At 41.7% G+C, this 72,089-nt stretch overlaps 2 protein-coding genes across 2 annotated transcripts in view; both read right to left on the reverse strand.

Moving 5' to 3' along the window:
- The window catches only part of SODALDRAFT_290100 (forkhead box protein K2), a 2,686-nt gene extending 198 nt beyond the window's left edge, over positions 1–2,488 (reverse strand). Inside the window, exons 1-4 of the mRNA XM_028608637.1 lie at positions 2,177–2,488; positions 1,078–2,091; positions 193–1,010; positions 1–108 (exon numbers count right to left, since the gene is read on the reverse strand). The exon at positions 1–108 is cut by the window's left edge and continues 198 nt beyond it. Of these exons, the coding sequence (XP_028467953.1) occupies positions 24–108; positions 193–1,010; positions 1,078–2,091; positions 2,177–2,290 (2,031 nt within the window). The 5' untranslated portion in view covers positions 2,291–2,488 and the 3' untranslated portion in view covers positions 1–23. The remainder of the gene's footprint in view (positions 109–192; positions 1,011–1,077; positions 2,092–2,176) is intronic.
- A 44,000-nt stretch (positions 2,489–46,488) lies between these two features.
- SODALDRAFT_264534 (hypothetical protein) lies at positions 46,489–48,069 on the reverse strand (the record flags this gene model as incomplete). Its single annotated transcript, XM_028607471.1, has 2 exons — positions 46,489–46,963; positions 47,318–48,069. Coding segments are annotated over 2 exons (1,227 nt in total), but the record flags the coding sequence as incomplete, so codon positions are not given.
- Positions 48,070–72,089: the final 24,020 nt, after the last annotated feature.

A 72,089-nucleotide genomic window follows, 5' to 3' on the forward strand; every position in this document is an offset into this window, starting at 1 on the left:
CACAGGGCAGTGTTACTTCGCAGTCATGACTTGCTCCCACTACGGCCGTCAGTTACTGACAGGCCTCGATTACCGGGTGCATGGTAGGAACCGATGCTTTGGAAGCCCCTGAAGCCGTTAGAATGAAGACGAATTGAATAAATAAGGCGTGAAGTGGGAAGAAGAATGTAAGATATGCATGCCTGAACTCACTTTGCCAGGTCGAACCCCTGATCCTCATCGATCTCAAGCAATGGGACCGGATGCGTCTCCACCGCCCTCCCTCGAGCCTCGACGCCTCTTGTCGGGGAAAGAAGGGGTGACTTGCCCGCAAGGGGCGGGCTACTGCCATGAGCGGTCAAACCCCTGGCTAATCTCGACGGACTAAGGTCCAGGTGAGCCACGGGTTTCAACGGCGTGATTCCGATGTCAGCATATTTCCAGAACGGGGCTGGGGAACTTGTTGGCATGTGTTGGCTTGGTCTTTGTGCAGTACTTGGTGGTGCCAGCCTGGGGTGCACGCGGTGTGGTGCTGGCGTGACAAAAGAGGCCCCTTCATCTGGCAGATAGGAGGAGGTCAGCGTCGGGGACTGATCCTGTAAGTTTGAGCAACTTGAAGGGGTTGGTCCGGCGGCTGCCTTCCGCGACCGTGGGAGAGGGCTGCCGTCTGCTGTCAAAACCGCGGCCATGGAAGGTAGATGACGCGTGGCTCGATCAGGGGTCATCTGTATCGCTCGGAATCCCGACTTCGGTGACGGAGATATAGCAGCCGGCATCTTTTTCTTCCGCGCAGAACTGGACTCCCTGGACATGACATCGCTAGGACCGTGCGTGATGTAGTTTAAGTGGCTGGGCGAGGTCGGCGCCGAGGAGCCCCTATGACCACCCCGACCGCCTCGATACGCAGTCCGAGTCATCTCTTCACGTGCCTCGGGGACGATCTGCCATTTCATCCCTTTACCAGGCTCATCAGTGGATCTCGCGACCTTGTCAAACGCCTTATTCAGGGATAGGTTGTGTCGGATGGAGTTCTGCATGTAGCGTCAGCAACGCAGCCAAAGCAACGTAAAATGTCTCTCGTCTGGGTGAGCAATCTACCTGCCAGCCAGCCGGTGGCTGGTGCCTATAATAGGCGTAATTGGTAGTAATGAATGTGTAGATGCCATTGAGGTTAAGCTTGCCATCCGGGGCGCTCATGATGGCCTGAGTGATCATTTGAGCATAGCTGAACTGGGGCTTCACATGCTTATTGTCGTCGTGACTCAGATCGATCTCATTGGGGCTGAGGAAAAGGGTGCCTGAGCCAGAATAGCCGGGAGATTTGTGATCGGAAGGAGGCACCCTGTCCGGAGCGGGTGGAGGGGTCCCAAGACGCTTGTAGTTAGGAGGGGTGGGGGCAATGGGCTGGTTGTAAGACTGGTGATGAGTGCGGAGAGGGGCTCCGGAGGTGCTAAGGCCGTGGTTGTCCTCAAAAGACGCTACGTTAGATGCAGAGGGGAGGGATTTTGCCAGATCTTGTCTAGACAGCCCTGCCCTCTTTAGGTACATCTGATGGATGTGAAGTGTGCTGATCTCAGTGGGTAAGACGAACATCATTTCGTTACCACCCACATCTAGGACGTCGCCACTTTGGAGAGGCCGACAACAGCTTTGTTTTAACGGGATGTTGTTGATCTTGATGCCATTGCGACCTTTGACCTCGAGAAACCATTTCTCATCCTCGGGACTGAAAAATATACGAGCATGTTGTCGTGAGACCATCTTGCTCGGTCCGAGGTCGATGTGCATCCAGTCGTCGTCATCTACGTCCTCTTCGTGGGCAGCCGGGCCGGGCGGTTCCGACGACCGGCCGATGTTGACGTTAAGTTTCGTGACGTAAAATGTCCAGTCTTGAGCGGCAATTTTAGCGTATGCTTTGACACCGTCCCGGTTGGCTTCATGGATCGCATTGGCGTGATCTTTGCTTGCCTGTACCGGGCCTTCCTTTGGGCAGAGGAGGCATTGGATGATTTGGGCGAGGAGTTGATCGCCATCTTTTATCGGATTTTTACGGTCGTCACCTGCACAAGACTCCGCGTCTTCAGCCTGCCCGGATAGGTGCGCATCCTGCGCCTTAAGAGCGTTGCGACGTTAGTTGCAATGAGCCAATACGAGCAGAGCCCTAAGTTGACCAGACGGGACTTCATGAATCACTAACTTTCTTACGGCGCTTCGCGGGACGTGTCGGTGAGGATTCCTCAGCCTGGGCGGTAGAAGACTCTTGACGCGGGTCGCGACGAGGTCTCTGAGTGCGCTTCGTCGATGGGGGCATCCCGATGGCTCCGAAGGTAGGGTAGGTAGTAACTGTACCGGCCTCTCCCAGACAGGTAAGGAAGAGACCCAAAGTTCGCAAACTCGAGCCCAGCGGGAATGTATTGTCGACAGCGGGTTACATGGAAATTCTCGAAAGTGTCAGTTAGGTGGCAGCGCAAATACCTAGCTCTGCTGATGGAATCGTGCTGCAGTACCGCGATAGTGTGCAATCATCATGCGATGACTAGCCCTCAGAAACGTATCGCCGGTTTATATACTAGTTGTACAAGGTATATGCGACAGACTCTAATTTAATCTAAAGACGAGACCTAGTTAATACTGCGTTTCTTTTTAATTATATCCTCACGGCCTTAGGCGGGGGACCTTTTTCCTTCCTACTATATTTCTATAGCGTAATAGTTAGTAATAGGTATATAGGCCAGCACTACTCGCCTAAGTAAAGCTAGGTTAGGTCTAAATAAGGTTCCGGGCGGGGCCCCGTATATAGTTAGCGACCTTAAGCTCTTTCCGTATCTATACCTTAATATAGTTACGGAACTTAAGTTATTAGTCTATATTTAATAGTATGCCTATTAGTCTCTTTAGACTTATAGGGAAGGGTAGTAGGCTAGAAGGTCTTAATATAAAGGTCTACGAGTTGCTTAAATCGGCTATAGAGCTTAGTAGCTAGCTAATATAGTATAAAGCGTTAGTATAGCTAGTACTTATTAACTCGTAGCTCGCTCTTTAGGCAGGTTACGTAGGTACCGTTCTAATCTATAACTAAATACTCGGGGAACTACTACTTAACTAGGCTATAGGCGCTATTATAGATTAGGTTAGGGTAATTATCTCTCCGATACCCTTCTTAGCCGTAATAGTAGTAGCGAGCTAGCGGGGGCTAGCCGTTATTCTAGGCACCTCTTTACTATTCTAAGCGGTTATCGTGTTACTAGGTTAGGCGGTTATCGTTATATCGGTTATTATTATATCTAGGGCGGGGTCCTCTGTAGTAGATCTCCTCGATATACTAGGTGTTATTAGACTAGTAAGCGGTACTATTAGCTTAATTAGGAGCGGCGAAGTGTATTAAAGTAGTTATTATAGATTAAGGGGCGTGCTTAAGGACGGTATGAAAGGCGTTCTTTAGATTAGACTTTATAGTAAGGAGGGCTTAAACCTTTTCCGTGCCTATCGTCTTAGACAGGGCAAACACTTAAGTAATAATACCCCTAATACCTTTAGCTCTATTATAGATAAGGGAAATAGTATACTTCTTAAGGAGGTCGGCGAGCTTATCTATATATAATTAAGAGGCTATAGACTCCTAGACTATAGTAGGCCGCCTTAAGATAATAGGCTAGAAAGCAGTATTATTAGACTAATTAGACTTAGCTATACCTAGTATAGCGTCTCCGTTTATAGGCTTACTCTCTACTTCCTAGATATCTATAAACTACTCGCGTAGTAGTTCCGAAAATAGCCTATAGCTCTTAACTATCTTTCTTAAATCAGTCCCTCGGATTTTAAGCTTATTAGCGATAAATATATAGATATCCCTATATAGAATAGTAAGGATAATACCGTAAAGCTCGGAGTCCTCGATAAAAGTGCCTTAAACCCGCTCGGCCTTAGCCTTCTAGATAGTGATTTATTATAGTAAGTCCCTAACCTAATAAATGCTATTAATCTTATATGTCTTATATTTTACCCGAAGCGAATAAGCCCTATAAGAGAAGTTAAGTTAGTAGTTAGGATCTAGATAAGAGTACTCTTTAACAAGCTTCTTAACTAGATTAGACTAACTACCTTTAACGGCTTAAACCTCTTTAACTAGGCGTTCGATAACGGGATAAATAGCCGTATCCGTGTATAGATTAACGTAGGTGATCTTATCGGCTTTACTGAGACGGTTAAGCTTAATATAGTTATCGTACTATTAAAGGAATATAGAGAGGGACTTACTACTAAAGCGGGGAGCTCTAGTAATAAGGGGATTTAGGGGTACTCTTAATATAGTAATAATAGGGGGTAGGGCTTTACTAATCTCGGCGATAGTACTCTTTTAGTCACGGCTTATCAGGGTTTATAGTAGCTTAATTAGGTCTTTAGCGGTAGTAAAGGACTACTAATACTTAGGGGCGGCGGTATTTGGAGTATTCGAAGCGGGCTAGGCAGTAAAAGCAGGCTAGGTAGGGGTAGTAGTCGATTTATAGGCAGGGGCAGATCTAAAGGTAGATCCAGGGGCAGTTATGGAAATAGTAGTTAGAGCCGTGGTAGACGTAGTAGTCGGCCTAGAAACGGGCTGAGGTAAGGCCGTAGCCCCGATATCGTAGTTCCCCTAATTAAGGGTAGTAAAAGTAACGGGTGTAAGAATAAGGGGAATAGATGGTAAGGGAGCCTTATTATCGGAGTCGCTAATAATACTAATAATAGGGGTAAGCTCGCGATACTAAGTCTAAGTATCTATAGTGTTTTAGGTATAAGTATAAAGGGGTAAGCGAATAATAATAATAGGGTTAGGGCGTTTAGGAAAAGGTTCTTCGAACTAATTATCTAGTAAGAAGATCCTATAAGTGTTCTAAATACTACCCAGGTTATTATATATATTATCGTATCTTGATAAAAGTAATAAGGTCTTTAATAAGAGGGTAGTAGCGGTCCTAGGTCTTACTCCGTGATATTTATCTTCGGGGTTAAGCTTTTCTAACTTACCTTAAAGGAAGAGGCCCCCTATAATTAGGAGATTATCTATTAGTAAAAGGGCTATACTTACGGATATTAATATTAGTAATATTATACGCTAAGTCTTATAAAAAAGTATTGTAACTTACGTATAGGGTCTGTAAAAGTCTTATTTATTAGACTATCGGGTCTTTATTTAAGGTATCGTTATTTCGCTTCCACGCTCGGTATTAGCGTTTTCCTTAGGTTATTAGGGGTTAGTTACCCTAATCCGGGTAAGCTACTCTTAGCGGTCTTATCTTTTCTTTGTTAGTATATAAGAATCTTTTTTTTTATTTTCTTTTATTCATTACGCGTATACAGCCCTAAAGCTATGGCGCGGCGCCTATCGCTCTAAGGGCTAAAGGCTATTAGAAGCTAGGTATAGTAAAATAGAGCGTACTAAATAAAGGAAATCCTCCGTAATAATCTGATTAATAAAACCTAATAGGTAAAAAACCAAAGCAAAATAACTAGTCCGTAGGAATCTTGGTTTACGCCCTATACTACTTTGCCGAGGCTATTTTAGTAGCTAAAAGGTAGGCCTATAAGGCCTATATTCCTCTTTTAGTACCGAATAATAGCGGTAGAGATAGTGGTAGGCCTGCTAGGGCTTCCCGTAGGGCTTTTCGTTCTTCTTTATAAAAAGGGCAGGAAAGAATAAGGTAAGCTGTATCCTATATAGGGGAGCCGGGACAGGAATAGCGGTGGTTAGCGTAGTTTTAGGCCCTTTTTTGGTGGGTTTTTAGGTATCCGAAGCCGGTTTTTGACTGCGTAAAAGCCGATTTTACCCACCTAGGGCCTTATATTAGTAGTGGTTTTCGGGAGAAACGTAGGTTATCGCGGACTAGTCGCTTATATAGGCGGCCTAATCTAACTAATTTACCTTTTTTCTCCTCCTCCTCTTCGTGATTCTATAGGGTTTTCTAGTCTTAAATAAGGGCTTTATTTACCCGGCATTTTAGGTGGCTAAGGGTAATTAAGCTAACGGATTTAGTAGCTTTTCCGGGGTTTAACGCCCTTTTAGCCACCTTATCCGCTAGTTCGTTCCCTTCTATCCCTATATGCGAGGGGCACTACTAGATAGAGACCGAAGTGCCTAGTTGTTTAAGGCTTAGAATAAGGTCTTTAGCTTCTATAGCCTACTATAAGGTGCGCTGAAGCTTCTGAATAGCCGCCTAGGAATCACTAAAAGTATAGCACTCTAGGGGCCTAGGCGTCTACTCTAGGGCGGCGTAAAGGGTCTGGAGAATAGCGTATAATTTAGCGTCCGCGACTTCGGTAGCAGCTCCTAGGTTAAGGCCTGTAGCTTTACAGGGCCTTCCAGCTTTAGTCCACTGTATAATAGCGGCTATAGCCTGAGAAGGCCCTATAAGGGGCCTGGTAGGGTGGCCTAGAGAGCCGTTAGTATAGAAAATAGTAGCCTATTGCCCTAGGCCTTGTTGAATTTTAGCGAGGGCTTCGAGGTAAGCTGTTTTCTAATCGGATATATCGGGGCCGGTATCTATAGGCCGGTCTTTAAGGGAGAAAAAGGGTCTTAAGTCTGCTATAGGCTCCGAGGCCTAGGGGGCCTCCCACCTATCCGACGGACCCTCGATATCCTAAGACTAACCTACTAAAGCCACTGTTTCTAGGCCTAGCCTATATAGTTATAGAGTAGGCTATAGGTTCTAAAGAAGGGCGAGGTTTTCCCGGTTTTTGTTTGGTAGGAGCTGGCGTTTAATCGGGTGGTTCGGTAGGAATTTTAAGATCCTAAAGGCATAAAGCCTATTAGACCTAGTTAACCTAACCGCCGCTGGGGGGACCGCTACTTCGAGTTCTAGAGGTTGTAAAGGGGCCCCTCTAAAAGCCCCTAGGGCCCGGACTAAAGCGCCGTACTATAGGCGTTCTAGGCGGTCTACTAGGTGTTTTTTAGATGATTTAGGGTTCTATTAGAGCTGTGAGCTAAAGTTAGCTAAGGAGGCTATATAGGCTATATATAGCTGGTGTAGGGCCTTATAAGAAAAGCCCCTCTACGAGCTAGCTAGCCTATGTAACCTGTTTAGGGCCCCCGAAGCTGAATTTAGGCGTTTTTCGACGTGGGGTTTAAAGGATAGCTTAGGATTAAACCAGACCTCTAGCCACCTAATAGCACCTAGCACGGGTTTAACTAGGTGCCCCCTTATAGTAACTAGAGTATTTTCTTTAGAGCGTCTTCGGTGGAAGTGAATAAGCTCTGTTTTCTTGGGGTTAAAGAGGACTTAGTTAACTTTTGCTGCGTCGAAAAGGGAGGCTACGGCTTTTTCTAGGGTTTTATAGTTTTTCCTAGTCGATATAGATACTATAGATAGCTGGAAATCGTCGATATAGGATAGCTAAAGGCCCTGAAACTCCGGCCCCGCTATAACCTTACTAATATAAATTAGGAATAGGATAGGGGAAACCGGGGGGCATTATAGGACGTCTATATTTAGGGGGGTGGGCTGTTGAACCTGCCCCTTAAAGGCTAGTTGGATACACCTGTTTTCTGTACAAAAGGCTACCTATTTAACTAGGTTCGGGGGTAGTTATAGTTCTTATAGCGTCCTGAGTAGCTAAGGACGGGCGACGTGATCGAAGGCTCCTTTAATATCTAAAAATATCGTAGAAATTACCGGATTCTGGCGTGATTTACGCTGGTTTTCGATATAGTGGAGGAGGAGAAGGGCCGTATGGATAGCAGAGTGTTATTTTCTACCGCCTATTTAACTAGGGTATAGAAGATTATCGCGGGTATTAGCCATAAAGCTAAGCCTAATAGCTATAACCCTCTCGAGAACTTTACCTAAGCAGTTTAAAAGGGCTATAATCCTATAAGACTTAGGATTAGAATAGTCCTTCTTCCCTGGCTTTGGTAAAACAACCCCTAAGGCTTCTTTCTAGTAGGTAGGGTGGTGGTCTGCTAAAAGTAGGGCTAAATAGGCTTATAAAAAGGACTCGGAGATAATCTTATAGGCCTGCTAGATCGGTTTTAGACTAATCCTATTAGGCCCTAGGGCTTTCCCTTTAGTAGCTCCGAATATAGCACGCTATAGTTCGGTAGCCTGGAGGCTAGGCCACTCCTACGGTCTTCTAAGGCCCTTATTATATAATCTAGTTAGGCTCTAGGGGCCGTTCGAAGGGTAGGAGGGGCCTAGGCCCCCTAAAGGGCCTGTAAATATAGGGGCTTTAGGGGCGTTAGTGGCGGAAGAAGAAGAAGAAGAAGAAGAAGAAGAAGAAGAAGAAGAAGAAGAAGAAGAAGAAGAAGAAGAAGAAGAAGAAGAAGAAGAAGACGGTGCTGGAAAAAGGGTGTGAAGTAGGGCGTTATATTTATCTTCGAAGGCGTAGGCCTTCTACTTCGTAGGCATTTAAATCGGTGGGATTTTCGCGTTAAGGCCGTTTTTCGTATAGTTATAGGCCTTAAAGACTTTAGGGCCTTTGGCGTAGGCTAAGAAGGCCTTCTAGTGGTTATTTTTCGCTATTTTAACCGCCCGATAGTAGGCGTTTCGAGCTTCTTTCTAGGAGGCTTCTAAAAGCGCCTAGGTGGCTAAGGCCCCCTTTTTTACCTTTCGAAAAGCCCTAATGGCCCTGTTAGCTAATTTTCGTAGGGCTTTTAGCTTTTTAGTCCACTAAGGCTTCGAACGCCCTACTACTCGTAGCTTAGGCACTAAAGCCTTAAGCGCTAGGGTAATAGTATCTAAGAGGCAGCGGCCTAAAGAATCGTAGTCCGAGGCGTTAATAGCCTATTAAATATCCTAGTCGAGGCTAGGTTCTAGGCTTTTTAGGGTACTAGAAAATAGGTCCTAATCTGCTAGCTTATAGTTATAAGCCGGCGGGAGGGACCTATTTATAGGACCTTTAGAGTCTAAAGTAGTAGTCGAAAGGAGGATAGCGCGGTATAAAGAGGTGGTGTTTTCGATATATTCTTACTTATAGAAGCAGAGACGATTAAAGCCGGGCGTGTAAAAGGCTAAGTCTATAACCGACTCTTAACGAAGATTAGACCTAACAAAGGTCCCCCCGTTTAGGTTAACTTCTTCAGAATCCGCTAAATAGGTAGCTCCGAGGCTATCTAACTAGTCTACTAGGGCCCAGGTCCTAATAAAAGCCTGGTTAGTAGCGGCTCCGTTCCACTGCTAGTGGTTTCTGTTAAAGTCCCCTATAATATGGGTAGGTTTAGGGACCTATAGGCCCTAAAATACTCGATCCTCGGTCCAGGGCCGGCTTCTAGAGCCTGAAAAAGAGGGGAAAAAAGAAGAGGAAGTGGAAGTCGAAGAGGTAGAAGGGGTAGGGCTAGGGGGCTGCCCTCGGCCTGTTATTTCGGGGTCCTATTCTACCTGACTATAAACGTGTAGAATATAAAAGGTCTATAGATAATAGACTTCTATAATCTACGCGTCTATATCGTCTAGAAGGTTATCGCGGTGTGAAAAATCAATACTAGAGCCCTTTCTTATATAAGTAAGGACCCTAGGCTTAATACGGAAAAACTGGGTTTTTTAGGATATAGGCGTAACGGTGTAAAAAGTAGGGTAGTTTCGGATAAACCACCCCTTTAGTATCGAGACGCAGGCTAGTTCCTCAATAAGGACTATATCAGCCGAAGCCTCTAAAGCCTATTCTAGGATAGCCTTTTACGCTGGGGCCTGTTTATCGACGTTGTGTTAAATAAACCGGATATCTTTAGAACTATAAGGCCCTTTATTTATAGAAATAGAATTAGGGTTTTATAGCTTAAAAGACCTCGTAGTCCCTGCTAAAGGGGGGGTAGTCTCCCTCGTAGTTATAGCACTTATAGGTCTTATGCTCGTAGTCTCTGTATTCTTTATACTCGTTATAGTAGTGGTATTCCTCCTTATAACCTTTAACGGCGTAGATAGGGCAGGAAGCTAGGTTCTTATAGGTCCCCCGGGTATACCCGAATTTCCAGTAGTTAGAATACTGGGTTATAGGCGTTATAGGCCTATATTTAGAGACCTTTAGCCGCTAGCCGACTATATAGAGCCCCTATTTTAGGCAGTACTTCTATTCTTTAGTAGAGGGCATAGAAATAACCACTATACCGTAAAACGCGTTTAGAGCCCCTAGCTACCGAGGCTTCCCTACTACCCTAATGAGTTTAAAGATACCGATTTTAGTAGCTAGGTCCTATAGACCTTAGGCCCTATTATAGACTTCGGTTTAGGGCCTTTTACGGCGGCTTAAAGGGGTCGGGTAGAGGGGTATCACTACCCCTAAAGGCTCTAAAAGGCACCTATTTAATAATAAGCTTAAACTAGTCGCCTATAGGCTATGGGGGGTAGAGAGGGAGGTTTATCTCTTTAAACCACTGATTCTACGAGTCTAGGAGCTATTGAACGCTATAATTCGGCCCCGGGGTTAAAATAAGGTTCCCGTTAGTCGACCGGCTAATAGCCGTAACTACAGGGAATTTTAGGGCCTTATTAAGCTTATTCCGAAGCGCGAGGGGGTCGAAGTTTTCCCTAGGAATCGCTGCCCCTGCCGTAGGCTGTAGAACAACCTTAGGGATCTTTTTAGGGTCTGTTAGGAGGGGTGCCGGGGGTATAGAGGTTGGGGTGGGGGCTAAGGGTGCTAAAGTCCTTAAAATAGGGGCCTGGGGTGCTATAGGACCTTTTTTCTCCTTTATAGCCTCGCTATAAAGGGGTTTAGGCTATTCTATAAGCCTACGAACTGCCTAAGCTAGCTCGTCGACCTTCTATTCGAGTATAGGAGGCTAGGGGCTCGGGGTTCCGTCGATAGTAGATTTAAGCCCTACGGTTAGGCCCTTAATCTAAGGGACAGGGTTAAGGGTATAGGCCTATTAAAGTAGCTAAAGAGCCTGTTAGAGTAGTTCCTTAGCCTATGCCTTACTAGCCGAACTTGTCGACTTCTAGGGCTTGGCCGAGGTTTCTCCGGGGGCTTTAGCTAATCTAGGCGTCTTTTTAGCCCATTTAGAGCCTAAAAGACTCGGTTTTTTAGCGGGGGGGGCCCTCGAAGCAGAGGGGGCCCTAGAGGGCGTTTTGAAAGCGCCTTCGGCTTCCGAGTCCGAGGGGGATTCGATTCGGGTCCTAGAAAAACGTCTAGGGGTAGGTATAGAAGGGCTAAGGTGCCTTTTCGAGTTTAGAGGCGTAGCGAGGGTTAAATCCTCTATAATAAAGATATTACCTAGATCTACCTCCCCTAGGCCCTCTATAGTTATAGGGGCCTCAGGGGGGATATTAGGGCCGTTAGGGGCGTTAAGGGCATTAGGGGCGTTATTATGGCTAGCGTTATGGCTAGTGGGTTATTGTTTATGGCGTTGTGGTTAGGTAGAGGTCGGGGGTGCGGCTCTGCGCGGCTAGGCGTACTGCTTTATCAGCGTGGGCGCACGGGTCATGTTAGACTTTTCCCCTGCACGCGGGGGAGTAGGCCCGTTTCCAGGCATTTTCGCACTTCTAATACGCCTATACTAGCGCCTGCGCGGTATAGGGCTATAGATAGGCATATGGAGCTTAAAAAGAGCTATCGATTGATATAGGTTTTAAGTGGTTTAGGGCGTTTGCGCGTAAACGTAGGTCCCCCCACGTGAGTTGTAAGAACGATGTTATAAGAGTCTATTTTAATTAGTAATAGGGGTTATAAGCCCCCTATTAAGTCTATTCTATATCAAGAATCTAACTCTATCACGATTTACTCGTTTTTTTCCTTTCCTATAGTTATTACCTCCGTGGCGGCGGGTCTTATAATTAAAAGTACTAAAGGTGCTTCCTATCTTACCTATATAGTCGTTTCTTTTTCTAAATCTAGTAGGGTATATCTCCCTTTAGTCTCAAAGAGTTAAATCCTTTCTTAGTTATTATCTTTATATTCTTTAGGGGTTATTAACTAATAGTCCGTTTAGGAGGGCCGGAACCTCCCTTAAGCGCCTTTATTACTCTAATCAGGGTTAGAATACTTTAGGGACGCCGAATAAATCCGCCTCCGAGCATTAAAATATAACTAGATAAAAACGTAGTAGCACTAGATCGTTGAGATAAAGATTAGATAAAGAGGTTAGTATAGCTAAGCCACGATATATAACTAAAATATAACTAATACTACTATAACCTTTAGCGAAGAAGTAGATTAGTAGTTACTATTCTAATTATAGTAACGTAAGTTAAACTGGAAAGATACCTTGAACGTAGAATAAGTAATTGTAAAAGAGGATAATGATTAAATAATAATCCCTTAATAGGGATATCCGGAGCCTGTCCTTAATATATATATAAGAGGTGGATCCCGCAGCCTTGAAAAGGGGGTTATATAACCGTCTGCCAGAACCACACCAAAACCGTATCTGCGTGGTTACACCACCTAATAACAATATCCGACTCTAGATATAGGCACGAATTAAGGGCAGGGTACTACTAGACCTCTTATTAGTCCCGCTACTACGCTATAACGATAATAATAATAACCTAGCTATAACGTATAAGGATAAGGCAGAAGTTCTTAACCGAAAGTCCCTCCTACCCCCCTAACTAATTAACCCTCGCCCCCTTAGCGTGGCTTTCCCCTACCCCTACCCCCGGGGTAGGAGGTCTGCCATAATATTACTATTACGGATATACGGGAACGCTTTTAGAAGATAAACCCCTAGGCGGCGCCTAGGCTAAATAGGCTCCTAGCCAAGCTCCTTAAGGTCTATAAAATCCCCTTCTACTAAAGATTAAGTATTATACATATAGCGTGCCTTAAGATAAGTTACTACCCGAAAAGGTACTACTACGCTACTATAGTAATCCTAAAAAAAGAAAGACTACTAAAACCCGATTATAAGATAGCGAAAGGGTAATTCTAATAGGAGGGTCGGAGTTAGTCTATTAGTCCTTCTTAGTATAAGGTTTTAGATAGTAAAGAGGTAGCGGTAGTGCTAAAGAGTATTATTTATAGCGTGGTTACCAGTATAGGAGGTCCCTATAAAGAGAGAGCGAGGCGTTAGGCTTATTAGTTTGCATATAGAGAATAAATCTAAGCGAGTATCTAGCTAAGTGCTTACTAAGTCTCTGCCAGGGCTTATTAAGTTTATCGCTAATTCTATACTTATTAGTCTAACGCTTATTATTAGGCCTATATTTACTAGTTAAGTCTTTTTTTGTCTATTTAGCGTGCTAAGTTCTCTTATAGTATATAATCCTAAATAGGTCGTACGGTATCGGTAATAAGCCGATATATCTTTTAATGATTATTCGTCTATTCTGTCTACTATTAGGCGGCCACCTAAAAGGCGCTACCTCCTAGCGGTATACTAGTATTATAGTCTATACTTATATAGTATTAGGGTAATACTAAGTTCTAGATATATAAATAACTAGTTATAAATCTAAGCTAATAAATAAGGCCGAATATTTGTATTATCTAAAACTAAGGAGAAGAGAAGAAAAGATAAAAAGTCTATTATACTAGGGGTAGCTAATAAGCCCTTACTAGGTAAATCCCTGGCTAGCTAGTACTATAGGACCTAGAAGGATCTAGGATTTAATACACCCTAGCCGGGCACGACTCTAGCCAGCCAGCACTATTAAACCTAGGGAACCTAGGATTTAGAGGATAATCTTTACTATAGTAAATAAGGTATAATAAAGATATCTTCTCTAAACTAAGGGGCGAAGCCCCGAACTAATATATCTACGGGGGAACTCCGGGGATAGTTCGGCTTAGTAGTCTGCTATAGAACACGGTTCTAATAGTACACCGCCGTGGTATATAGTCTTAATAGTAGACCGCTATAGAATATAGTTCTAATAGTAGACCACTATAGAACACGGTTCTAATAGTAGATTACCGTAAAACACGGTTCGAATAATAGATAACTATAGAACACGGTTTTTATACCTTATTAAGTATTTATAGTACGCCGTGGTCGTATTATATATCCTAGGCTATAAAGCTCTATACTCCGCGGGCCTCGCTGCCTTATAGCTATACAATATAGAGCGTCCTGTTTAGGACACGGACTTATAGTAGATATCCCGAAAATACAGAGTTAGAGGATAATAAAAGAAAATTATTTCGCCTTAACGAGGCGCGGCGCCTTAGCGGCGACCGCTATAAGTATCCTATAATAACGCTATATATAAGAGAATAGAGTAAAAGAGAAAGAAAAAACTACTATTATTTTCTATTATAGTAGGATAACGATAAAGCTATTAACTACCTCCTATAATTCCGGATAGGTATATAAAAGTATATAAAAGAAAAAATATTATAGTACTATAAGAAAGAGGACTAAGATAAGATAAGAATAAGATAGTAGAAAAATAAAAGTAAATTACCTATACCGTAGTATGCCCGGTATTTTACGGGCGAATCCCTATACTCGTAGCTTATTCTATTATATCTACTATATCGGAATTATTATTAAGGTTTACTAATAGCGTGTATAATAGGCTAAGGCCTAGTATATTAACGCTATAAATAGTAACAGCGTCTTTTAGGGTAAGCGTATCGCGCTACTTTATTAGCTTGGTAACCGAAATATTATATATAGTAAGGAGGCCGTAATCCTTATTACGCTTAAAGTATTAATAAGAAATAGCGTAATACTTTATAATATTCTCCGCTAATTCTTAGTTATCGACTAAACGGTTAGCGAGTCTCTTATAGCGACTGATAAATAGATTAATATTATTATTATTTATAGGTATAAGTTAGATGAACACTTAGAGGTATTATAGTTTAACGAGTAACTATTAGTTAGCCGCGCTTTATATAGGGTCCTTAAATATATAGTTTTTAATTTATCCCTTAGCGAAACCGGCCGCCGTAATTAGTATGCCTATAATATATACCCACGCTACCCTAAAAAGGTAATCTTTTAGCTATTATTAATATTAAAGTCCTAGTATTATTATTATTATTATTATTATTCTTACTCCGCTATCCTATCTAATCTATAGGAGCCTATTTAGACTATACGGTCCTTCTCGGGTAGTTATAGAGGGGAAAACCCCGGGGCCCCGGGGAAAAAACCTCTATACTTATCCTTAGTTAGAGTAATACCTTAGCGGGGCCGATATAGCCCCGGTTTACCCCGTCTACGTATCTGGATCACACCTCTAGGCTAATAGCTAACGGGAAGGGTAGTAGGCTATAGTTCGGGTTAGTCTAGGCCGGTTACTAGTAAGGGGGCGGGGGCCGAAAGGGTGCCGCGGGGTCTCCGCCGTGTAGCGGCCGCGGCACACTAATATCGGCCTCCCTATATCCCCGGGGCCGCGCCTATTATTCCTTCTATTTAATTAATAAAACGAAAAGGTAAGGTAGGCGTCCCTGTCTCCATTAAGGGGGGGGAGGGTGCTTACTATATCCGGTAATAGGCAGGAAGGGTAGGGCTCCGCCTATACCCGAAAAAATAGTAAATAGATAATAGAATTTAAGGTCCTTTTCCTTTTCCTCTTTTCCTTCCTATAATGCTATAAAGCACGCTATAGGTATCCCCCGTTATATTCCCGCTTACGGCCTCGAAGGCTTACCGTCGCGGCGTTATACTAACTAGTAATATCTTCTAGTTTTCCTGCTCTCGATTTATACTTTCCTTAGTTAGAACTAGTACGTGGTGGTTTATAGGTGGCGTGGCGGTGGCGTGGGGTTAACTAGGTAGTACGATAGTAGTAGTAATAATAAACTTAATATTAACTATAAATAAAAGGATAATATAAGTATCTTTATATCGTGGCAGTACTATAGTAGTAGTATATTAATAACGGTAAATACCTCCTTTTAGTAATAATAATAACCGGTAGAAGTAAGGCACTATTCGAGTTATACCGTATATATACTCTAGTAGTGCCGAAGTAGTATTATAGTGGCTAACCTATAGTAGTTACCTCTATTATAGTAAGCGTCTAGGTAGCTACCCGGATAACGTTTCCGCCTACGCTAATACCACCGGCACCGGTGCTATATACTTCTAATATACTAATAGCCGGCGCCCCTATAAGGATATAAGCCGTTACTATACCGTAGTAGTACCGTCGGTGTATTAAGGTAATCTAATTAGTTAATAGGTCCCCCCCGCTACAAAAAAGTAGTAATAGCGTCTTATTAACGCTTATAGTCTTTATATATCGGTAAAGGCTACTAGTAATAATAGTATCGCTACGGTAAATAGTCTCCCTATAGTATCGCGGTAGCGCCTTATTAATAACCTATTAGGCTAAGGAGCGCCTAAAGACGGCGGCTTTATCCTTTAGACGGGCCGTCTCTCGGGCGTTACCTTCCGGTCACGGCCGTGGCGGCACCTTATCGGTAGAGGCGACCTTATAGGATATCCTCCGCCGCGTCCGCCGTATAAAGGCGATAGTGGGTATCCTAATAGATAACTATATACGTAGTCCCCTTTCGGTTCCGCTACGGCGCCTCCGTGATAATAGAATAACTAACCGGTTCTAGGACCTCGAGTATATCGAGAGCGGTATTAATACCTCCGAGGGAGGTAAGGATAAGGCTAGCGAGGAGTAAAGAGGGGGGGGGAGGGCTATAGCCTGATAACGCTTCGATACCTCCAGGGTCCCGGCTAGTAAGGCCCCTATTTAATACTAACTAAGTCATTATATTATTTCTTCCCCGCTACGGTACCGCCGCGTTCTTATAGGCTTCTATAACTTTAAGGGTAAGACGGAAGTCGTTAAGCCTCTTCCGTTATAGGAACTATTTAGCTATTACCCTAGCTTCGGTATCGTAGTCTAATACGTCGTATAAATCCCCTTTAGTTATAAGTAGCCTCCCTATAGCACCGAAAAGCTCCTTACACTCTTCCTCGGTTATATCCTAGCACTAAAGCACTATATACTCCGCTATTTCTGCCCCTCCGTTACTATAGGGGCACCGCGTTATTAGAAATCCCGGCACCCTCGCTTTTACTAAGAAGGCTTATAGGCCTAGCTTTTCTAATCTAATTTAGGTAAGTATAGCGCTTTATAGCTTTAGTAGTCCTCTATATTTCTAGAGGGAGCGTTATATCGGGGGGCGGCTCGGTGCTATTACGGCGTAGGTATAAGGCCTCTATACCTTTATTCAGGTTCGACCCTAGTCTCTTATAAGGGCTTTCCTCGGGGCCGCGTTTCCGGCCTAGGTTATTAGGGCGTTAAGTTAGGCTATCCACGTAAGGGCCGTATAGGTCCTATAATACCGATTTGGTGCCGTTAAGGCTCTCGCTACGGCGTATACTCCGGCTAATATCTTATCTTCGGTTCCCTCCTTTTATATCCGGCGGACTTTCCGGGCACTTAGGCTTAAGAGGTATAGGTTAAGGGGGGGGATAAAGGTCTTTTTTTCGAGGACCCTAACCGGCGTGGCTTTATAGGCTCTAGCTATTAATTAAAGGCACCAGTTCTATACCGTTATAAGTGACGCTACGGGGCTATACCGGGGGCCGGCCCCTATCTTATAAACGGTTAAGGCGTAATAGGCGATTACTAATTATACTACTATAAGGTATATTCTTCTTACGTCTATAAAGCTATACCCCTACGCTACCGCGCTAAGCCTTAAGAGGGCGTATATTTAAGTAGTTAGTCGGCTTTTTACCTTTTTAGTCTTTTATTAAATATCGAGCTTCCTATTAAGCTAAACGCTTAGGAACCTTATCGCCTCCGCCGCCGGTACCGAAATAGCACTAAGGGGAAGCGGGGTAGGTAAAGGTTAGCGTGACTTCGTGAAAGGGCTATAGATATACTTAGCTAATTCGAATTATAGTCCGCTTACTATCTCTTAGTCTAAGTATATCCGCTACGTGGTAGCGAGGCGGTACTATATCCATACCTTTATCCTGCTAAAGGCGATAATATTCGTGTTATTAGTAAAACCTATTACTATCGTTTTAAAGACCCTTTCTAGTTCTTTATATAGGGTAAAAATATAAAGGATAAAGAGGATAGGAGAGATCGGGGAGCTTTATAGTACCCCCCCCCTAAAGGTACTGCGGGGGGGCCGTTTCTCTATTAAGTAGTAGCTAGGCTATACGGTCTTAAAGGAAACTACTACTTAGGGTAGTAAGCTACCGGGGGAAGCCTTCCCTTTTACGTACTTTAAGGAGGTAAGGGTAGGGGATAGTATCGAATACTCCTTTAATATCTAGTTAGAGTATTAAAGTAGTACCGCTATAGGCCTAACTCGCTTTGACGGCCTCCGTGACTCTCTACACTACCGTCTCTATACTTTACCCTATCCGGTTACTTATCTATCCCTCCGGGAGGAGCCGATACTCCTCCGTTACGGTAGCGATCTAGTCAGCTAGTATCCCCTTAAGGACCTTACCTATTATACTAAGGAGTAATATCGGTCGTTAGCCCTTTATTATCCCGTAATCGGCCGGCGGCCGGCCTTTCTTCTTAAGGACTACCACGGTAGCGTAGCAGTACCTCTTCGGGTAATAGCTTACTTTAAGGCATGCTATCAAGGTAGCACTAAGTCTTTAGTATAAAGGGGGTCTATACGCTTCTAGGAGCCCTGCTAAGAGTCTATTAGGTTCTAGTACCGCTTAGGGTTTAGTCTTCTTAAGGCGCCCCTATATATCCGCGATGTTACCGTAGCGGATATCCTACCCCGGGGGGAATTTCGCGCCTAAGGGCCTAGGGGCGGTAAGGAGGGGGGTTAGGAAGAATTTCCGGTTAAGGACTTTGGCTTTCTCTACGTGTATAGTTACCGGGTTATCGCTATTATCTCGGTATAGTAGTAGCACCGATAAGGGGTCCGGCGGAGCTCCCCCTTTAATTCGTGCCTATTTTTATAGCCACTAAAAAAGGCTATCGTCCTTCCCGGTTAAGTAAAGTAGGTATCGCTAGTATAGCCGCTTTATTACCGTTACGGCCTTATCTTAGCACCTCTCCGTTTCCTAGAACTCGTCCTATTAGTTCCGGGACTTCCTGGATATATATCTACGGTAAAGGCGCCTCGCTTCCTAAGTAAGGGCGGTTAGCTCCGCGTTCTACTAAGGGGTAGATAGGCGTTTAGGGGTACCCCCGTAGCGGCGCGGCGCGGTCTTATCGGCTAGGGTTATAAGGTCCTTTATTAGGTTATTTAATGCTAAGTCGATATCTCCTAGTATTATAAGGGGGCCGGTCTACTATAGCTATATAGCGGCGAGCTAGGGGACCTATAAGGGGTCGAAGTCTTTCTAGACCTAGCGGGGCCCGGCTAAGTCCCGCGGTAGTATCGTCGCGGTAATTAGCATAGTGTCCGTCTTTATAAGAATTCGGGCTATCTATAAGTAATAGTCTAACCCGATAACGGTCTTATCCGGGCCGCTAAAGTCGTAGCGGAGCCCTTATATTACCTATACAAGGTCGATAGTACTAGCGCGCCGGCCCGGGCGGTGCTATATAGTTATTCCGGGGGGGGGTTACTAGGTTTAGGTTCTACCGGGTTATGAGGGTAAATAGGGTATCGGCTTAGGGGTAGTACCGCGGTAGCTATAACTATAAGGGGTAGTATAGGTTAAAGTCCCCTACGAGGACGTGTCGGCCCTATAGCAGTGCCGTGTCGAATATATCTTATAGGGGCGTATTCTAGAGAATCCTAGCTAACTAGTAGTTCTCTAAGTAGATCGACTAGAATATATTACGGAATATAAGGCGGTATTCGCTTATATACTCCTTTAGCTTATCTAAAAGCTTAGCGGCGAATAGAATATCTATATAGTTAGGCGAATCTAGGATATCCATAATAATAAAATCGATAGTGTTTAAGATCTATAGGACTATCTACGGGGTTAGAGTTATTAGCGGTACCGTAGTTCTTAGCGGCGTTATCCGCGAATATAAACGTTATACGCGAACGTATACTAAGGGGTATAAGCGACCTATTAGTAGTAATATACGCTAAACGGCGGCGGTATTTAGTGGGCGGTTAAGGCGCTATACTAATAAATTAGCCGGCGGTAAAATAATATGTTATTAGTAGAATAATATACTTATCGAAAGTTTATTTTAGTTATATTTAGCTAGTAACCATAGTATTAGTAGCCATTAGTTATTAGGGCTAAGGGTATTAGTATACTAGTATACACGCTATTCTTTTAATAATAGCCCGGGAAATATAGGGGTATAAAGGTAGTATATAAATTATATATTCTAATCCGCGGATCTATAAGTTATTACAACCCTATTAAATAACTTTAGTATATATTTACTTAATTTATATAGGGTTATCGTGGCGCTATTGAATGAACTTAGTATTAAGAATAAGTAGCCTATTAATAAGTTTCTCCTTACCGCTATATAGTTATAGCGTCCGGAAGTATCCGTTAACGCCTAGGTTAGTCCTTTGGCGCCGACCGCGGAATACGCTTTTAAAATACTCCTAGTAGATATTATTCTTAGACTTTTACTTACCAGCTAATTCTAGTATAGTAAACTATATCGTGTTTATCGGAGACGACATAGTATTAATTAGCTTGTTATAAAGGGTAGTTATTAGCGGCGCGAGGCTTATAGTACTTATAATCTTATAGGCGTAAAAGGAGTTATATAAGTATATACGGAGAACCACGGTAACCTATTTACTTCTTAGTAAATCACCGTTATATATATATACCACAGTTTATAGTAGAACTAATACTAATTACGGTAATAGGTAAACTTACCGTAACACGAGTATTTATAAAAGGGTTTATTATAATAGGTAGTAGTAGTAATAGTAGTATTATTTAATATCGGTAAATCTCTAAGAAGAGTAAAGGACGCTTAGTACGACTCTTCATAATTACTCACTTCGCGGTATAGTGTGTTCACGATATATAAAATCCAGAAAGCGTAAGGAAATAAATAAAAGACTAGAAATTGCTACTATGCTGCTAGGAGAATCGTAATAAGCCTGGGATTTCAGGATAGATAGGGGATATCTAGGCTACGGGGCGTTAAACGCCCGCTAGCCGCGTAGTTAAGCCTACGTAAGAGTAGTCGGCTATATAAGTAGTCGGGCGGCCTTAATCCTCGGAGGTAGGTAAAAGTAAAACTCTAGGCGAGCTAAAGCTAGGGGATACGCCTAATAGCGTTTTAATCCTCTAGCAGGTAAGTAAGGTAATATATACTTCGGTACGTTAAGTAACCGAGAAGGGAAACCGGTATAACCGCGTAGATCGGTTATTAGGGTTAGGATAACTAATTAGGTCGGCCGCACGTTTTCTAACTAATCAGGTCAGTCGGACCCTTTAGGTCCGAACCAGTTAATCAGGTTGAATGGATATACGTGACCGATCCGGATTATATAAGGACCGTTCTATCCGATCTTTCTATTTTCTAGATTTTCATCTATCCATCTATCTATCTTTATATTAATAATTATCATTAGTATTTTAATAATCCTGTTTTATACTAGAATGTCCCTGCGCAGTTATACCGGGGGCAGGTTCTTTCGAAGAACTTAGTATAAGAGATATATTTAGTAAAAAGGGGCTATTGGGTCCTAAGTTATTACGATATAGAATACTATAGGAGCACTTTATATAAGCGTCCTCGTAGTTAAAGCGGGAGTAGTAGTCCTCGAAGTTACTATGGCCTATCCGGGCGGTAAGTAGCTTATAGAGAAGGTGTTATTCTAGGGTAAGGATTTGCCCCGTGGGTTTAAGTAAGGCCTATAGTTTAACCTCTTTATAACTGAGGGGAGTATTAGTTTATTACTAGTGCTAGAAGTCGGTAGCCTTTTATCATCTTACTTTCCGTTTTATATAGCTAAGGGTTAGGGGTAGGATAATATATAGTCTTATTTACGCACCTTCCATTGCGAGATAGTCTACTAACATATTACCTAGGATACCCGTATATCCGGGTAACTATTATATAGTGTGTGTGTATATATTTCTATTTAGCGCCTTAGTAGTGCCTAGTAAATACTAGTACCGCGCTTCTTATTAGAGTATCGGGCGGTACGGACTCTATATATATATACTAAGACTATATAATACTAAGTGCTTAACTCTATAACCTTTTCCTACTAAATAAGATAAATCTTATACTATACTGTTATAGTAGTATATAAGATTAAAATAGTATAAAATAAAAGAGTAAAAACTAAGGAAAACCTCGTATCTCGCTATACGCCCTCGGGGGCCTTTATATATCCGTTCTTATACCTTAGTAGTTAGGTTAATCCCTATCTATCTATCTTATGAGGTCTAATCTTTATTATAACGTCGGTACGCCTTTTCTTAAGGATAATAGATAAATCCTTTTTAGGAAGCCTATTATATTATTAAGGGCGGCGAATACCACCCTATTCGTTAGGATCTCCTTAAGGGTCTCCTGGGTATCGTAGGAGCGGAGTCTATTACCGTCCTTATCGCGGTGCTAAAGTTCCGTTAGCTATTTATAGATGTTCCTAATCTTTTAGTAGTAAGCGAAATGCTCCCGTGTCTTCGTATACCCGTAGTTATAGTTAGGAATATAGTCTTCGTAGTAAAACCTCTTATAATATTCTCTAAAATCACTATACCAAATATATACCTATAGGAGACGTATTAGTATCCTATATATAAGGCTTAGTTTAGCTGGCTCCTGTTTACTAAATCCTAGTTCGTTCCATAGCGCCGTCTTATACGTATTAGAGCGGGACTTAGTATACTATTTTCGAAGCCTAGTCCTATAGCATACTATAGCTATTACCTTTACGCTAGCTTAGGTTAGCCTTTTATTATTCGGTAACATACCCGATATATCTTTTATAGTATATAGCTTATCCGCTCTTTAATTACCTAGGATTCCTATATACTATAGGCTCTATTATGGTCGGGTTAAGTTATAGGCCGTAAAGCGCTACTACTATAGAAATTTATATCTTAATATTCTCGGGGCGGTTCCTGCTAGCCTCTTTATAATAGCTTAATTATCGATATAGTATATTATATCGCCCGTAATTATAGTCGGAAGCCGTAGCGTGGCGGCTAGTCCCTTAGCCGCTCCCGTTATTTCTTTATTAAATACTACCGCCTCGCGGAGGTATCCGCGGTCTAAGGTAATCTCCTATCCCCCGCGTCATATAGAGTAGGCCTAGGTTACGTTCTAGCCTTATTATAACCCGTCTAAGAATATAAGATTATAGTTAGGTACAAAGGAGTTTATCCACGCGTTAAATACGGCTATCGCCTCCTCCTTAGGTCGGTTATTAAAAGGCACTTATTCCCGAAATAACCTCACGGTAAATCGGGGTCGTACTAAGGGGTGCCGCGGCGGGTTAGTATACACTAATTCCTTAGTCCGTAATACTCACGATTTCCAAATAAGCGCCTTAGTTTTCCTAGTATCGCCGTGTATAACCGGTATAACGGATTATATAATAGGATATTCTATTTGATATAGTAGGATAGTAAATCAGCACGATTTCGGCAGGCCTATTAACCACGGGCGCATAATAAGAGTAAAACCGATAAAACCACCGAGATAGAAATTATAGCTACCGCCTCCCTCCCGGGATACTATTATAACGGCACCGTAATACTAACACTACGGTATAGCCGGAAGAGTCGTGGAATAGCGTTATCCCGACCTCGATTATATAGAATTCGTAACAGACCCACTTTTCGTAATATAAACGCTCCCCCCCCCCTAAGATAGGATATAGCGCGGAACCGATATAAGACTAAAAGGGAACTACCGCGCCCCCCGGAACTAAGAGTCGCTAAGATTAAGGCAGAAATACAGGCCCTACTAGCTAATAAGAATATAATTAAATAGGTTATAAAGCTAATAAAGGAACTAATTATAATATGTAATATCTGTAATAATACTAGCACGCTATTACTAGTATATCTATACGTATCCGTCCGCTATATTATCCGTAAAGAACTCTAAAAAGAAATAAGTAATATAAAAGAGACCTAGGCTAATATTATAGCCCGAGTACCCGTGGCGGCGCCGCTATAGGACCCCGCCCCCCCTAAAATAATCCCCGCTAGGTATTACCGGGAACTAATAGTCCGTTAAGGAACCCTCCCCGAAGACTAGCCCCTTAGAGCTAGGACCCTAAAAGAAATTATTTAAGCTATAAACGCCACGATTACCCGACACAATACTATAACGGCACGGAAGCTACCTAGTAGAGATATCTACCTTACCTTTACCGAAAGGGTATAATAGTAGACTACTTATAAGGAATAATAGGTTAAGAAGGCCTTTAGTAAAGGAGTTACCCTAACCGTATAAACCTACCCTACGCTTACTAAGGCTATCCCCCGGAAGGTCCTTAACGTCTTATCCGAGGAGGACTTACTAGTATCCCTATAAAATATAAACCCCGAGGCTAAAATCGTCGAAGTATAATAGTAAGTACCCCGCTATAGTATTAATAGGGTAGCGCTTCTCCTTATCGAATCGGCTTTACCGGAAAGGGTAATAAGCCTTATCCGGAATACCCTCCTCTTTAAAGGGGGTAGCTATATCTATAAACTATACGATCCTAACCTTAGCCCCCTAAGGTGCTATAAATACCTATACTTTGGCTATAAGGCTAATAGCTACCTTACGGTAAAAAGGGTATACCGCTATTACGCTAAGCCCGAATTAGCGTATCTATAAGGACTAGGATACTACGACGTTATAGCGCTTAGCCGCTCCCGCCGCTATACCGCTTACACCGGAGACTATAATACCTTTAATAACTTATACCGACTACTGAGGAAAAAGGCTAAGAAGACTCGCGAAGCGTATAAATACCGAGCTAAAGACTTTAATATTACCTGTTAGACTAAAACGGTATACCTATAATAACCGTAAATCTTTCCCCTAATTATTATCGCCTAGGAGTAGGACTAGCCTCTCCGTAAAGGCCGGGGACGCCCCCTAAAAAGGATTAAAGGATAGGAGGGCTCCCCGATACCGGGACTAATAAGCGCCTATATAGTCCCCCGCGGGGTTAATAAGGCACCGTAGTAGGAGCTATAAAGCCAGAACTAAACCCTGGTTATACTAGGCACGCTATCTTAACTAACCCCCCCCCCCCCCTCTACTAACTAATAAGAATCTATATTCTTTAATAGAATATAGGGAGCAGGTAGGCGTAGCGGGAGCTCCCGCTTCGGTACTATACTAAGTACGATATAATAGCTATCTAGGAACCCGGCCTTAACCCCTTTATAAAAAGCCCTGCCTGCCCCTCCTAAGGGGTATATCGGCTAATCTAAGGCGGAGGCCGCGCCCTTCTATATAGATATAAAGGATACCCACTATATACGTAAATATAGCGGGCCTACTATAATACCTACGCGGTTATATTTAGGACTAGAGATAACGCCCTTATAATCTAGTTAATCTACTTAGAGAACTAGTAGTTAGCTAGGATCTCCTAGAATATACCCTTATAAGATATATTTAATATAGTACTACTACGGGGCCGCTATATCCTTATAGGGGACTTTAACCTATACTACCCCTTATAGTTATAGCTACCGTATTACTACCCCTAGGCCGATACCCTATTTACCCTTACGGCCCGGTAGAACCTAGACCTAATAACCCCCCCCGGGACTACTATATAGTACCGCCTAGGCCGGCGCGCTAGTATTATTAACCTTATATAGGCGATATAGGGGCTCCGCTATGACTTTTACGGCCTTAATAAAACCGTTATCGGGTTAGACTACTTCTTATAAATAGCGTAAATCTATACGGAGATAGATACTGCGCTAAGCACTACGATAATACTACCGCGGGACTTAGGCGGGCCCCGCTAGGTCTAGAAGGACTTTAACCCCTTATAGGTCCCCTAGCTCGCCGCTACGTAACTCTAATAGACTAGCCCCCTTATAATACTAAGTGATATTAACTTAGTAATTAGAGAACCTAATTAAAAACCTTATAACCTTAGCCGATAAGGTCGTACCGTGTCGCTATAGGAGTACCCCCGGACTCCTACCTACCCCTTAGTAGAATACAGAGTTAACCGCTTTTACTTAGGAAGTAAGGCGCCTTTACCGTAGATATATATCTAAAAAGTCCCGGAACTAATAGGATAAGTTTTAGGAAGCGGAGAGGCGCCGCGATAAGGCTATGGCAGTAGTAAAGCGGCTATACTAGCAGTACCTACTATATAAGATTAGGAAAAACGATAACCTCGTTTAGCAATTATAGAAATAGGTATAAATACAAAGGGGTATACCGCCGGACCCCTTATCGGTACCGCTACTACGCTAAGACGATAGCGATATCCTAGCTATTATATATATAAAGAAAGCCAAAGTCCTTAACCGGAAGTTCTTCTTACCCCCCCTCCTTACTACCCTTAGGCCCTTAGGCGCGGAATTCCCCCCTAAATAGGATATCCGCCACGATATTACCGTAACGGATATATAGGAGCGCCTTAAGAAGACTAAACCCTAAGCGGTACTAGGACCCGATAAGCTCCTAGTAAGGCTCCTTAAAGTATATAAACCTCCCCTATACTAAAGACTAAGCGGTATCTTTATAGTATACCTTAAAGTTAGCTATTACCCGAAAAGGTACCGCTACGCTATTATAGTAGTCCTTAAAAAGGAAGGCCGGCCGCCGGCCGACTATAAGATAGTAAAAGGCTAATAACCGATATTACTCCTTAATATAATAAGTAAGGTCCTTAAGGGGATACTAGCCGACCGTATTACCGCTATAGTATAGGTGTATCGGCTCCTCCTAGAAGGATAGATAGGTAACCGGACCGGGCAGAGTACAGAGATAGTAGTATAAAGAGTTACGGAGGCCATAAGGGCGAGCTAGGCCTATAATAGCACCGCTTCGATACTCTAACTAGATATTAAAGGCGCCTTTCATACTATCCCTTACTCCCGCCTCCTTAAGGTACTTAAAAGGAAAGGATTCCCCTAATAGCTTACTACCCTAATTAGTAGCTTTCTCTAAAAATACATAGCTTAGCTATTACTTAATAACGAAATAGCCCCCTTATAGTACCTCCGCGGGGGTATACTATAAGGCTCCCCGATCTCCTTTATCCTCTTTATCCTTTATATCTCTACCCTTTATAAGGAGCTAGAAAGGGTCCTTAAAACGATGATAGCAGGATTCGCTAATAACACGAATATTATCGCCTTTAGCAGAATAAAGGTATAAATATAGTATTATCTTACCGCCGCGTAGCGTGCTTACTTAGACTAGGAGATAGCGAGCGGACTATAATTCGAACTAGCTAAGTGCGTTTATATCCCCTTTATAAAATCACGCTAACCCTCCTTTACCCTACTCCCCCTTAGCGTTATTTTAGTACCGGTAGCGGAGGTAATGAGGCTCTTAGGCGTTTAGCTTAATAGGAAACTTAACTTCCGGCGATACGCTAAAAAGGTAAAGAGCCGATTAGCTATATAAATATATACCTTTTTAAGGCTTAGTATAATAGCGTAAGAGTATCGTTTCGCGAATATAAAAAGACTATACCTTATAGTAGTAAGACTAATAGTAGCCTATTACGCCTTAGCCGTTTATAAGATAGGGGCCGGCCCCCGGTAAGGCCCCTTAGCGGTACTTATAGCGATATAGAACCGGTACCTCCGATTAGTAGCCGGAGCCTATAAGGCTATACCGGTTAGGGTCCTCGAAAAAAGACTTTTATACCCCCCTTAACCTATACCTTTTAAGCCTAAGCACCTAAAAGATCCTTCGGATATAAAAAGAAGGGACCGAAGATAAGATATTAGCTAAAGTATACGCCGCGGTAAGAGCCTTAGCGATACCGAATCGGTATTATAGGACCTACGCCGCCCTTATATAGATAGTATAGCTTACCACTCTAATAACCTAGGCTAAAACCTCGCTCCCGCGGAAAGCCTTTATGAGGGAATAGGGTTAAGCCTAGACGGAAGCCCGGCGGCCTTATACCTACGCTATAGCGGTGTAAGCCGCCCCCTAATATAACCCTCCCTCCGGAAATATAGAGGGCTCCTTAAGCTATAAAGCTCTATACTTACCTAGATTAGATTAGAAAAACTAGGCCTATAAGTATTACTAGCTAAAATAAGGGTACTAGGCTTCCTATTACCGCGGTACCCTTATAGGGACGGAGGGGCGGAAACGGCGGAGTATGTAGTACTCTAATACTAGGAGGTAACCGAGGAGGACTATAAGGACCTTTTCGGTGCCGTAGGGAGGCCACTTATAACCAGAGGAGACTTATACGACGTACTAGAATATAATACTAAGACTAGGGTAGTTATAAGGTAGTTCCTATAACGGAAAAGGCTTAAGGACTTTCGCCTCGCCCTTAAAGTTATAGAGGCCTACGAAAATACTAGGGATACTAAAGCAGGACTAAAGCGGGAATAAGGCAGCACGACGATTAATTAATTATTAGGATAGGGGCCCTATAAGCCGGGACCCTAGTAGTATTAACGTAGTTACTATTATAATACCGGCTAGTTCGTATTATCCTTACCTCCCTTAGGTATTAATACTACTTTTAATATACTTAAGACCCTACTAAGCCTAGTTAGCTAGCTAATACCGCTAAGGAGCCGTAATAGGACTAAGGGGGAGCTACTTATAAGGTAATCTAAGATTAGATCTATCCTACTCTCTAAGCGTCTTATCTAATAAGATAACTCCTATACCTTTACCGGCGCGGTGCCGCTATAACCGTGACCGGAAGGTTAACGCCCGGTTTAGGGCCCGGCTAAAAGACCGGACGCTATCCCTAGGCGCTTTTTAGCCTATAACTTATTAGTGTAGGATTACCACGGTACTAAAAGGGGATACCTATAATAACGATACTAGCGCTATTAGCGGCCTTTACCGCTATATACGCTTAGTAAATATCTATAAGGCGTTATTACTGCTTCTTAGTAGCGGAGGAGACCTATTAAGCTATTAGCTATATCTACCTTAACATATATATAGTACTATTATGGCACCGAGGCGACTTATATCTTTATATAGACGGCGATTATTAGTATACTAGTAATAGGCCACGCCTATTCCCGTGGTATTAGCGTAAGCCTCTACGTTATCGGGGTAAGTGCCTAAACGCTTACTATAACGAATATAACTGCTTTATATTAGCGCTACGATACTACTCTAACTCTACTAAGAGCTATATACTGTATAATATAAACTACGCCGCGCTTATAGCGGCGGTTATTATTATTAGTATTATTATTATTAGGAGATAATATCTATAACTATTAGCACGCTACTACTAAGGCACCGCTACGCTACGAAAAGAACTTATATTATACTACTACTATTAATTACTTATTCATATATATAAATCGATACTATACTACCTAGTTAACCCTACGCTATTACGCTACCGCGACGCTACCTATAAAACACTTATAGTAAAACTATAATAGGAATATAATAAGAAAACTAAAAGGGTTTACTAGTTAGTATAAGCCGTAACGATAAACCTACAGGACTATAAGCGGGAATAAATCAGGAGGAAAACCTATAATAAACTTATTAATATTATAGGAGGAAAAGGGAGGATTAAGGTATAAAGGCCTCGGGGGATATTAACTATTTAATTCTTATAATAAGGTAGGGCCCTATCCCCCTACCTACCGCCGGATATAGCAGGAACCTAACTAGGGGAGGTAAGAGGCGCCTGCCTCCTTACTCTTTTTATTAACTAAACGGAAGGAATAAAGGTATAATCCTCAAGAATATAGGGAGACCGAGGCTAAAAAGCTATAGCCGCCGTATAGCAGAAGCGCGATAGCGCCCCCTTAGCCTCCGCTCTACCGATAAAGATTAGCTTAGGCTAATATACCTAACTACTAGCCTACTATACTTCCCGTTAACTATTAGCCTAAAGGTAAGATCTAGATACGTAATAGGGAAGAACCGGGGCTATATCGGCCCCGTAACGGCACCTCTCTACCTAAGGAAGTATATAGAGGTTTTCCCCGGGGTTTACCCGGGTTTTCCCCGCTATAGCCACCCGAGAAGGACCGTATAGCCTACGAAGGCTCCTGTAGATTAGTCAGGATAGCGGAGTAAGATCAATAATAATAATGATAATAGGATATTCCTTATTAAGGCTTATAATTCAAATTATAAACCTTTATTAAAGGTATTCGGCGTATTCCTCCGCTAAGGGTATACCCGACTCCCTATATAGGACTATTATAGGGACCATTTTCCACGCTAGTAGGATCGCTTATATTATAGTTATCTATACGCGTTTTATAGTCTTTATTCTAAGGAGGTATCCGGAGGGCGACTAGTACTATTTCTTACTAAATATATTAGTTTAAGCCTAGGCTAGGGCTCTCTAACCCTCCTACTAGATCTTTGCCGTATAGTAAGTAATAGTAGGGACGTAGGCTAACGCCGCCTTATATAATAGGGTAAGGTTCGGTCCGAACAAGGCTTTAGCGAGTCCTCGAATATAGTTAGCGACTTTAAGTCCTTTCTTTGCCTATATTTCTACGTGCGCTTCGAACTTAAGTCGCTTATCTATATAAATACTAAGCTATCTTATCGGGGCCGGTTATATCTGGCTATAGTAGTACACCTTATAGGCGACCGTGATATAGTAATCGAATTATAGAATCGACACGCTTAAGAATTATAGGATCTTCTAATAGGAGAATAGCTAGGCTTTAGCCTTACTATTATCTAGCTTAACCCCGTTATCTTCACACTATTATAGCTTCTACTCTAGTATTTTAGTCACCGATATTACCGCTTTGTCTAGGTCTATATAGGCCGCGACGACATAGGAGTTATCCGTGTATCCGAATCGGTTATCCTTATTAGGTCTATAGTATATTTCTATAATACTAAGGGTATACCTAATCGGGGAGGCTAGCAAGCCTTATAGGAGTCCTATAAGGTCTAGCAGGGTATACTTATATAGGCAGGAAGCCCCGAAGATTATATAAGCGCTTCTCTACGAGGCGAAGCTCTTCTACCACTTTACTTAACTAGGTCCTACCCTTATTTCCGAAGCCTATACACTAACTATCGATATAGGACTAAATCGAATACTCCTTTTATATCGTTAATAATAGTAAAAACCTGCTTTCCTTATACTAGCTATATCCTAACCTTATATATAAGAACTATTATTAGGTCGTTTATTAATTATTCTAGTAACGCTCTAATATACTACGGGTTTAGGATTCCTACGGCTATAGCGCGGTAAGCTATCCGGTATACTATAATACGCTCTAGGCCTTTACCTAGTACGCTGAGTAGCTAGATTAGCCTATATCCGGCTATAGTCCCGGAATCCTTGCCAGGTTTATCGATTATTATTATATCTTTTTTTCGGAACGGTTATAAGTAGTAGCCTTATCCTTCTTATAACTCACGTGGGGGGACCTACGTTTTACGCGTAAACGCCCTAAACCACTCAAAAACTATATTGATCGATAGCTCTTTTCAAGCTCTATACGCCTATCTATAGCCCTGTATCGCCTAGGTGCTAATTTAGGCGTATTATGAGTGCGAAAATGCCCGGAAATAGGCTTACGGCTTCCCCGCGTGCGGGGGAAAAGTCTGACGTGGCCCGTGCGCCCACGCTAACAAAGCAGTAATCCTAGCCGCGCAGAGCCGCACCCCTAACCTCTACCCAGCCCTAACGCTATAAATAACAACCCACTAGCTATAACACTAGCCATAACAACGCCCCTAACGCCCCTAACGCCCCTAACGGCCTTAACGCCCCCCCCTAAGGCCCCTATAACTATAGAGGGCCTAGGGGAGGTGGATATAGGTAATACCTCTAATATAGAGGATTTAACCCTCGCTACGCCCCTGAATTCGAAAAGGCACCTTAGCCCCTCTACGCTGACGCCTAGACGCTTTTCTAGGACCCGAATCGAATCCCCCTCGGACTCGGAAGCCGAAGGCGCTTTCGAAACGCCCTTTAGGGCCCCCCTGCCTCTAGGGGCCCCCCTGCTGAAAAACCGAGCCTTTTAGGCTCTAAATAGGCTAGAAGGGCCCCTGGAACAGCTAAAGCCCCTTGAGAGACCTCGGCTAAGCCCTAGAAGTCGACTAGATTGACTAGTAAGGCATAGGCAAAGGAACTACTCTAACAGGCTCTTCTACTGCTTTAACAGGCCTATACCCTCGACCCTGCCCCTTAGATTAAGGCCCTATCCGTAGGGCTTAAATCTACTATCGACGGCGTTCTAGACGCCCCCTAGCCTCCTATACTCGAGTAGAAGGTCGACGAACTAGCCTAGGCAGTTCGTAGGCTTACAGAATAGTCTAAACACCTTTATAGCGAGGCTATAAAGGGGAAAAAAAGCCCTATAGCACCCTAGGCCCCTATTTCAGGGGCTTTAGCACCCTTAGCCCCCACCCCGATATCTATACCCCTAGCACCCCTCCTAATAGACCATAAAAAGGTCCCTAAGGTTATTCTATAACCTACGGCAGGTGTAGCGATCCCTAGGGAAAACTTCGACCCCCTCGCGCTTTGGAATAAGCTTAATAAGGCCCTAAAATTCCCTGTAGTTACGGCTATTAGCCGGTCGATTAACGGGAACCTTATTTTAACCCCGGGGCCGAATTACAGCGTTTAACAGCTCCTAGACTCGCAGAATCAGTGGTTTAAAGAGCTAAACCTCCCTCTCTAGCCCCCCTAGCCTATAGCGACGAGTTTAAGCTTATTATTAAATAGGTGCCTTCCAGAGCCTTTAGGGGCGGCGATACCCCTTTACCCGACCCCTCCAAGGGGCCGTAAGAGGCCCTAAACCGAAGCCTATAATAGGGCCTAGGTCTATAGGACCTAGCTACTAAAATCGGCACCTTTAACCCTATTAGGGTCGTAGGGAAACCTCGGTAGCTAAGGGCTCTACACGCGTTCTATGGCATAGTGGTTATTTCTATACCCTCTACTAAAGAATAGAAGCACTGCCTAAAATAGGGGCTATATATAGTCGGTCAGCGGCTAAAGGTCTATAAATATAGGCCTATAACCCCTAGAACCCAGTGCTCTAACTACTGGAAATTCGGGTATACCCGAGGGACTTATAAAGGCCTAGTTTCCTGCCCTATCTATGCCGTTAAGGGCTATAGGGAGGAATACCACTACTATAACGAGTGTAAAGAATACGGAGACTACGAGCACAAGACCTATAAGTGCTATAACTACGAGGGAGATTACCCCCCTTTAGCAGGGACTACGAAGTCTTTCAAGCTATAAAACCTTAATTCTATAAATAAAGAGCCTTATCGTTTAAAAGATATCCGGTGTATTTAATATAACGTCGATAAACAGGCTCCGGTATAGGAGGCTATCCTAGAATAGGCTTTAGAGACTTTGGCTAATATAGTCCTTATTCAGGAACCTACCTGCGTCTCGATACTAGAGGGATAGTTTGTCCGTAACTACCCGGCCTTTTATACCGTTATACCTATATCCTAAAAATCCTAGTTCTTCCCTATTAAACCTAGGGTCCTCTCTTATATAAGAAAGGGCTCTAGTATCGATTTTGCACACCGCGAAGACCTTCTAGACGATATAGACGCGTAGATTATAGAGGTTTATTATCCATAGACCTTTTATATTCTACACGTTTATAATTAGATAGAACAGGACCCCGAAACGATAAGCCGAGGGCGGCCCTCTAGCCCTACCCCTTCCACCTCTTCCACTTCTTCTTCTTCTTCTTCTTCTTCTTCTTCTTCTTCTTCTTCTTCTTCTTCTTCTTCTTCTTCTTCTTTTCCCCCCTTTTTAGGCCCTAGAAGCCGGCCCTAGAGTGAGGATCGAGTGCTATAGGACCTATAGGTCCCTAAGCCTACCCTTATTATAGGGGACTTTAACAGAAACCACTAGCAGTAGAACGGAGCTGCTACTAACCAGGCTTCTATTAGGGCCTAGGCTCTAGTAGACTAGTTAAATAGCCTCGGAGCTACCTATCTAGTGGATTCTGAAGAAGTTAACCTAAACGGGGGGACCTTTTTTAGGTCTAATCTTCGTTAAGAGTCGGTTATAGACCTAGCCTTTTATACGCCCGGCTTTAATCGTCTCCGCTTCGATAAGTGGGAGTATATCGAAAACACTACCTCCCTACACCGCGCTATCCTCCTCTTAGCCACTATTTTAGGCTCTAAAGGTCCTATAAACAGGTCCCTCCCGCCGGCTTATAACTATAAGCTAGCAGATTAGGCCCTGTTTTCTAGCACCCTAAAGAGCCTAGAACCTAGCCTTGATCAGGATATTTAATAGGCTATTAACGCCTCGGACTAGGATTCTTTAGGCCGCTGCCTTTCGGATACTATTACCCTAGTACTTAAGGCTTTAGTGCCTAAGCGTCGGGGAGTAGGGCGTTCGAAGCCGTGGTGGACTAAAGAGCTAAAAGCCCTGCGAAAATTAGCTAATACGGCTTTAGGGCTTTTCGAAAGGCAAAAAAGGGGGCCTTAGCCACCTAGGCGCCTTTAGAAACCTCCTGAAAAGAACCTCAAAACGCCTACTACCGGGCGGTTAAAATAGCGAAAAACGACCACTAAGAGGCCTTCCTAGCCCACGCCGAAGGCCCTGAAATCTTTAAGGCCTATAACTATACGAAAAGCGGCCTTAACGCGACGATCCCTCCGATTCAAACGCCTACGAAGCAGAAGGCCTACGCTTTCGAAGATAAATATAACGCCCTACTTTACACCCTTTTTCCAGCACCGTCTTCCTCTTCTTCTTCCGCCACCGACGCCCCTAAAGCCCCTATATTTATAGGCCCTTTAGGGGGCCTAGGCCCCTCCTACCCTTCGAACAGCCCCTAGAGCCTAACTAGATCACGCAGTAAGGGCCTTAGAAGACCGTGGGAGTGGCCTAGTCTCGAGGCTGCCGAACTATAGCGCGCTATATTCGGAGCTGCTAAGGGGAAAGCCCTAGGGCCTAATAGGATTAGTCTAAAACCGATCCAGTAGGCCTATAAGGTTTTCCCCGGGTCCTTTTTATAAGCCTATTCAGCCCTGCTTTTAGCAGGCTACCACCCTACCTGCTAGAAGGAAGCCCTAGTATTACGGGTTAACCCCGATATAAAGGATCCGGCTATACTCCGGATCTTCCTGACTACGCGCTTAGTTAACGGACCTATATCGCTAAGTCATCGCTACTTTATAGCTAGCCTAACGCCGTAGACTTTTCTCCTTTTTCCCTTTTCCCTCCTTAGTTCTAGATAATCTATTATTACGACCTTACTTAGCTAATGCCACGACCTATAACTAATCGTTTATATATCTAGAACTTAGCGATACCCACGCGCTACGCTAGCGATAGATTAGAATCCTAACGCTACCACCTAATAACCTATTAGAATTAAATAGGTCGTAGAGTGGACGAACTAACGGTTCGAAGAAAATAACTAAGCCCTAAACGTAAGGCTAGGCCCTCTCTATAAATAATATACCGATATTAACTTAAGGCTTACTCCGATATAAGAATATTACTCGGAAATATATTAGTTTATAGACCGATAACGCGTAAGAGAAGAAGCTAACGAGCGATAACGCTAGTTAGTCGAATAGCTTATAGCCCGGCTCCTAGGATCGCCTACCCCGTAGAACCCTATACCGCCTAACTTAAATATTCCGGCTCCCTTATAGACCCCGATAATCCTTATACTAGTAGAGTCCACCCTATCACCGGTTCTATCGCTAGCGCTATAGCCGATAATAATAGTAGTCGCCCTAACCTTAATAGCGGTACCCCGTAAGATTATTAATAGCCCGGCGAAGTTCTCAGGGAAGCGAGTATACTACGGCGCGTAGGCCTACGCGATACGGTAAAAGCTTATAATTAATAATAACCTATTCCAGAATAATATATAAGCTTAGTATATAATCTATAATTACCTAAGGCCTAAAGTATAATAGGTCGTATTAGCCTTTTATAAAAATAATAGGCCGGGTAAGCTTATAGACCTTAACGACTTTATAGCGTACCTTAATCGTACTTACCTTAATCCTATAGAATAATCACGGGCTACCTAAGCCTTACGCACGATTCGCTAATAAACCGATAAGTCGTTTACCGCCTTCCTGCCCTATTTTAAAAGATAGATCGCCTTTACGGGCGGTACTAAATAGGAAGCTACTATATAGATCTTATTCCTTAAAGGAGCGATCACCTCACGACTTAGGGATAAGCTTATCTCCGCCCGTATTCTTACTAACTATTATACTATATAGGTTAACGGCGTATAAGAGATCGCCGGGAAACTTAGAGGTTATTAGTTCGAACGGAACTACGATAAATAAGCTTAAGACTATATAACCGCGAAGAAGGATACTAACGGCGATACGAAGATAGGTGGAGTAAACTATATTAGCGATAGAAAGGCGAAGTAAAAGACTTAGACGTGCTATAACTATAATAAAAAGGGGTATATCGTGCGGAACTATAAAAAGCTAAAAGAAAACTAAGATATAGTCTGGAAGGTTAAGGAGAACCGCGCGAAGGATTACGATAAGAGCGGGGATAAGTCGACTAGCGAGGACGACTCGGAAAAAGAATAGCTTTAACGCGAAAACGGGCGTTAGAGCCGATAGCCGCGATATAGCGGGAGTAAAAGGCGTTTAGAGTATGTGCTAGTAATAACCCGGCACTTATAGTAGCTAGAGTAAATAAACGGCGTATCCTCGCCTTTATTAATACTAATTACGACTACTATACCGCTATAAGTAAATAGTTTACCTAAAGACTCTAATTACTATTAGTCGATAAAATAAATCGACTATTAAATAGCTTCTCGGAAGCTATTAGGACTATTAATAGCGTAGGGATCACCGTCTACGAGCTTAAGATTAGCGGCTACCCGTAAAGGATATTCGTATATATAGTACTAAGGCTTAATTAAAACGTATTCCTCGGGAAGCCTTAGATAGAATAAAATAACGTAACGTATTACGGTAAGGATAAACGGCTTTACTATAGAGCGGCCGGATTAAATATACGACTTTACTATAAAAAGGAACCTACCGGAGTATAAGCTATTCGCGACGCCTATTTAGTTACCGGATCCGTATTCGTAGGTATTATTAGACGATTATAACGGAAGGGCGAAAAAGTCTTAGTCTAAGGAGTAAGCTTAAGGGATATCGAAAAAGCGTTATATAAGAAGTAATTAGCGGACCCGAAGGACTTTATACCCGAAGAGCTATTACGAGAATTCGGCGACCTATTTATACCCGATAAGGCTAACTAATTACCGCTATACCGACTAAGAGTCGACTATAAGGTAACCTTATACCCAGAAATAATAGTAAGGAATTATCGCTCCCCTAAGGGCCGCTTTATAATATATTAAGAGAAGAAATCCTATTATTACGGAAAACACTTACCGACCTAATAGATACGGGGTTTATCCATGCTAGTAGTTTAGAAGCCGCGGCTTTTATCCTCTTTATAAGGAAGCTAGGCGGAGGACTTTATTTTTATTATACCTACTAAGCGCTAAACGCGATTACTAAGTAAGACCGCTACTTACTCCTTTTAATCGCTAAGATACTATAAGACCTAAGCTAAGCCAAATAGTTTGCGAAGCTCGATATAGTCGTTACCTTCTATAAGATTAGGATAGCCTTAGGACACGAATATAAGACCGCGTTCTAAACCCGGTTTAGGCTTTTCGAATAGCTTAGCTATCCACGAGTAGGAAACACTCTTAACGGTTAAAGGCGTATAAAGCTTTTTAGGGTTTACGAATTACTACCGGATCTTTATTAAAGACTTTTCGGGGATCTCCGCCCCGTTAATAGTACTTACTAAAAAGGACTATACCTTTTAATAGGGTCCTGATAAAGAAACGGCCTTTCGCGAGCTAAAGGCGAGGTTTTAAGAAGGACTAATACTACGATAATAGGACTTAGTAAATAAAATATTTATCGAGACGGATTACTCGGGGTTTACCCTTAGGGGTAGCCTAATATAAGAAGATACGGACGGAAATCGCTATATAGTCGTATACTACTCTTATAAACTTAATAAAGCAGAATATAACTACTTAATCTACGATAAAAAGATATTAACGATTATAAGTTATCTAATAATATAGCGGGCTAAGCTTATTAGTTATAGGTAGTTTATAGTCCTCTCTGACTATAAGGCCCTTAAGTACTTTATAATAAAGCGAACGCTTACCGAATAATAAGGCCGATAAGCTAGTAAGCTTATATAGTTCGACTTTATACTCGAAGATCGGAAAGGAAAGGATAACGCGATAGCGGGCGCCCTCTCGCGTTAATAGTAAGATAAGCCCTAAGATATAACGGACAAATAAGAGTAATCTCGCTATATTTAATTAATCCCCGATACCGCGATTCTACTTAGTATTCGCCGTATTAATAGCAGTTAAATAATCTTTAAGGCGGTCTAAAAGCTATAGCGATTATAGGATAAAACGCTTATAACTAACGAATAGTATTAAGGAGCCTTATCTACGGTTACTAAAGAAGAATAATAGTTTCTACTATTATTAGAATTAAAGCTATAAATAACTAAGTGCTTAGTCTTTACGACCGGGTTATTATTATTCTGCGACCGAATTTAAGTGCCCGGGTCTACTAAAGGGTTAACGTTATAAGGGAGGATTATCTAGTTAATTCACGACTTAATAATCGGAGGATACCCCGGATATAAAAATATTATCGCTTTAATAGCGCGTCGCTTTTTCTAGCCGAGGATAAATAAGGATATCCGATAATTCGTCCGGAACTATAATATCTACAGAAAGGGGTATATATAGAGAAATACGAAATAAGGCCTTTTACGCCTTTTCCCGGTGCTGGAACGAATACGGAGCGACCTATTAATAGACTTTATAACGGACCTACTACTAGCCGGCGAGAAGAAGGCGCGCTACCTTTAGGTTATTATAAACTATCTAACTAAGGCTATAATATTAAAAGCGATAAAGATAATAGAAGCCGAAGCTTACACGGAATAGTTCTTATACTACTATTTCTGGTTTTATGGGATACCTAAGTCGATTATTAGTAACCGAGGCTTAAACTAGATAAGCAGGTTCTAGAAGCACTTTTACGAGCTCGCACGAATATCGCGTAAGCTTAGCACGGTATACCACCCCTAGACCGATAAAGTAATAGAGCGTATAAACTAAGAAGTATAAGCCTATTTATAAGCTTTTATCTATTACGCCTAAGACGACTAGGATCGCCTACTACCCGTAGTATAACTAGCCCTAAATAATCGCGAGAGCTTTATAACGGGGTTTAGTCCCTTCTTCTTAGAACACGGCTACTATATCGACCCGATCTAGATAACCGAAGAGCCCCCTATAGAACCTAGAGTATTAGCGGCCTATAACCTACTACGACGCTTATAGGAAACGACCGAGTTCGCTTAAGCCGCGATCGTGTTAATATAGCTCCGGAATAAGGAGTCTACTAACTAATATCGTATACAGGCTAAGCGTTGTAAGGTTAACGACTTAGTCTAGCTATTATTAGCTAATTACTTAACTCCGCGACTATCCCGTAAACTTAATTAGCTTTATCGTAAATACCGAGTTATAAAGGTGATTAGCCTATATATAGTTAAGCTCGCCATTAAATCGTATCGCTCCCCGTGCTTATATCGGCTACCTTATCGGCTACGATTCCACTAATATCTTTCGTATCTAGGTACCTAGCCTACGCCGCTATAACCGCGTTATTCGCACGCGGGATATAGATTTTAACGAACGCGCCTTCTTCGACGGCGATATCGCTACCTTTAAGGATACCCTCCGTTAATTAACTGAGGAATAACTAAAAAACCTAATTCGTTAGATCGAGTAGGAGAGGGCTAGAGATTCACGGCTATTTATAGACGTATAAGCTAAGGACCCCCCCCTTTATATAACTGCTTATTTTAAACATAACCCTTTGCCAGGGCTAGTTCCCCCCGGATCCCCTTCCTTGACGGCGTTACTATTAAGGTTATAGTTAGTGATACCCGGCCGTAAGGGGGTAGATAAGGCTATTTTAAGTCTAGATAGATAAGATTTAGGTTACGAATAATATAATTTAGCTAGTATAGCGCCTGATTACCGTCTATATCCACCCGGTCTATTACTTCCTAGTTTACTAGTAACCCCGCTATCGGTTATAGCGCTAATAGTAGCCGTGATATTAGGAAACCGTGAATCCTTTACGGTTATAGCCGTAAGATTCCTTATAGATAGAGGAATACGGTGCTACGATACCCCTGAAGTTATAGCTATAGTGCTTTTTATGGATAGAGGAGCGCGACTAATTCGGTAAGGGGATAGCTAGAAAAGAGAGTTTTAGGTAGCTGTATTTAACGCTGGCCGCTACGCCCTGAATATACGTACCTTAGATAGGACTCCGCTAACTAAATTATAGTTAAAAAGGACTACGCCTATAACGCTATAATAGCATTTATCGTTATTACAAGAGTCCACGGCCCTAATAGTAGTCTCGGAAAATATAACCCCGGCGGCTACGAAGATCTATTATAAAGACCTCCCTCCTCCTCCGAAAAACCCTCGCGATATACCCTTATACCCTTACGGCTGCCTATTTCGATAGGTATAAGAAGACTACCTATAGAGCCACGAGTAGATAGGGTCGTGGATACGGGTAGTAGCGTCTATAGTAGATGGAAATCAGGTTCTTACTTCGATATAGATAATAATATACAAATTTAATAAGTATAGGTTTCTATATAAATATAAGGTAAGGCTTATATTATAGTACGAGGAGATTAGTAATATTAATCCTCCCTCGAGGAGATATACGTAACTATATTAGTACGACGGTTATTCCGCGCGTTAGTTGTAATCGCCGCCCGTTTTAACCTTACGCTATTATAATTCGACGTTATAAATGCGTTTATATACGCGCCCCTCCCCCACGATATCTTTATATACACGCCGCTAGGTTTTCTAGCCCCTAGGAGCCGTTTACACCTAAAAAAGGCGTTATATAGGCTTAAGAAGTCCTTATTACTTTAGTAAAAGCACTTTTTGGCTATCCTCTTAGCGGACGGTTTTTAGATAATGCCGTAGAAACCGTGTTATTTTCTGCGTCGTGGTTTAATCCTGTTGTTTTATGTTAACGATATCGTTATTACTTATAAGAAATAATATAAGGTATAGATAAAGCAGGCTATTAATAACCTATAACGCTACTATAACCTATAAGGTAGCGATCCTTTATAGTAGTTCCTTAGTATTAAGGTTATTCGCGACTGTATCGCCCGTAAAATCTAGTTATCATAACGCGACTACGTTATAAAATTAGAACGCCTATTAAAGCTAAATAGTAAGCATAGCAGTAATTATTACCTAACGCACCTAATTAAAATCGTAGAACTACTACCCTATTTAGGGACCTTAACTGATATTAAAAGCTATTAACGGAAGATAGGATCTATGCTATACATAGTAGTGATATCGCGGCCTGATATCGCGTTTATAGTATCTAGGCTATGCCGTTTTAACGTTAATCTAGGGCCTATACACTATAAGGCCGCCGATTATCTAATCCTTTATCTAATTAATAGCTAATGGTTTACGTTAGAACTAGGGGGTAGCGATACTATCAAAATCTATACTAATACCTTATTTGCCGATAATACCCTTAATCGTAAAAGTAGTTAAGCATATATATAATACTTATTTAGCGGTATAATCGCGTGGCGCGCTAATAAGCAGAATACGGTTATAATATTAATAATAAAAGTAGAGCTATTAGCGTTAGTATAAGGTATAAAAAAGGGTATCTTTATATAATAACTATTACTTAGTATAGGAGTGGAATTTAACGATCCGGAATTAAGGATCCTATACGATAATAACTAAACGATTCGATTAGTTAATTAAGAGATTAGTATAATAATAACGCGCCTCCGTTACGTGGATATCCATAGCTACTGGTTATATTAGGTAAAGGAATAAGGGTAAATACTCGTAACGTATATTACGAGCGCGGAAATAGCAGTAGACGGCCTAACGAAGGCGGTATACGGCGAGAAATTTAAGATATTTAGGTTTTAGGTGGGTATAATAGATATACGGGAACGGTTATAGTAAAAATACCTGGAGGAAGTCCGGATACAATATTTAGAGGCCCTAGAGAATAAATTTAAGGGCGGCTATAGCAAAGAGATTATAGGTTATATGCCTATTATATCTACCAGTTATGAATAGCTTTAGTCGCCTAACTAACGTTTTAGGGCGATTAGGGGGTATGTTGAATAGACTATGGTCTTTTCGGTTACGTAATAGGCCGGATTGCGAAGAGTATAATCCGGGTAGACGCTTATAGAATCTGCGCTATATAAAATACGGCGGTAACGTTTTCCTAACAGTCTGATATAGTTATAATCGTATATAATTATCTTGATTAATTTTGACCTATTTATGACGGTTTTGACTATGCTTTATCTAACACTTATAAGAATCGTATATTAAAAATATACTACTACGCCGAAAGGGAATTCCTATATATCTTATACATAGGCCTTATTTAAGTGCTTATATATTCAATACGATATTAAGACGCTACGGCAGCAACCAGGTTAGACCTCTATATCTATAGGTATAAGGATAATTAACGATTATTATATAATTAATCGAATGTAAAAAGCGTGGAGAACGCCGAATTAGCTATAGAGCTATTACTATAGTTATTATACGGTCGGAAAAGGACAAAGGCAAAAAAGAAAGAGAGCGTATAAATAGCAGGCACCTTTGGATATCTAGCAGGCAAAATATATATATGCAGAGGTAAGTTCCTTTATATATAAACTGCCCATTAATACCGGGGTCTCGCCTACGTAGGTATAAGCAGTGATATTTTATACGTAGCTCTTAATTCGTAATAATAGCCTAATTACGTTATACCTCCTTCTACCTTACCTACTTACCTTACTTACCTTACTACCTATTAACCTCCCTTCTATTAACGCCTCTATTAACGCCGCCGTTTTAACGATAGATACGGATCCTGACGAACGCCTTTACGGCCCCCCTCCCCCCTCGGACCTAGTTTTTATATCTAGGTAAGAGGTAGATACAGTAATCCGTTCTTACGCCTTCTCCTATAGATATAGCCTTATTATCACCGAATAGTATCCTCGCAGGGGTAAAGCCGTGCGTGTAACGTATCGTTACGGGAAGGGCAGAGCCTCGTAGCCCGTCGACGTCTTTAATACCTATAAAAGTAAGCGCTGTAAAACGAGCTCCTAGATAACTAACTACCCCTTCCGTATATCGATTAAGGGAAAAGATAGGCGGTGGGTTATCCAGCCTATTAATAGTAGTTAATCCTCTACTTATAACCACGGCTTCCTTACGGCTTCCTCCTTTCTATCGTTTCGAACGTCCTAGATCATAACACGTAAGGATAAGATCGTTACTATATATAATAGCGGTATTCGGCCTTATCAGATTATAATAAAGCTCTATAATCCTGAAGTAGGAGAAGCGGAGCCACTTTAGGAGATCTCCCGTCGAGATATCCTTAACCTACTCGCTCGATACCGGCGTGAAGAACTCGCTGGCCGTACTCCTATCCAGTGGCTCTATAAGGTAAGTATATACTCCTTTTATATCTAATTACCTACTAACCACTACTATTTTATAGTAATTAGATAACGATACTAAGTACTTCTACCGCGATCTTAAGGATAACCTAGGCCGAGTAAAGTATCCGTTTATTACGCCTCGGTCTATTAGAGAGCTGCTCTGAGAGTCTCCCGACATGATACTATTCGACTATACCTATAAGACTAATCGGTTTAATATGCCTCTGCTTAGTATTTACGGTATCTCGCCTTTAAGTAAGGCGTTCTAGGTTACCTGCGTCTTTCTTAATAGCGAGAAAGAGGCTTAATACTCGTGGGCGTTTAACTACTTAGTTAAATACCTTAAAGAAGGATTCACTTTCCCGCGTTACTTTATTTCCGACCAGGAACTAGCTCTAATAAACGCCCTAGATAGCCACTAAAAGCTAGAGCTTATTCCCTATATCCTGTGCCTTTAGCACGTTAATATAAACGTGCTTACTGAGTATAAGCAGTATTTTCCTAAGCTAATAAAGGTTAGTGATAGGATCGAGCGCTACCCGACCTTCACTACTTTTCTTAAGGATTAGAACTCTTTAGTTATAAGCAGTTCGGAGGATATATTTATAAAGCAACTCTAGGACTTTTAACGCGATAGTAAGCACCTAGCCCCTATAGTTAACTACTATATAAAAACCTGGATTAAACTATTTAAGGAAAAGATTATTCGTTGCTAGGTGAATCGTAATCCTTACTTTAGTAACTCCACGACTTCTATTACTAAGGCGTTATATACTAGCCTTAAGTCGTTCCTTTATAGCTCCTCTAGCGACCTAGCGATAGTCTTCCGTAAGTTATGCCTTTACTAGGATACCTAGAGGCGAGAGCTTCTGATTAAGAGGTCTCTAAGAATAAATAAGGTGCAGTTTTCTATAAGAGGAGTTCTCTTTAGCCTTGTCAGGTAAAAGATCGTGCCCTAAGCTCTGCAGAAGATCCAGCTCGAGATAGTAACTATACCTAAGGAAGCTAAGGGTAAGCTACTAGTTTAACTAAAAGAGCTATACGAACCCTATGCTATCTTACGCTATTTAGGCCTGCCTTATCGCTATATACTGCTTAGCTATCTACGTAGTAAGGAGCCGTTAACCCTTAATTTAATTAATCGTCATTAGTAGTGGAATTATGGGGAGACGATTACGGCGACGCCTGGATCTAAGGTAATTAGTCCCTTAGATCCGGTGATTATACGTGTAAAAGGACGCCTAAAAGGTGCAGTTACGACATCCGGTTTAAGTTATAAAAAGGGCTATAGTAAGACTAGCACGAAGAGGGCCCTATCTGGCTTTAAGATAGCGGTAGCCGAAGAGCGCTACGAGGCACTCCTACCACCTTTAACGGCGCCTGCAGCTCTATTAACGACGACGTTTAAGGGTGGCAGTATATAAGCCCTAAGGGCTAGCGCCCGTGTTTTTAACGACGTTTTTAACGAAGAGGAATCTTAGGAAGCTCTAGAAGAGACTTAGAGTAATTAGACTATATATCGCGAGGGCGAGATTTCGGCCTAGTTTAAGGGTTAATTAGATAAAGACTTATGTATACGTGAGGAGATAGAAAAGGCACTTAAGGAGGCTATTCGTGAGATGATAGAACTTAACGAAATAGTAGTCTAAGCCTTTAAGGCTGTTATTAGCTAGGTAGTTAATTAACTATTATTACGAATTAAGAGCTACGTATAAAATATCACTGCTTATACCTGCGTAGGCGAGACCCCGGTATTGGTGGGCAGTTTGTATATAAAGGAACTTACCTCTGTATATGCATATTTTGCCTGCTGGATATCTAAAGGTGCCTGCTATTTATACGCTCCCAAAAGAAATAGAGTTAATAGCTAGCGGGGGCTATTACGGGCTATTACTAATTAAACTATAGTCCGATTAAGAGGTTGCTATAGTCTAAATATATACACTCTTTATTATATACTAAAGGGGCTATTCTAAATCCTAGAAACTCTAGGGCCTATAATACTAGCTAGCTAAAGATATACCTAGATATAGTACATTAAAAAGGGCTTTAAAAGATATAAACTATTTACTATATACGGTTATAAGCGGGGCCCTGCCCTGCCTTATACTACTCTACCCGTAAGATATAAAAGTCACCTCTTAAAAGAGGTAGGGAAGGCCCGTCCTGTTAAATATCTTTATTATATAAACGGAATAGTAGGATCGCCTCAGGGATATAAAGAGGCTAAGCGTAGGATATTAAGACGGCTGTCTTTTAATAACTCTATAATATCCTAATAGCCTCTTACCCCCCCTTAGCGCTAGCGATCTACCTAGACTAACTTAAACCCTAGCTTATAACTATTTATATTAGCTATTAGCCTAAAAGTATAACCTAAATATATAAATACAGCGAACCAGGCCTATATCGGCCCTATAATAGTACTAGTTTACTTAAAGAAGAGTATAAAGTTTTTCCCCCGGGTTTTCACCTTTATAGCTATCTGAGAAAGACTATATAGCCTAGTTAGGCTTTCATAGATTAAATAGGATAGCGGGGTAAGATTGATAATAATAATAATAATATACTATACTCCCTAATATAATAGTATAATAAATATATATTATATACTTTAATTATTTTAATAGAAATTAACTATATTTAAATCGCTTTAATATATATATCTAGAAAATATTTAGGGTATTAAAAGAACTATAATAGCTATAACTTATATACCGTTTATCCTTCTAATAATGCATAGAATATATCGGAGGAATTCTTATATACTGAATCTGGATATATATAGAACGCACTATTAACTATATCCTGATGGGCTTGACATTGAGTAAAAGCCGAATGGTGTCCGGGCGGTGTGCAAGGTTCGCTTTGGGACTTCTGACCCCTCTTTCCCAGACGGTATTCGAACTGCTCTATAAGCTCGGTCCTCGAGGGATCTTGTCCTCTACTGGGTTTCCGTGAAAAGCAGCGTGTGGTGGCTTCTTCGAAGGTGCCCGTGGGATCTCTCGGCGAAGCCGGATTGGTCGACGAAAACGGTACAGGAGGGGCAACAATGGCCCTCGAAAATATAACAAGTGCAAGGCAAGACAGTAGAAGAATGGCCTGTAGGATGGCCATCCGCTTCTGAAAGACGACCTCATCTGCCAGAACATTTAGGCGTGTACTAAGTGCGACAGCTTCCCTCTCCGACAGTTCTCTCTGTCTCTCAAGTGCTATGACTGTGGACTGCCACATCTGCTCATATTGCATTCTCACACTGCGAAGTTCCGATAGGACAGTGCGGTTTAGACGGTCTAAAAATAGGTCAACCTTCATGAGTTGCCTTTTCTCAGCGGTCAGCTGCGAATGCTGGAGAAATCGCGACTGCTCGTCCAGATACTTCAGAGATAATGTTACGTTCGACTCAAGGAGCTGTAAGCGTTTGCTGATGGCCTTATGAAAACTTTCTTGAACGGTAGGAGAAGGAGGGGTTGTAGAAGTTGAGGTGCCATTTCTGGAGCGAATACTTCCTTGAGCTGCTGGCGATGGTCTACTCGTCGAACTGGAGCCGCCAGACCCGGACATTACCGAGCTTTCCGAAGAAAGCCCCGTCGGATGAGACCCTGATTGAGAGAATGGTCGCGATATAGAGTTAGGAGGCGGCAAACTCGTATTAATGAACCGGGAAGAACACTGCGAGGTCGATGATGGTAGTGATGTTTGGGTAGCTGTTGGCGGTTGGGGTTGCTCGCGCAGCGCTTCGTCATCACGCGCGTAGCAGTTTGCTCTGCGATACTGTTGTTGCGACTCTAGGACAGATGTCCCCGACAGAGTGCTATCAACGAAAACGCTCAAACCGCTTTCGAGAAGACCGCAAGTGGGCTCCTTGGGGGCCACGGAGAAGCACCTGTTGGCCTGTGACGAGTCTCCCGACGCCATGGGACTGTGTGCATCATGATTTGAATGAGCAGAAGACGGCTGCGCCCGTTCCGTATCCTCCTCTTGAATGAGAGTATTATAACCCGCCCGGGCGGGTGTGCTGGTCTCTTCACTCGGCGAAACGTTCGCCTCCACAGCTTCGTCGTCCTCGGAACCCGCCTCTGTTTCTTTCCAAGATTCGAGCATTCGCGTACCATGAATCCGCAAGAGGGACACTGGACAGTAATACTCATTGCCGTAGTGGCTAAGAAATTCGATGCGGACATATTTTGCCCAAATTAATGGGTTAGGCACCAGAAACGATTGGATGTCCCTGGAGTTTTTCGCCTCGAAGACACCCAAGTCTTTCCACTTGTCCATTTTTACCGGGTACCGGTCACTCACGCTTACTCTGAATTGCCTGATCATGCTAGAGAAAAACTCGAAATTGGCAATTACCACAGTGTCGACGAGGATATCGTCTGTGAGTTCAACGATGACAAATTTGTTCTCAGCGGCACATTCCAATAACATGTACGAGTCCTTATTCTCAACCAAGATCGCCTTGGCATTTTTCGCACCGTCGCTGGTCTTCAGGACGGTCGCCCCGGCGTCGAACGATGAGTAAGAGAATCTTTCTTTGCATGTCTTTCCGGCGTCCTTGGGGCGGTGGTACTGCCCTTTACCGTCATCATATAGCACGGGTTCGTCTTGTTGGTCGTGGTCGCGCTGGTCAGCAGACCCCTGGTTTGCAATAGCCGTGAGGCTGCTGGCTTGCTCGGAGACTGGTTCAACCTGTCGCGCAGTGCCGCTGTCCTGTGAGGAGACGTCTGTGCTTTCAGAGGGACCTTCATATTGTTCGCCCATGATGTCCCGGACGGCTTCCCGAGCCCTCAAGTTCTTCCAGTCTTCGAACGACAAGAATGTCTCCGTGGCGAACTCTTCATCTCTAACCACTTCGATGGAGACAGCTCGACCATTTTGGTCTGTATATGAAGCTGACCCCTGGGAGGATGGCGTTGTCCAGCTTGAGTCTGTCACGGACCAGCTGCTTTTGAGGCATCGCTCTGAAAGGCTGTGCAAAATATGGTTGATTCTCGTAGCCGGGCAAAAGTCCGTGGCCATAGGCGCTGTTCTGTTCTCTAAGACCGCAGATGTGGTCCCATGAGAGGGTCTCAGTTGCGTGAAGATGAGAAGCAAAGTAAACAGGCCTCGCAGCTGTAAACGACGAAGCATACCTGGCTCGCCCATCTTTTGAAACATGGGCCAAGGCAGTTCAGTGCAGGTCGTTCTTTGTACGAGCAAGAGCCAAGCATTCAACCATGGCTAGGTCAATGGAAGCCTTGGGTGGAACGTCTTACACGGCAGATGTCAGATACCCACAGCCACCTTATGGGGGTGTGACTTGCGCCATTTTGTACACGGATGGGGCACTTCCGACCGATGTATTCATATCGATTTCACCTCTTATAGTTAGACATTCCCGCAGAGTACTTTTTACTCTTCTTTAATGCATATATATATCTTTATGCGTACCTTATTTGTGTGCTGACAGTTATAAGCCCGGCGTTCTAATAAACGAAGCTATTCCGATAGATCCTATAGCTTTAAGGCGGTTAAAATAGCCTTAAGTCTATAGCAGTTAGCTTAGTATTATTAGCTACGTCCGCCTCCTATACCTAAAAGACCTCCAAACTATTTACTTAAAGATAGAGGTTAGACTAGCAGTTAATAGACCTGACGAAAACCATCACGATTAAGAGACTAGTTAATAGACCTAACGAAAACCATTATTGATTAAGGTTACCCTTACTATAGTAGTTGATAGAAGGTTACCCTTACTATAGTAGTTGATAGACCTGACGAAAACCATTATAATTAAGAGTATAGTTAATGGATATATAACGAAAACTATCACGACTAAGAGTAGTTAATGGACCTGGTAAAAACCATCACGAACTATTTAAGAGAGTAGTTAATGGACCTGATAAAAACTATTACCGAAGAGTTCCTGGATCTCTCGAAAACCTTATAAAGAAAAGAATCAGTTAATAGACCTAATAAAACCCATCACGATTAAAAGAACTAGTTAATAGACCTAGCGAAAACTATCACGATTAAGAGAGTAGTTAATAGACCTGACGAAAACGATTATCGATTAAAAGCATAATTAATAGACCTAACGAAAACTATCACGACTATTACTTTAAGAGTCTACGAAAGTAACTAGTCTATACTACCGCCGTTATATATAACGATTACCCGTGTAATACTCCTATATAGGTCTCCCTACTATAAAGATACTGCTATTATTAAAATAGAGCTACGAGGAGAAGACTAGAATCGTTTTTTAGTTTAGATTAGAATAGTAAGCAGGTAAGTACTCCTATAGTTCTAGGAGGGTATTAGAGGAAACAGGCGGGGTACCGGGGTATATAGTAATACGCCCGGGTAAGGTTTTTAGGGTATATATCACGTGTGTTACTCAGCCCCTTTTATAGTACTAATTAAGGTAGATAGATATTTCCTCGGAGTACTTTTAGAACTCTCTAAGGCATAAGAATAATAGGTTTTATACCGATATTCTTAGCTTACGGCTTTAATTCAAGCAGAATAGTCAGGATTAATCCTATAGTTCTAGGGGGGTGTGTTAGATACCCACAGCCACCTTATCAAGGTATAACTGACGTTATTTTATACACGGATAGGGTACTTCCGACCGATATATCTATATCGATTTCCCCTCCTTTTACCTTATAGTTAGATATTCCCGCAGAGTACTTTTTACTCTTCTTTAATATATATATATATCTTTTTGCGTACCTTATTTATATACTGACAGCAGAAGACATCCGCCACTCCCTATTCGGCCTTCCGGGTCTTCTTAAACCCTTTCTGGATAGATAATGCACTATATCTCCACGACCCGAAATTCTAGGGTTCTCAATATACACAAACATATCCAAAGAAACAGTACGAGTCACCTCTAAAAGTCAGCTAAACAAACTACTACTAGCTATAGAGTTGTCAGATGCCACCACACACTTATCGGGGTGTGACTTGCGCCATGTATGTACTCGGATGGTGTCAGCACACAAATAAGGTACGCAAAAGATGTGTGTGTGCATTTTAAGAAGAGTAAAAGACACTCTGCGGAAATGTCTAACTATAAGGTAAAAGGAGGGGAAATCGATATGGATACATCGGTCGGAAGTACTCTATCCGAGTATATAAATAGCGTAAGTCACACCCCGATAAGTGTGTGGTGGTATCTAACACACCCCCCTAGAACTATAGGATTAATCCTGACTATTCTGCTTAATTAAAGCCGTAAATCTAGGGTAAAATAGAGCCTAGATATTAATCTAACGGTTAAACGGCTTATTAAAAAGCGCGCTCTTTTAATGCCTAAAAACGTTAATAACGTGTAAAAACAGGTGGTTAAATTAACCCTAAAACCACGTTAAAACGTTAAAAACGGGTGCCTAAATAGTAATCTAAAGGGCACTAAAATAATAGTTAATCTAGGCTATAGATTTTAAACTCAGCACCGCGCCTTTTATAAATTACCTTAAGCCCCCTGGCTTAGGACCTCTATCCCTAATAGATATATAAACGCCTTATATTTCTGCGGGGGAAGTACCTTAGTTAGCCTATCGCTAACTATCTCTTAGGTTAAGATCCAGGCGATTAGGACCTTCTTCTATTAAATAATCTATCGGATCTAAAGGGCGTAGATATCTAAGTGCTTTAATCTAGATATAACCTAAGGGCGTAGAGCCTTTAATAGGATCTTTATTTAGTCGTTATCGTAGTATATTATTAGAGGCTTATTTTTAAAGGTTAAGGTTAGGTCCTTAATTAAACGCCTAATCGCGATATACTGCCTAGTAGTAGCAGAAAGTGCTATAAGCTCGGCTTTAGTACTAGAGGTCACGACGCTTATTTACTTATTTAGCTTCTACTCTATAGGGCTACTAAATAATAATATAGTATAGCCTTAGGAGCTATACCGAGTCTTACGGTTATCGCTAAAGGCCGTGTTAGAAGTATAGTAAAGTGCGTGCTATAGGTAGTTATTACGTGGTCTAAAGTAGAGGTATAGGGATTTAGTAGAGGCGAGGTACTTTAAATATCTATCTACGGTATCGTGATACTATTTTAACAGGTTAGTATTAAATTCGGCAAGCCTCGAAACGGCCTTAGATACATTAGGCCGGGTCTAATAAGCGGCGTAATTAATAGAACCGACCTTCTATAGATATAGGTGGATTAATTCTATAAAGGCTTATTAGTCGGTAGTAGATAGTTCTAAAACGTTAGGAAAAGGCAGAGGGCTTTTAACCTTACGCCTACTATAATCCACCTATAACGCCTTAATCTTTTCGGTGATATAGTTCTCAAGGGAAAGCTAAAGCTAACGTTATTAACGATCGCGAACTACTCTAATCCCTAGGAACCACTTAAGTAGGCCGAGGTCCCTTACTTAGAAATGCTATTATATCTGTTATATAAGAGAATTAGTAGTAGATTAATATTCCTTCTTCTAGATTAGAATAATATCGTCCACGTAGAAGAAGACGATTAGTTCCTTACTTTTAAAGACGTAATCGTCTTTAGTTAGTTACTTTAGGTTATACTTACCTACAACGAAGGAGAGCTATTTATACTATAGCTTAGCGGAGCGATATAGGCTATATAACGCCCTGCGTAGGCGTTATATACCGTGTAAGGGTAGTCTCGATAGCTTTAAAAGAGCCTTAAGGTTATTATTAGATATACCTTTTATTAATTAAAGCAGCGGCTACCCGGGTGGATCCTTAACGTAAATCTCTTTATTAAGGGTAGCGTTAATAAAGGCATTAACGGTATTAAGTTAACGAGTCTCTAGGTTAAAATAGGTAGTAATAGCTATTAACGACCTAAAGGTCCTGCCGGCGAGGTAGAGGCGTAGGCGTTAAGGTGGTTTTTAGGCTATTAATCGCCTTACACGTATAACCTCACCTTAAACTTACTAATATACCCCGATAGGTTAACCTTATACTTAAAGACCTATTTAAGGTCTAAGGCACGTTACCCACCCTAAGCCAGCTCTACTACTTTAAAGGTGTCTATTAACCTAAGTGTGTCCACCTCTTATACGGCTACCCTAAGCTATTATAGCTTATAGGGCCTTTTTAGTATCTAAGACTAATTTAACGGTTCCTTAGGTATCTCGCGGCGTAATAGCGGCTTTTTCGGCTTCTCGAAAGTATAGTAAAAGACGTAATCGTCGTATTTAGAAGGAGGTCGGGGATTATAAGTAGGCCGCCCTATAGGGGCAGGCGTTAAAGCTAAAGTAGGCAAAACAGGAGGTTAGCCGTAAAGCAGGAATAATAGTAGTAGTAGTGGTATTAGACTTAGCTACTTATAGAGTAGATTAAGGAGTAGTAGTAGTGGTAGTAGCCTCTTTAAGAACGGATTAGTCAGGCGATAATAATCCTATTCCGATAGTATTATCGATAGCCTTATTTATAGCCTCCTCTAAGGTGGAGGAAGATCTAGAGGAAGAACCGCTAGTATCTTTAGATTCCTCTTAATCGCTGTGTTTAATTATAGAATTATTAGGAGGTGGCGAAAAGGGCGTATAAGTAGGCCTCGAAGAAGAAGAGGTTATTAAAGAGGGTAAAATTAGTGCCGTTATTAAAGAGAGTAAAATTAGTGCCGTTATTAAAGAGGGTAAAATTAGTGCCGTTATTAAAGAGGGTAAAATTAGTGCCATTATTAAAGAGGGTAGTAAAATAGCAGTTAAAGAGGAAGAATTAACGGTAGGTATAACGGTAGGCACCGTGCCTGCCGCGGCCGTGGTAACCGTTCCACGTAATACCTCTTAGTTAGTAACCTATTAGTTTTTAGAGGCGTTTTCGGTGTTTTTTGCGTTAGGGGTGGTTTTTAATCCTTTACCACCACCACCGCTAGCCACCCCCCTAGATCTTAACGATTAAGGTTATTCTTAACGCCTCCTTCCCTCTTATAAAGCCTCTATTATAGAGTTCTATTACGCTATTATAGGTATACTGAAATCGACGATATCGATTATAACGCTAAAAGGATAATCATTACCTTAATCCAACGGCAGATTAAGCTCTTTATATAGCTCTAAAGGTATATTAGGCTCCTCTCCCCTGTTTTTATAAAGGACTGACTCGTCGAACACGACGTCCCTTATACACAGGATCCTCCTTAATTTTAGCACCTAAATCCGAAAAATATTAGTGCCCTTATAACCGATTAAATAACCGAAATATACCCTCGGCGCGAGCTTTTCGTTCTTATACCTTCCTCGCAGGTAGTTAGCAGTTAACGCATACGCCTTCTAACTATACCTTTTTAGGTACGGTATTAAGGGATTAGTTCTGGCTATAAAGCTAATAATACCCTCTTTTTATAGCTACGCGTTTAATTCTCCCTCGGGGGTTTACTAACCTAGATCCCTGCGTGAATCCGATTATATAGGTAAGTGGCTACTATAATAATCTCTGGCTATAGATCCTACTAAAAGCCTAAGGTATCTGCTAATACCCTCGCGATAGCGAGAATAATACCCCTATACTATTTGGCGTTAGCGTTCTATATAGCTATATAAGGAGCCGATCTTTCTAGCAAGATACCACGATCTAAAGACTAGTTATCCAGCTTCTTCTATAGCGCCCTTTCTCCGTCGAGTCTAATCACACTAATAAGCAGCCTATACTACCTTTATAAAAAGAGTTCGAAGTTAGCTATTAAGAATAGTATATATTTATACCCTGGTATTATTCTGGTTATATTTTTATACGTGTAGGGATTATAGAATAGGGTAATAGTATCGTCGCCATTAACGGCAGGATCTATAGAAAACAGATCCACGTTAATCCTCCAAAAAGGCCTTATTAGCCTATAGGTGGGTGGACGTCGCGATACTATCCTTTTTACCTTACTAATAGCGTAAGCCTCGTAGTCTACCACTAAAGGTGCCGCTCTTCCTTCTTTTAAAGCCACGATACCTCCTACACAGCCTTTTAATAACTACGCCAGTGCTTAAGGGTTTACGTGCCCTAGCCTCTCGTGCTATAAACGGACGTCGGCCACGCTTATAGGCTTTAGTTCCCTTAAGCTATTGAAATAGCTCTGCTATTACTGCTATAAGCGCTATAGCGTGCCCGTAGTCGGTTTAAGGATATATTAGCCATTAACGTTAATTAACGGCAGGCAGGTATATCGTTCTATTAACAGGATACCTTTACCGGTTATAAAAATAGCCTTAAGGTCGTACTAAAGACGCCTTGTCGCGATTAAAGTAGTAGGGTATCCTTCTACTAACGCGACGTTTTCTAGTATAAGGGTAAACGGCTGACTTTTATATCTATAACCTCGAGACGTAGCGTGCCGTATCCCTTTACCGGATTAGAGGCGCTACTACCTATCTAAAAACTAACGATACTAGTAGCAGGTTTAAAGACTTCTACTAGGTGGCATTAATCAGTTATATACCGTGGGGATCCAGAATCGATTAAGAACTAATTAAAGAGGTCGCTACTAACTACCTATTTAGTCTATAGGAGCGAGAAAACCGACGGTAAGGTCGATAATACTACCTCTTCTCCCACGAAATTAGAGGTAAAATATATAGCGTAAAAGCTATTATTAGAATCCTCTTCCCTATTATTAACGAAATTAGATACTTCCTTAGACTAATCTTTCTCTAGTAACTTAGCTTTAGACTCTTTTACCTTATTTTTCGCCTTATCGATATCCTTTTTAATATACTCCCTAAACCTCTTTTACTTAGAAGCACTCTAGCTCTTAATAACGCGGTCGTAGCGTTCCACTACTTCCTTTAAGGGCGTAAAGCCCTTTAGCGGCGTATTAGATTAATATTCGGGTAGGTGCTCCATGGGTAGTAGTGGTGTTTAGCTCTTCCTATCTTAACGTAATCGTAGATATATTCCCGAGGTACCGAAGAACCCTCCTTTCCTTATTACTACTAACCTCCCTAATTAGTAGGCTACTATCTGCTATCTTTATCCTTTCCTAGGAATATCGCCGTATAAAACGATAATGCTATAGGCTTCGTATTAAGCCTATAGGGATATCTATAGTATAACTAAATCGTATACTCGTTTATAACCTCTTCGATAGGAGGTTAGTCTTCCTTATCTTTCCTTAAAATCTGTTACGGGCTATAGCCCGCGGAATAGTCCCCGGTAGTAGCCGGGACTACGAAGCACGGACCTCCTAGTAAGGCCTATACGATTCTATATATACTTAGCCGCCTATATACCGCGTAGACTTTTCCTTTCCTCCTTTCCTCCCTTAGTTCGAATAATCTATATTTTCGGCCTTAATACGTGAATAACTTTTAATAAGCCGTTATATATTCGAACTTATAAGATTATAAGCTTCGACGCTTATATAGAAGGAGGTCCGGGCCACTTCGCCCTAAGCCTACTAAGGGGCTAAGGGTAGGTCGTAAAGACCTCGTATAATAAGATCGATAAACGCGTATCATAACGCGTATAAGAAGCGGTAAGGATATATATCGCCCCTATTTATAATATAATCGCTAGCCTATAAGCGGCCTTTAAGAGGTCTTAACTTAACCTATACCTTATACCCACCACGTACTTAACGCTTACCCTAGTCGTTACGCCCTCGCCCTTACCTAGGCCCCTAGAGGTAAAGACTATTATACCGATCCCGCCGCCGCCGCCGGCACCCACGCTCCTATACCGGGTATAATAGGTTACTATTCCCGTAAAATTTAGTGGTAAACGTATAGAATACACCGTCTAGTCCTAGGCTATACGACTAAAACTTAAACTCGATAGCCCGCTATTTTATAGTAATAAGGAGGCGTAGTATTTAATTAACGCGTGCTTAGATACCTAGCCTTAGTAGGTGGTTAGCACTTTCTTCGGTAATAGAGGTATAAATGGTGAATTTCACCTAAAGGAATTTATAGCCTACCTTAACCGTACGTATAAAGACCGTAAGGAATAAGGCCGCGTTACTAGCGCCCTTAGAGCGATAAAGTAAAAACCCGACTAGCCGTTCGCGCGTTTCCTACCGACCTTTAAAAGGAACCTAGCGTAAGCAGGAGGCTATAACTAGGTAGACTATATTAAGATATCGTTTCTTAATAGCACCCTAAATAATAGGCTATATAATAACCTAGTAGTAGCCGACCTCCCTAATACCTATACCGAGTAAGTCGATAAGATATAAATAATCGCGTAGAGATAAGAGGGTATTAGTAAGTTATACCGGCTAATTTCTATCGCCCGTAAACCGATTAAGGACACTAATAGCGACGTCGCTATAAGTAGAGTTAATAAAGTTAACGAGTTAAAGGGGACTTAATAGAAACCTAACCGCTACGCGAATATTATATATTAGAACTACTAGAAAAAGGGCTATATTTAACGGCACTATAAGAGTAAAAAGGATACGGTAGCCCGAATATCCCCTTAAGAGGAGGGATCCGAAGACGTTCCCGAAGATACTAGAGACTCGGAAAAAGAGTAGCTTTAGTGCGAGATCGGGCACCGAAGCCGATAGCGTAAGAGTAACGCGAGTAGGAGGAGTTTAAACCGCTATTACGGAGTGAGTTAGTATTAATCTAAGTAGAAGTTAATAGTAATAGGTTAATAAACGCTTTTATAGATACGGGTTATAACTACTATACCGCTATAAATAAGAAGTTTCCTCGAAAAATACGCTTACTATTAGTCGATAAAAAGAAACGACTATTAAAAGGCTTCTTAAAGGAGACTAAACCGGTTAGTAGCGCCGGTATTATAGTCTTTACGCTAGATATATAAGGGTATACCGAGCGCGTTTCCGCGTATATAATACTAGGTCTAGACTAAGATCTTTTCCTTTGGCTTTTATAGATAGACTATAACGATATAGTCCTTTACGCTAAGGAATAAAAGCTCCACTATAGAGTAACTAATATCGATATCCGACTTTAGGGCGAAGAGGAGCCGAAAGCAGTATAAGAGATCCGCGCTATAGTACTAATCATAGGGTCCGTATTCGCGGGACTATATAAATAACTACGGCACTAAAGGGGAAAATAATAGAAAAAGGATTTATAGGCTATATCGTTAAAAGATATTAAAAAGGCCCTAAGTATAAAAGAACTACTAGACCCGCGAGAATATATCCCTAAAAGTATTATATAAGAGTTCGGCGACTTATTCGCGCCCTTATACTTTATACGCTTACCCTTATACCGACTTAGCGCCGACTACGAGGTCTACTTATAAAAAGATAGTAGTAGTAACGAATAAGCCTTACTATAGGGCCCGCTTTATAATATATTATATAAAGAGCTCCTTATATTACGAAAGACGATAACGGATCTAATAGATAAGGGATTTATCCATATAAGTAGCCTAGCTACCGCCGCGCCCGTGCTATTTATAAGGAAGCTAGGAGGTAGCCTCCGATTTTATTACGACTACTACGCCCTAAATACGATTACTTAGCGAGATTATTACTTACTCCCCCTAATTATAAAGACCCTATATAACCTAGCTAAGGCGAAATAGTTTACTAAGCTAAATATTATCGCCGCCTTTTATAAGATATAGATAACGCTTAGGTATAAGTATAAGACTATATTCCGTACTCGGTTTAGACTATTTAAGTGGCTAGTATACCCTTTTAGGTTAACCAGCGCGCCTATAATATTCTAATAATATATTAACTTATCGTTACGGGAGTTCCTTAACGATTTTATCTCCGCGTATATAGATAATATCCTGATTTACTTTAACGGATTTTATAAGGACTATAAGGAGAAGGTACGGCGAGTGCTTAATGCCCTTATAGATATTAGGCTAAACCTTAACCCGAAGAAGTACGAGTTTAGCGTTAAGACGGTTAAATACGTAGGGTTTATCGTTATAGCGGAAAAAGGAGTATCTTATAACTCCGAGAAACTTAAAGCTATTATAGAATAGGAAGCGCTAGTCTCCGCGACTAAAGTACGAAGTTTCCTAGGGTTCGCTAACTTCTATAAGATATTTATCCACGATTTCGTAGCTATTACGGCGCCACTTATAGCCCTAATAAAAAGAACGCCCTATTCTACTAAGGCCCCCTATAAAAGGCAGCCTTTAAGGAACTAAAGCAGAGGTTCTAGGAAAAGCCTTACCTATAACAATAGTAACCCGGAAGGAAGACCTAGCTAGAAACGGATTACTTAGGGTTCGCGCTAGGTAGCGTGTTCTTATAGGAACACGAATAAGGATATAGGTGCGTTATCGTATACTACTAATACCGACTTAACTCCGCCGAGTATAATTACCCTATTTATAATAAGGAGATACTAGGGATTATAGACTACCTATAAGTTTAGAAAGCCGGGCTTATAAGTAACGGCTAATTCTAGATTTACTCTGATTATAAAGCGCTTAAATACTTTATAACTACAAGGGCCCTAACCGAGTACTAAAGTTACTAAATAGCTAAGCTTACCTAGTATAACTTTATATTAGAGTATAAGCGAGGGGCCGATAATATCATGGCCAATACGCTTTTACGTTAAGAGCAGGATATACCTAGGGATTCTTCCGATATCCGAGAGTAAAGGAGGTATATCTAGATAATCCCCGATATAGCTATCTCCCCCCGAGTATACCTAGTAAGAGTAATATTACCGGAGCTAATTAAAGTCTTCGAAGTAGACCCCGACCTATAACGATTATAGGATAAAGCTAGGGCTACTAATAAGCGTTATTAAGGTACCCTTACCACCGTAATAACAGGAGAATAGAGTTTTCCCCTTAAGCTAAAGCTTAAAATATAGATCGCTAAGTATAGAATCGGCTAAGGACGGCTAATATTTTATAACCGCTTATAGGTACTAGGGGATAGCGAAAACGGGGTTAGCTACCCGCTATAAGGCCGTCTTATATAGGTAATCCACGACTTAGTAGTTAGCGGATACCTAGGCAGGGATAATACTATTTATTACCTTAATCGCCTATTAGTCTTTTTAGCTCGGTATAAATTAATTAGAAGATTCGTGCGGAATTATAATATATACTAAGCTAGCTATATATAAAGGGGTATAAAGAGAGAATTACTACGCCTACTCCTTATACCGGAGCGAATCTTCTACGATATCGCGATCGACTTTATAATAAACCTACTACCTACCCGTAAGGGTAAGTATAAATACCTATAGGTAATTACCGACTAACTCTCGAAATTAGTAACGCTTAAAGCGATAGATACTATAGATACCGAAGCCTATACTAAACGGTTCTTACTATACTATTATAGGTTCCACGGAATACCGAAGTCTATTATTAGCGATAAAGGGTTAAACTGGATTAGCCGTTTTTAGCGATACTTTTATAAACTTATAGGTATTAAATAGCGACTAAGCACCGTATACTACCCTTAAACGGATAAAGGTCCTAAATGTATTAACTAGGAAGTCTAAGCCTACCTATAGGTATATACCTATTACGCTTAAGATAATTAGAATACGCTATTACCGGTAGCGTAGCTAGCCTTAAATAACCGGGTAAATTTAATAATCTAAATAAGCCCGTTCTTCCTATAACACGGGTACTACGTGAGTCCTTTTTAGGTTAATAAGACTATACTGACTAATAAGCACGAAGCTTCTGCGCAGGACTTACTAAGTCGCCTTAAGGAAGCCACTTAGTTTATATAAGCCGTGATAGCCGCTATATAACTATGCTAAGAGGAGTTAGTAAACCGTTAGCGCTCTCCTACTAAGAGGTTCGAAAAGGATAACCTTATATAGTTAGATATCGGTAACTACTCCTCACCACGGCTATCGAAGAAACTTACCTAGCTTTACTATAAGTATAAGGTTATAAAGGTTATTAACGCCCACGTTATAGAACTAAATATCCCCTTATAGATCTATAACCGTTTCTATATAGACCTCCTATAGCGAGCCGACTATAACCCCTTACTAGGGTAAGCGATAATAGACCCCTAGCTATTACTAATCCGTAAAAGGCTAGATAGGGAGGAGGAATAGGTGGTGGAGGAAGTCCTCTACGCTTATACCCGAAGGTAAGCTCGCGGTAAGGTCCGCGAGGTATTAGTATAATAGGAGGGCTACGTAGAACTAATATAGGAACCACTTAAGAGTATATAGAAGATATAAACGCTTAATGAATTCGAGAAGAAGTACGGCCTAGTATAGTTAAATAACGGGCCTTTATAATAATATATAAAGAAGACACGGACACGAAAAAAGGCCGATATAGCGGCGAGGAGGATAAGAACCGAGAGCGAAGTTATATTAGGGGCGTACCCCCGCGCTACTTAACTTAGGAGTAGGAAAGACTAAGTAAAACCCTAAAGAGCTACCGAAATAACCTAAATAATATAAATAACCTACTCCCCTATAATCTCCCCCTTTTCTAGTTCCTCCTTTTACGAGGCTATACTATCCTCGGTGGTACTTACCTATAACTCCTCCTAAGGAGGAGCTAAGGCGAGTATAGCCTCGGGAGTAGCCCCCGGATTATCCCTAGCAGCGAAGGGGGTTATAGCTACGTAGTACTTATACACGCGGCGGATAGAGTAAAAGAGGTTATAAACCTCTTATGATATTATAGTAATATCGTTATTCTTATCCTCTAGCTTCTATAACACCTCTTTAAGCGTCTTATCTATACTAAGTATAAAGGCGGCGATATCATTAAGGGCTTATACTATACTTACCTAAAACTTAGTAGTAGCGGACGGGGCGGTGGCGGGCGGCGGGGCGATAGCGGTAGGCGGCGTGGCGGCGGGAGTAGGAGTAATAGCGGGGGCGGGAGCGGTAATAGGGGTAAGGGCGATAACGGGCGTAGGAGCTTATAAAGGACCTATAATACTTTAGCCTAATTTAGCCTAACTAAGAGTAATTTAGAAATAACTATACGCTTCTTAGAACTAGCGGCGATTCTACACGGATAGTTATTACGGAAGTCGCGATATAATAGGCCGATATAAACTTATATTCTTATTGTTATTATCCTCGTTTATAGCGTAAGCGGTATCCTATAAGGGGTTAGCGGCGTTATAGGCGGCGGCGGGGAGCTATATCGCCTATTAGTTATAGTCACTATATACCTAATAAAGACTACCTATAGGGGAACACTTATATGTTTAATAGGAATACTCGTAATACTTAGCGTTAGCCCTGGCCGCGCTAGGGCCTAACTAATAGTAATACTCGATACTATATATTTATTTATACTATCGAGTAGTATACTACGCGTAGGGGGCTCAGCGGCGAGGGCTAGGCGGGTTTTTAGGGGCTCTATATTTCTTAGGAGGGGGGGTCGGAGTCTACTTAGTATTAGTTACGGCCGACCTTATAACCGATAGTAACACGGGCAGAACTTATATCGTTATTACTACTACCCTTATAAGGGCGCTTACTAGGGGAGGCAAAGTCCGATATCTACTAACGGTTAGCTACAGCGCTAAACTATAGGCGAGGGGCGTGCTAATTTATAGTAAGGAGAATACGGGCGGCCTAATTAATAAGCTATTACTCGGCGATATTAGTTATACTATTAAGGGACCTACGAGGTATCTCGGGGCTACTCACGGTATAGAAAATTTAATTAAAACAAAATCGAGAAAATACCTAAAAAGAAGCTATAGAAGGGGAAGAAAATAGGGAAAAACAAGGAATAGTAGGAGGTTTATTTTACTATCCTTCCTACGCTATTTAGGTAGAAGGAATAACCCCCGGTTATATATTCGGTAGGCGCGTTATTTATAATAAGCACGCAGGCCGGTGAAGGGCTCGTAATAGTACCGCTATATAAGAGCTCCTTTATGCTATTTTAGCCTTCAAAGGATCTTAGCTACTACGGATTACCTCCCTTTAAGGGCGCCTTTAATAAAAGCGAATAAAGGAGGCTATTTTCGGATTATACGCGGGGAGACTAAAGTAACGCGAGGTCACGACTATACGACCACAACACGCCCGCGACCTCGCCTCCGGGGGGGGGGGGGGGGGGGGATATATTACGGGCTATAGCCTGCGGAATAGTCCCCGGTAATAGCCGGGACTAAGAAGCACGGACCTCCTAGCGAGGCCTATACGATTCTATATATACTTAGCCGCTTACACACCGCGTAGACTTTTCCTTTCCTCCTTTCCTCCTTTCCTCCCTTAGTTCGAATAATCTATATTTTCGGCCTTAATACGTGAATAACTTTTAACAAGCCGTCACAAAATCTCTGTAAAACGCGCCTCTAACCACTCTAGAGCTATAGTACCAATAGCCCTTAAAAACGCGTCGAGTTAATCCTCTATAGTATTAGAAGATCTAACACTATAAGTCTTTAAATCTCGGTATAGGGATATAAAGTCCTATAACTAACGCTTATAGGGTATCCTCCGTATATTTTATATATATTCTTTCTATCTCTTCTTAAGTAGGGACTTCTAGGCAGCATTAGTAGGTTTAAGATAGTCCTTTAAGGCGATTAGGATATCTTTAACCTCCTTCTTCCCTACATACTAATCTTTAAGGTTAGGATTAACTATCTTCGCGATATAGTCGTGAAGAGTAGCTAGACCTCGTTACTATTACTGATATTTATTCTCTTTTACATTCTATAGCTTAAACTTACGGTCCTAGGTATTATCGTCGTTACCTTCTTCTAGAGGTTCCGAGGATTCGAGCTATTAAGGACGTTTGGATTCCTTAAGGTCTGGATTAATAAGGTTAGAGACCTGGTTAGCGTAGGCTATCTGTATAATAGCCTCGATCTAATAACGCTATTCTTTTAGTAAGGTAAGGATCGTATAGCCTATGATAGGTAACGCCGTAGTTAAGGCTATCGTCTAACTAACTAGGACTATAGGGAAATAAACTATTAAAGCCGACTCTAATAGACTAATTAAGTAAGGAGCGATTAAACAAGATAGAACGAGATAGGGCTTAAGCGATTAAATAAGAGGGGATTAAGCGATTTATTAATGGAATAACGGAATAACGGTTATAATAAAGCAGGCAGACGTAGTTAATAGTACTAAGCTAATCGCTATAGACTTAAGGCTATTTTGACTGCCTTAAAGCTATAGGATCTATCGGAATAACTTTGTTTATTAGAACGCTGGGCTTATAACTGTTAGTGTATAAATAAGGTACGCAAAAGATATATATGTGTATTTTAAGAAGAGTAAAAGATACTCTGCGGAAATGTCTAACTATAAGGTAAAAGGAGGGGAAATCGATGTGGATACATCGGTCGGAAGTACTCCATCCGAGTATACAAATGGCGTAAGTCACACCCCGATAAGTGTGTGGTGGCATCTAACAGATGGAGTACTTTCGACCGATGTATCCACATCGATTTCCCCTCCTTTTACCTTATAGTTAGACATTTCCGCAGAGTATCTTTTACTCTTCTTCAACACACACACACATCTTTTGCGTACCTTATTTATATACTTACAGGAGTAGTTAGTAGCAGTAATAGCAGGGTGGATCTAATAGTCACGGCTAAGGAAGCGGTGGGGGTTATACCTTATACTGTTTCTTTAGATTATATTTATGTATATCGAGAAACCTAGGAAACTAATCTAATTTCGGGTAGTGGAGATATAGTGGATTATCTTATCCAGAAAGGGTTTAAGAAGACCCGGAAGACCGAACAGGGGATAGCGGAAGACCGGTACTCACTATAGAGTATAAAGGCAATATGCAATACTTGTTGCCCTGTGTTAGAGGAAGCAGGTAGGGTACCGGGATATAAGGTAATGCGCCCTAGTAAGGCTTTTAGGGTATATGTCACGTGTGTTATATAGCCTCTTTTGTAGTACTATTTAAGGTAGATAGATATTTCTTCGGAGTACTTTTAGAACTCTCTAAGAAATAAGAATAATGAGTTTTATACCGATATTCGTATTCTGATAGTTATAAGCCCGGCGCTCTAGAAAACGGTTTTATTCCGATAGTTTTAATGGCTCCTAGGCACTTAATTAATCATATCCTTTTAATTCTACCCTCTTTTTTAATAGATTTTTTAAGCCTTAAGTCTATTACGGTTAGTAGTTATTTTACCGGCTATATCCGTCTACCTTACCTAAGACCTCCGAACTATTTAGTTAAAGATAGAGATTAGACTAGTAGTTAATAGACCTAGTAGAAACTATTATAATTAAGAGTATAGTTAATAAATCTAATAAAAACTATCACGATTAAGCATACTAATATACCCTAGCCAGGTAAATCCCTAGCTAGCTAGTACTATAGGACCTAGAGATTCTATAGTTTAGAAAGGGGTAACCTTTACTATAAAATATAAGGTATAATAAAGATATCTTCTCTAAACTAAGGGGTAAAGCCCCAAACTAATATATCTATAGGGGAACCCGGGGGATAGTTCGGCTCGGTAACTATAAACCCTGGTTCTAACGGTAGACCGCCGTGGAACACAGTTCTAACGGTGGACCGCTATAGAATATGGTTCTAATAGTGGACTGCTATAGAACAAGGTTCTAATAATAGACCGCTATAGAATATAGTTCTAATAGTAGACTGCTATAGAACACGGTTCTAATAGTGGACCGCTATAGAATATAGTTTCTGTACTTTGTCTAGTATCTATAGTACGCTATAGATGTATTATATACCCCGGGCTATAAAGCCCTATATCCCGCGGGCTTCCCCGCTATATAGCCGTAAAACACGGTATATCCTAGTTAGGATATAGGCTTATAGTAGATATCTCGATAACACAGAGTTAAAGGAGAATAAAAGAAAATTACTTCGCGCTAACGAGGCGCGGCGCCCTAGCGGCGACTATAATTAATACTCTATAATAGCGCTATACATAAGGGCATAGAATAAGAGAAAATGTACAAAAGCTACCGCTGTTTTCTATAGTATTAGGACGGCGATAAGGCTATTAACCACCTCTTATAGTTCCGGATAGGCAGGTATAAGTATATAGAAAGGACAAAGAAATATACGGGACTATAATAGGGAAAACCGAAGAAGAAAGAAGAATAAAAGAAAACAGACTATATCGTAATAACCCCGGCATATCTAGCGCGAATCCCCTATATCCCTAGCTTATTCTATTATATCCACCGCATCGGAATCGTTATCGAGGTCTATAGACGGCGTGTATAGCAGGCTAAGGCCTAGTATATTAACGCCGTAGATAGCGGCGGCGTCCTCTAGGGAGAGCGTATCGCGTTATTACGCTAGTTCGGTAACGGAGATATTATATACGGCGAGGAGGCCGCGCTCCTTATACTAGTCAAAGTAACGGTGGAGAATAGCATAATACTTTATAATATTCTCCGCTAATTCCCGGTTATTAACTAAATAGTCCGCGAGTTTAGTTTATCGGATAGCGAAAAGGTCGGTACTATTACTATCTATTAGCGCTAGTTAGATAAAGGCCCTAAGACACTATAGTTTAACGAGCAGCTACTAATTAGCTGCGCTCTAGGTAGGATCTTTAGAGACATAGTTCTTAATCCAGTTTTTAGTAAAACCGGCCGCTACCGCGCGGGCAAGGGCTTAGACCGAGTATTATAACGTTCCCGTATAAGGAATAGATAGATATCACCAGCGCGACGATTAACGTTATAGGTTACGGCGGCTATAATACGGAGGAACTCCGGTCCGTTAATATCCCTCCTATTAAAGGCCGCGATATTACTAAAAGTACTACGGTATTTACCCGTATACTCTTCTAGCTTATCCAAGAGCTTAGCGGCGAATATAGTATCTATATAGCCGGGAGAATCCGGGATATCCCTAGTAGTAAGATTAATAATATTCGGGATCTAGGGGCCTGCTTACGGGGTATTAGAGTTATTAGCGGTGCCGCGGTTCTTAGCGACTTTATCGGCGGATATAAACGTTATACGCGTACGTGTGCTAAGGGGTATAGACGACCCGTTAGTAGTGATATATACCGAGCGGCGATAATGCTAAGCGGGCGTTTACGGGGCGGTATTAATAAACTACCTAGCGGCGTTCCGGCGGGGAGCCGGGAGAATAACGGACTCGTTGAATATCTATTCGGATCGGCTTTATCCGGCGATTTCGGGGTTAGCCGCGAGTAGCTAGCGCGGCTAGGGGTAACGGTGCGCTAGTATACACGCTATCTCCTTAGTGATTAGCCGGGCAATATAAGGGTAAAACGGTAGCATATAAATTATACATTCTAGCCCTCGGGTTCACGGGTTATCGTAACTTAGTTAGATAACCTCGGTACGTATTTACTCTATTTAAGTAGGGTTATCCTAACGCTACTAGTTAAAGTTACTACTAATAGTAGGGAGCGCGTTAATAAGCTTTTTCTCGCCCCCGTATAATTATAGGGCCCGAAAGTACCCCTTAACGCCGAGGTTTATACCACGGCGCCGACCGTAGAACGCGCTCTTAAAACATTCCTAGTAGATATTATCTTTAGACTTCTAGTTACCAGCTAGTTTTAGCACGGCGAACTATATCGCGATTAGCGTAATAGATATATTATTTATTAGTTACTAGAGTTACTTAGTTAATCGGACGGCTATACGGGTAAGGCTAGTATATACGCTAGATTAGAATATACTAGTAGTTTAGGGCAGATAAAGAAAGGAGTGGAAAAGGCGGTAATCTTTGTTATTAGTGAATCACCGTAATAGGGCGATTATACGTGGAGTCCTTAGTAATACGGCGGTTTATAGCGGATACTAATTACGGTATAGCGAGTATAGTTAAACTTACTATAATACGGGTAACTACAGAAGCTTACTAAGATACGGATAATCACAAGTAAATTAAAGCGGTATATAGTAAAGGAGTTTATATATAGTGGCTTATAGTAGAACCGATTACTTAATAGAGATAGCGGGTAACTACGAGAATTAATACAGGAAGTCGTAAGGTAGTCTATTACGGTATAAGCGTTTATAAGAGGACTTATTAAGATACGGTATATTAACTATCTAATTCTTATAATAGGGTAGAGCCTTATCCCCCCTACCTGCCGCCGGATATAGCAGGAACCCACCTAGGGGAGGCAGGAGGCGCCTACCCCCCCTACTCTCTTTATTAACCGAATAAAAGGAATAAAAGGCACGATCCTTAAGGGACGCAGGGGGACCAAGGCTAGAGAGCCGTAGCCGCCGTATAGCGGGAGCGCGGTGGCGCCCCTTAGCCCCCCCGCTCCACCGATAAAGATTGGCTTAGGCTAACTTACCTATCTATTAGCCTACTTCACTTCCCGTCAGCTATTAGCCTAGAGGTGAGATCCAGATACGTAACGGGGAAGAACCGGGGCTATATCGGCCCCGTAACGGCACCTCTCCACCTAAGGAAGTATATAGAGGTTTTCCCCGGGTTTTACCCGGGTTTTCCCCTCTATAGCCACCTGAGAAGGACCGCGTAGCCTAGGAAGGCTCCTATAGATTAGTCAGGATAGCGGAGTAAGATTAATAATAATAATAATAATATTAAGATACGGAAACTTAGGAAGATTATAGTAACGCGGTGACTATAGGGATTCCACGGGCGTGTTTAGTTATTATTCCTTATATTTTCTTATCGAGCGCTATAATAACTATAGCGGAGAGATTAAATAGTTTAGGTTATAAGTGGGTTTAGCTTTTAGTCTTTCCTCCTCGGTGCTCTGGGTAACACGGCTTATTTTATATTTTCTAACCGCTTTACGGGTTACCGTAGTATTCTTTATATATCCACCGCTATTCGGGGTTATCTAGGCATCGCCTAGAATAGCGGCCTTTAGCGCCTCTATCTTCTTTAACGTATTTCCAATACTATTCGAGATTATCTAGGCGTCGCCTAGAGTAGCGGCCTTTAGCGCCTCTATCTTCTTTAACGTATATCTAATACTATTCGGGGTTATCTAGGCGTCGCCTAGAATAGCGGCCTTTAGCGCCTCTTTAACGCTTTGCAGAGGTTATTTAACGCCTTTTATTTGCCCTTATCCTAATTATATCCTTCGCCTTTATAGTTCCTTTAGCCTCTAAACGTTCTATTAATCTAGCCACTTTTTTACCGGACTAAGCACTCTATCTATGGTTATCTATACCCTTATACGGCTTTCTTATAATTACGCGATAGTATAGTGTCTATCCGTATTCTATAGGGTCTATAAATCTAACGGTTCTAGTAGTAGCCTACCGTAGAATTATAGATACTCCATGAACTAATATCTCTATGTATCTGCCCCGGGCGATATAAGCCCTACGTCCCGCGGGCGTCCTGTACCGGGGAAGGGTAGCGCTGTATAGTAACTACTTAATAACCGTAGACCGCGATAGTATTCTTTATAGAAAGGAAAATAGGAAAGGAAAAGAGTAAAGTAAACCGCTAGGTAGTGATAAGGAGCGAATAGCGAGGGTAATAGAATAAAGAGGGAGAGAAGGGAAATAAGAGGCATATACGTTTATAAAACGACAGATATACGTTAAGGGGAGATAGTAAACTATAATATCCCGCCCAGGGAACGGGTTAATATTCGGATCCTTAGCCGGTAACGAGGCGAGGAATATACCGGTAGAGATCTTTACCGTTTAGTTCTTCCGCTTCGATAGGCTATCTAGTTATCCGGAGTGTTACGGCCTTCCACGGCGTTATCTCGAAGTCAGAGAGGAGCTTAGGGTTCTGTCGGAAATAATAGACATGGCGGTATACGTGCTATAGCTAGTAGATAGGTAGGGGGGCCGTGGTAAACTTATTAGCCGTGGTTAAAGACGAGTCAGATAAAGGGAAGCTCTCCCTTTAATAGGGAGAACTAGCCGAGGGGCCTTAGGTAGTCCGATACTAAAACCATAGCTTACGATTAAGCTATTTCTTATATTACGGGGCGGTAAAGGCGTGCCCTCTAGGCCTTAGGATTAGTCTTAGGCACGGATACTGGTTCTACGCTTTTCCTCTTAGGGTTATTCTACTGCTAGCCTCGAATATTCTCGACACGTTAATAGCCGGTCGGATAATAGCGAGCCGCGCGGCCTGCTTAGGAGGAAAACGTTCTCCGCGAAGTACGGGTAAAGGGAAGGCTTTACTGTAAGGGGAGGTTACCACCCCTTATACTCCGCGGGAAAAGGGGAAAAAAAAGGGGGGCGAAATTATCCAGTGGCTCGGTGCTACGGTAAAGCTAGTATACAGGATAGGGTAGTCGCTATCCTATACCCTTTAGCGATTATTAGGAAGGTTATCGCTACGATTATTAGGAAGGTTATCGCTACGATTATTAGGAAGATTAGTATTATATTAGAGCTAGGGATCTATAGTAGGTGCTAGTATAGGTTAGTATTAGTATAAGCGCTATTTCTGTGCTTAACTAGCGACCGTGGATTCCTTAGTATACTCCACGCCTAGACCTAGTAAAGGGGAGGTGACTATTAGGGGGTTAGCGTATCCCGTGGTTCTATTAGGACTCGGGGTTTGCGGATGATACTAGTATACAGGATAGTATAATTACTATCCTACGCCCTTAAAGGTCTAGAATAGTTAGTGTTAGTATAGGTTAGTATAATCGCCTACGCCGACTAGCGATTATTAGGAAGGTTACTATAGTTAGAGCTCGGGACCTATAATACTAGTATATAGGTTCGTATAGGCGTTATTCCTGCGCTAAACTAGCGACTATGGATTCCTTTATAGCTCTACGTCTAGACCTATTAAAGGGGAGGCGTCTTCGCCTAGCGGGCTAGCGGTCGTAATAGTTCCGTCGGTTACTATATATTTATTTAGTCTTCGTATACGTAGTTCGCGATAGCGACTACTATATACTACGTATCTGTTTAGTCTTACTATATATAGTCCGCGCCAAGCGGCTATGTCTAGTACGCTAGTGTTTACTAGTAAACCACGTGTGTATTTAATCTTAGTATATAGAGTCCGTGCCGGGCGGCGGTTTATAAACCTTACCTTAGAGCTTAGTCACTATTAATATTGATATTATTACTAATAATATTCTTAATATCCTTCGAGTATATCCTTTGTACTCGAATAAAGGATATCTTCCCCGTAAGCCTAGACCGTTCTCTTTCGAGTCAGTTTACTAATACGAGTCAGACAAAGAATTACGATATTATTACGATATCGATCCTTTTATAAAGAATAAAGGATATTAACCCGTTCCCTCGGTTCGGTTATTCCTTTCTTTATACTTCTTCTCAATCGGTTTTCTTAATCTATACGCGCGCAGAAATCCCACCTTATAATCCTATTATTACTATCTATTTTTATACTGCTTTTCGTGACTTTCGTCCCTTCCACTTATTCGCTATCTTCAAAAGTTACTACTATTTAATATACCCTAACTAGGTAAATCCCTGGCTAGCTAGCACTATAGGACCTAGGGATTCTAGGGTTTAGAAAGGGGTAACCTTTACTATAAAATATATGGTATAATAAAGATATCTTCTCTAAACTAAAGGGCGAAGCCCTAAACTAATATATCTACGGGGAACCCCGGGAATAGTTCGGCTCGGTAACCGTGGACCCTAGTTCTAACGGTAGACCGCCGTGGAATATAGTTCTAATAGTAGACCGCCGTAGAACACGGTTCTAACGGTGGACCGCCGTGGAACACGGTTCCCTTGCCTTATCTAGTATCTATAGTACGCTATAGGCGTATTATATAGAGTCGGTAAACCCAAGGAGGTTACCCTTACCCTGGTAGTTAATAGACCTGGCGAAAACTATTATAATTTAGTATAAAGTCGGTAAACCTACGGAAATTATTATCGATTAAGGTTACCCTCTCCCTTATAGTTAATAGACCTAATAAAAACTATCACGACTAAGAGAGTACTTAATAGACCTAATAAGAACTATCACGCGAAGAGCTCGAATAACTATCGCTCTCTTTAAGAGTCTACGAAAAGTAACTAGTATATACTACCCCCGTTATATATAACGATTACCTGTATAAGACTCCTATATAGGTCTATATACCGCCTCTGCTAGTAATGCTACTATTATTAAAATAGAGCTAGGAGGGGAAGACTAGAGTGGTTTTTTGGTTTAGATTAGAATAGTAAGCAGGTAAGCACCCTATAGTTCTAGGAGGGTATATTAGAGGAAGTAGGCGGGGTACCGGGGTCTAAGGTTATCAGATGCCCACAGCCACCTTATCGAGGCATGACAAACCATATTATATTAGACGTATAGAATACTTCGTTCCTATATATCCACCCTTCTTTCCCCTGCTTTTTTCTTATAGTTAGATATCCCTATAAAGTAGGATAAACTTCACTTAGATAACTATATATATAATTCCGCGTACTTTATTTTATATTCTACTAGTTATAAGCCCGGCGATCTAATAAATAAAGCTCTTCCGATTAATCCTATAGCTTCTAGGCTATTATTATTATTATTATTATTATCGATCTTACTCCGTTATCCTAACTAATCTATAGGAGCCTTCCTAGGCTATACGGTCCTTCTCGGGTAGCTATAGAGGGGAAAACCCGGGTAAAACCCGGGGAAAACCTCCATACACTTCCTTAGGTAAAGAGGTGCCGCTACGGGGCCGATATAGCCCCGGTTCTTCCCTATTACGTATCTGGATCTTATCTTTTAGGCTAGTAGCTAACGGGAAGTATAGTAGGCTAGTAGTTAGTTAAATTAGCCTAAGCTAATCTTTATCGGTGGAGCGGGGGCTAAGGGGGCGCTACCGCGCTTCCGCTATACGGCGACTACGGCTCTCTGGCCTTAGTCTCCCTATATCCCTCGAGGATTATG

The sequence above is a fragment of the Sodiomyces alkalinus genome (assembly GCF_003711515.1).
Source record: "Sodiomyces alkalinus F11 unplaced genomic scaffold SODALscaffold_2, whole genome shotgun sequence".
Taxonomy (NCBI): Eukaryota; Fungi; Ascomycota; class Sordariomycetes; order Glomerellales; family Plectosphaerellaceae; genus Sodiomyces; species Sodiomyces alkalinus.